Source organism: Scardinius erythrophthalmus (assembly GCF_964197995.2).
Source record: "Scardinius erythrophthalmus genome assembly, chromosome: 3".
In the NCBI taxonomy this organism is placed as follows: Eukaryota; Metazoa; Chordata; class Actinopteri; order Cypriniformes; family Leuciscidae; genus Scardinius; species Scardinius erythrophthalmus.
Window position 1 is genome coordinate 13,795,685 of NC_138223.1, and position 72,089 is coordinate 13,867,773.

Below are 72,089 nucleotides of genomic sequence, written 5' to 3' on the forward strand. Positions count from 1 at the left end.
TCCAGAGCATCAACGGAGTTGTGCAAAACTGTTTGTTCCCTGCATTTCGACGATGATTGTTTTATAAACAAAGCCCAGTTCGACGCCGGATTTGCAGATTGTCTAATACTTAAGGATGGAGCAGTCCCAATGATAAAGGTTCACGGTCGTGCGTTGGAACCGCAGGCGGTGAGTAAAACTGCTTCAAATGTCTGTGTTGTTAGCTATCGGCGCGTAAGCACAGCCCACACGGCACGCCTCCAGCTGCTCGTTTTTTTCCGGAAAGACTCGGAACTGCCTATCTTTCTTTTATAAATATAATAAAACTAAAGACTTTTTGGAGATATGAAGGATGCAGTACTACTCTATAGGTACTCAAGATTAACATGAGATTGACTGAAAATGAGTGTTTCACCCCCCCTTTAACAGGGGAGATTTATTTATTTTCTAAGCTAATTTTTGTTAGTTTCAGTTTAACTTCCATCTTAAGTCTTTGATTTTTATATGGACTTTATTTTGGAAATTATTATCATTACATCTGCCCCTGTGTATAATTTTTGGAAGAAATAAATCTTCTCATCTGTACACTACCTGTCATGCCAGCCCGTTCTCATCCCAAGGCGTCATATACTGACGCTTTTGACATTTCGTCTACATCGAACGCACATGGCACCCTTTAGCGTCAATATGAGACGCAGATAGATATGGGCCAGAAGGCGCCTCCTAGTGGTCTAACCCTAACCCTACCCCAGACCTAAACCTACCCATAACCGAACAAAGCTCTGTGCGTGTCATATTGACGCTAAAGGGTGCCATGTGCGTTCGATGTAGACGAAATGTCAAAAGCGTCAGTATATGACGCCCTAGGATGAGAATGCGTTGGTCATGCCTGTTCTTGGCCACACCACCACATATTAACTCGTTATTTCATCTGACTCCATAAATGAAAAAGGTTTTAATGATATCTGGGAATCATTAAAAGTTAGCGAATGTTTGATTATTCTTTTTATTAACTCTTTAATCCAGTTTTACTCGCTCAAATTAAGAAACTATATTACTTAGAGGTCCTTGCATCTTTCGCAGGTGTCACGACACAATCTCGCCAGTTTTGGTCACCAAACAGAGGTAATTGGCTATAATATATTAGACGGTCGGATTCATCCTTACATGATCAAAGATACTTTAATAGCCCCCATGGAAATTGCATACACTTGAACTTAATTTAATCATTTTACTTAAGTAGAGGTTTTGGCCACTTTTAAAAGATGCAAGTCGACCAACTTTACTTCTCTTATAATAGCTTTGGATGTGGCCAAGCCCGTGATTTCTCACGTACACTTATCTAAAGTAAAATTAAGACAGAGGTAATTAGACACACCCAGATTTAGGTTGATCAAACAGCATTCGCTGCCCAAAACGGAATTAAATAGTCTCTGCAACCCAAGTCCACTTGAATTGATGTCAAATATTAGTCGTCACTAATCTGACGCAAACTTGTGGGAATATACGAATCTGATAATCTACTTGGGAAAACAATCTTAGAGTCAGTCAAAATAAAATCAAATGTTTAAAATTTATTGACCTGGTAATAGAGCAATAATTCGAAATCCAATCCATACAATAAAATCATCGGTCAATCAACTACAATAACAATAATTCGGAAATCGAGGAATTAAATAAACATTTACCTGCCAACGAAAATTACACACAGCGGTCATGTGGGAAGTCAACCTACAGACTCTTCTGCTCATTTTCCTTATAAACCCAGTTAATTAGATTTACCTTGTTTAGAGTGGCGTAATGCCAAATATTTTCCAGCGTATAGAGCGGCGTGACGCCGATTATTTTATTATTTTATAGTGTATAGAGTGGCGTGATGCCAATTATTTTTCAGCATATAGAGCGGCGTGACGCCGATTATTTTATAGTGTATAGAGTGGCGTGATGCCAATTATTTTTCAGCGTATAGAGCGGCGTGACGCCGATTATTTTCCAGTGTATAGTGCGGTGTGATGCCAATTGTCTCCAAGCGTATAGAGGGATTGATTCCAATTACTTTCCAGTGTACTGAGTGGCAGGATGTAAACCACTTTCAGTGTATACAGTAGGTCAATTACTTGGGTGTAAATGTGTACCTCTCTTCTCTATTTATGTATTGTGTATGTTTTATATGTGTGGCGATGCAGTGGTTGTATTTGTGAGCCTAAAACAAATTTCCCATTGGGACAATAAAGTATACCATACCATACCATACCAATTCAATATTCTTACCAATGGTGGTGTCTGTCATTATAATTAGATTTTGGTCCCCTATTGAAGGGTTCACAACTGTAAGATCACAATTTGTACTTGAACGGGTTCTTGTTTTACATACAGGAGGTAGTTTGAATGGAGGATCTGGGGGAAGGAACACATTTAAGGGACACATCACTTTTTCTCATATTTTATAACTTCTTTTAGCTTTTCATTATAGGTGGGAGAATGAGACCAGGCGCACTGCGACACTTTAAATGATACCAAACATGCATATTTACTTTTTGTACATCATTAACATTGCATAGGTTCTCAGTTAATTTTAGGTGAGGAGGAGAAGGTGGGAGAAGGGGGAGATTGTCCAAGTGAGGTGTGAGCTGCATTGTGTGCTGTGTCTCGGATGTTGCTGTTGCTGTTACATTTACAGGAGAGAGTTCAAATGTTAATTCTCAGGAGAGCCTTCTGTTCTCTCGAGGGATAGCCCAGACATTTTGGTACCCGCCTTACAACGTCAATGGATAAAATAGGTGCCTGTACGCTCCTTTGGTACTTGGCCTCTAATTATATTACAAACACGACAAACATAACCATTTAAAAGAAAAAAAAATGTTTTGATATATCTTTTGTAATGGGTGTGTCTATTTAATTTCTGACTGTCATTTTGGCAACATATTGTATATCCAAGTATAACTATGGAAATCTCGAGGCAGTGGGACTTTGTCTAAATGTGTATCGGGAAGTGAAGCAGTACTGTTTCCTGTTTCAGCGGCAGTTGCACTTGTCCTTTGCTTTAACACTGTAAATCTAATTTTTACATCCAGGAGCAATGCAATAGTGTCATCCCTTTTTTCTTCTGATGCCATGTGGCTGTCCAGTGTCCATCTCTCACTGTCTCTGTCTTTATCTTTCACTATCTGTCGTCCACTGTCTTTCTTTACTGTCTATACTGTTGTTGTATCTGTTGAACTCAGGCAAGACAACCAACCCCGTTGTAGTATTGCAAGATGGGGGTGTCCTGCTACAAAACCTTGCTACAATTTATTATATATATATATATATATATATATATATATATATATATATATATATATATATATATATATATATATATATATATATATATATATATATATATATATATATATATATATATATATATATATATACACAGTGAGGAAAATAAGTATTTGAACACCCTGCTATTTTGCAAGTTCTCCCACTTGGAAATCATGGAGGGGTCTGAAATTGTCATCGTAGGTGCATGTCCGCTGTGAGAGACATAATCTAAAAAAAAAAAATCCAAAAAAAATCACAATATATGATTTTTTAACTATTTATTTGTATGATACAGCTGCAAATAAGTATTTGAACACCTGTCTATCAGCTAGAATTCTGACCCTCAAAGACCTGTTAGTCTGCCTTTAAAATGTCCACCTCCACTCCATTTATTATCCTAAATTAGATGCACCTGTTTGAGGTCATTAGCTGCATAAAGACACCTGTCCACCCTATACAATCAGTAAGAATCCAACTACTAACATGGCCAAGACCAAAGAGCTGTCCAAAGACACTAGAGACAAAATTGTACACCTCCACAAGGCTGGAAAGGGCTACAGGGAAATTGCCAAGCAGCTTGGTGAAAAAAGGTCCACTGTTGGAGCAATCATTAGAAAATGGAAGAAGCTAAACATGACTGTCAATCTCCCTCGGACTGGGGCTCCGTGCAAGATCTCACCTCGTGGGGTCTCAATGATCCTAAGAAAGGTGAGAAATCAGCCCAGAACTACATGGGAGGAGCTGGTCAATGACCTGAAAAGAGCTGGGACCACCGTTTCCAAGGTTACTGTTGGTAATACACTAAGACGTCATGGTTTGAAATCATGCATAGCACGGAAGGTTCCCCTGCTCAAACCAGCACATGTCAAGGCCCATCTTAAGTTTGCCAATGACCATTTGGATGATCCAGAGGAGTCATGGGAGAAAGTCATGTGGTCAGATGAGACCAAAATAGAACTTTTTGGTCATAATTCCACTAAACGTGTTTGGAGGAAGGAGAATGATGAGTACCATCCCAAAAACACCATCCCTACTGTGAAGCATGGGGGTGGTAGCATCATGCTTTGGGGGTGTTTTTCTGCACATGGGACAGGGCGACTGCACTGTATTAAGGAGAAGATGACCGGGGCCATGTATTGCGAGATTTTGGGGAACAACCTCCTTCCATCAGTTAGAGCATTGAAGATGGGCTGAGGCTGGGTCTTCCAACATGACAATGACCCGAAGCACACAGCCAGGATAACCAAGGAGTGGCTCTGTAAGAAGCATATCAAGGTTCTGGCGAGGCCTAGCCAGTCTCCAGACCTAAACCCAATAGAGAATCTTTGGAGCGAGCTCAAACTCTGTGTTTCTCAGCGACAGCCCAGAAACCTGGCTGATCTAGAGAAGATCTGTGTGGAGGAGTGGGCCAAAATCCCTCCTGCAGTGTGTGCAAACCTGGTGAAAAACTACAGGAAACGTTTGACCTCTGTAATTGCAAACAAAGGCTACTGTACCAAATATTAACATTGATTTTCTCAGGTGTTCAAATACTTATTTGCAGCTGTATCATACAAATAAATAGTTAAAAAATCATACATTGTGATTTCTGGATTTTTTTTTTTTTTGATTATGTCTCTCACAGTGGACATGCACCTACGATGACAATTTCAGACCCCTCCATGATTTCTAAGTGGGAGAACTTGCAAAATAGCAGGGTGTTCAACTTATTTTCCTCACTGTATACATAAAAAAAATATATATATATATATATATATATATATATATATATATATATATATATATATATATATATATATATATATATATATATATATATATTTTTTTTTTTTTTTTTTTTTTTTTTTTTTTTTTAAGTGGTTACATTGAACATATATATTTTTTATATAATTGTTTCCAGGGCCGTGCACAGACTTTTTGAGGGGCATGTGCTGAAACTAAAAAAAGGGCACCCCCCTCCCATTTTCAATAACACAAAATAATAGTCTCAAAAGCTTTAGATTTATTCACGATTAATAACAATCAAAATAATAATAATATAGATAATATAGATAAACATGGTTTTAAGGGCTTCTTTAAACCTAACAGCAACCTTCTGTGAGCCAGGGATGTTGGTCTCTTGAAGGTCTCTTATTCACTACACTTTCCCTAAAATAAGCCAGCAATGAAATAAATAAATAAATAAATAAATAGTGTGAAAAGTACAGTTGCAGTGAAAAGCATTTCTGAAGGATCACGTAACACTGAAGAGTACTGAACTGGAGTAATGATGCTGAAAGTTATTTTAAATTGTAAAAATATTTCACAATATTACTGTTTTTGCTGTATTTTGGATCAAATAAATGAAGCCTTGGAATGAATTAAATCATGAATTACACTCTGCATGATAAAATATAAAGATTTCAGTCATCTTCTGTAAAAAAAAAAATGCAAGTCACTACTACAATATTACTGTAGTAAAACCATGTGAGGACGAGCGGAGAGTGTAGAATACTATAGATTAAAAAATTAGCTAGATAATACGTGCATATTAACAGCCTTGAATTAGCCATAACATGATTAGTCTAAATGTTAATAAATTAGGTGTATATCAGCAATCATAAATCAAAGAAGAAATGTCTTACTTCTTAAAATATATGTTACCTAGGTGACGAGGATCACTCGTCGCTTTGTGTAAGTTCCAGTACGAAACAGCGCGGGGGCGCACCTGTTATTTTTCCGATGGTAAAAACAAATTATATGTTGTTGTATTACTTATCAGTATCTAGTTTTTGACCAGCGAATGTGTGAAAATTTGCATTTTTTGTCCGTCATTAAAACGGCGCCGGCGGCATCACATTACATTTGCATCAACAGGTTATAACCAACTAGTTTGTTGTACCTATATGGGCGCTCAGTTTTTCCTTCTGTAAAATACATTTGGCCAAAATCGCATTTTATAAAAGATGAAAGGCTACTGTATGCACAGGCTATTAAAGTGTCTATGTATTGGCTATGACTAGATGTCAAATGCTAGCCATACCTCTCAGTCTCAGGCGACGTCCCACATGTCTCAGTGAGTCAGACATCAAATAAATAAAATATTAGCCTTTATAGGCATAGTGTTTAGTAGTAGCCTATTTATTCAAACAACAAGATATTTATTTACCCTTCGCAAAACTTCGTTCAGCTGCGGTCTACTGTGCGGCTGCTTGTGGAACTTCCGTTGATTCAGTGAATATAGAGGGGGCGGAGTTATCAGCTTACTGACAGCTTGAGGATCGAATGCGATTTACACAAGTTCATTTTAAGAACTTTCATTGGCTAAATATTTGTAAAACAGACAGACAGACGTAAATGGTGACCAATAGCATTGATAAAAAAAAATAAATAAAAAAAAACACCACCCAAAAAAGGGCACTTCGGAGTGTAAGGGCAAAAAGGGCATGTGCTCTGCACAGGTTGAGCCCTACCTGTGCACGTGCCTGATTGTTTCTACCATCAGAACAATTGTAAGAACTGGTACTTATATTCCAGGGCAAGCAAGTCATTAGATTTCTCTTAATTATGTTTTGGCCTTGTTTTATCAGGGAAGGAATCAGAAAAGTCAGTTAACTAGAAATATTTGAAGACAAAACATACTTGGAATCTCTTCAGACTGAAGTGGAGATTTACAAGTCAACATAGTAAAAGGTTTATTCTGTGGATGTTGGGCTATGAATGTTTTATTTCCAAATTCCTTGTGAAGAGAAGAGACTCCCTTGCTTAATTACACCTGAATATAAATAATTCTTAGGTAAATGAAAGCGGTATAATAGTTGAAAAGATTTGTGTGTCTAGGGATAGCTAGACTTAATTTAATTTAATCCAAGCCCAGTATCTACCCATTATTCAGAACTGTTTAAAAGGTTTACTGAACAATTTATTAGCTATTATCAGAACCAAATACTTTCTTGAGTTGCCATTACAAGTTTCTTAGATTTGTTATTTAAGCTAAGATCTATATAATATTTTTTTGTTTGTTTGTTTTAATGTTTTTGCAAGAAGTCAAAGCTGAATTTGCATTAGTCATTACTCCAGTCTTCAAAACCATTCTAATATGCTGATTTAGTGCACAAGTAACATTTCTTATTATTATCAAGGTTGAAAAAAGTTATTTTTGTGGAAAATGTGATGCCTTTTTTTCAGGATTCTGTGATGAAAAGAAAGTTAAAATGAACAGCATTTATTTGTATGGCATGAAAATAAGGGTATTCAATTCTTTAAATATATATATATATATATATTACTGACCTCTAATTGTTGAACGGTAGTGTACTGGATGTAAATTAAATAGATAAATAGATAAATTTAATGCATCAAGATGAAAAGATAAAGAAACAATAGAAAAAGCTAATATAATGGTGTTTAAGACAGAAAACGTCATTTTCACAATAAAATACATTACGCATCATGTACATTAATTTATATTATATTAGGGACGTCTCTACAATTATTAACCCAGAAAAACAAACCAAAACTATGCTTGACACACGTGAGTTTTCACAATTCCTAATTACAATAAATAATTTTCAAGTAATAATAATAATAATAATAATAATAATTATTATTATTATTTATTTACAGCACAAAATGTATATGTTAAGCAACCTTTTTTGAAAGCTAATTTTATCTATCTTTTGTGTCTAGGACAGGACATCATAAGACACAATATATACGAAGACAGCATTGTAAATATAAAACAAGTCTGACAACAAACAAAACACACACATATATATATATTTACATAGGTATATAAAATGATTTCCATAATTATGTCAGTAATAATAATATCTGGAAAGATAATACTGACTCTATGACTATCATCATCATCAGCAATAATAATGTCTATATTTATAATATAGAATGTTGAATTAACAACAAGGATATACGTATTCACACACACACACACACACACACACACACACACACACACACACACACACACACACACACACACACACACACACACACACACACACACACACACACACACACACACACACACACACACACACACACACACACACATATATAATATCCATTTACAGATATGTACAAATTGTCAAGTCAAGTCAAGTCAACTTTATTTATATAGCGCTTTTCACAATACAGATTGTATCAAAGCAGCTTCACAGTATTAAATAAAATAGTACATCAGTGTTTGTTTCTAGTGTAAAACATCCATGTTTGATAATGCTGATCAATAGTATTGTTGATTGATTAATTAAATTAAGCATCCCCAACTGAGCAAGCCAAAGGCAACAGTGGCAAGGAACCGAAAAAACTCCATCAGGTGACCTAATGGAGAAAAAAAAACCTTGGGAGAACCCAGGCTCAGTCGGGGGCCAGTTCTCCTCTGGCGTTTATGAAGTAGAGACCGGATTTAACTGTAAGATTAAAAATATTATATAAATGCCTGGCTGAAGAGATGCGTCTTTAATTTAGTTTTAAACTGGGAGAGCGAGTCTGAGCAACGAACAGTATCAGGAAGGCTATTCCAGAGTTTTGGAGCTAAATGTGAAAATGATCTCCCTCCTTTGGTGGATCTGGATATCCTAGGTATGACCAAAAGCCTCGAATTTAGTGATCTTAAAGAGCGTGATGGATTATAGGTCGATAGAAGATCCGTTAAATAAACTGGAGCTAAGCCGTTTAGGGCTTTATAAGTCAGTAGCAATACCTTGTAATTAATACGTGACTTTATAGGTAACCAATGTAGTGATGATAAAATTGGTGTTATATGGTCAAATTTTCTTGATCTAGTAAGAACTCTAGCGGCGGCATTTTGGACTAACTGTAGCTTGTTTATTGAAGATGCAGGACAACCAGCTAATAAAGCATTACAGTAATCTAATCTCGAGGTCATGAACGCATGAACTAACTTTTCTGCATCAGAAACAGACAGCATATTACGTAGCTTAGCAATGTTTCTGAGGTGGAAAAAGGCTGTTTTTGTAACATATGAAATATGATTTTCAAAAGACAGGTTACAATCTAATATAACACCCAGGTCTTTTACTGTAGAGGATGAAGTAACAGGGCATCCTACTATGTTAAAGTTGTATTGTAGGAGGTTTTGTGGGTGTTTTTTTTAACCGATAAGTAGTACCTCTGTCTTGTCTGGATTTAATAAAAGAAAATTGCGCGTCATCCAATCTTTTATATCTTTAACACACTCTGTCAATTTGGATAATTTAGCGTTTTCATCCGGCCGTGATGAAATATATATTTGAGTGTCATCAGCATAACAATGGAAACTAATTCCATGTTTCCTTATAATAATTCCAAGTGGCAGCATATATATTGAGAATAATAGAGGGCCTAACACAGATCCTTGCGGCACTCCATAGTTTACTGGAGTTATGATCGATTTTTCTCCATTTAAATAGACAAAATGATAGCGGTCAGATAGGTATGATCTGAACCAGCTTAATGCTTGTCCTTGAACACCGGTATAATTTTGTAGTCGATCTAAGAGTATTGTATGATCTATAGTATCGAACGCAGCACTAAGATCAAGTAAAACTAATATTGAGATACAGCCTTGGTCAGAAGCTAAAAGTAAATCATTTGTGATTTTAACGAGCGCAGTTTCAGTGCTATGGTGCGGCCTGAACCCAGACTGAAACTTTTCATAGACGTCATTTTCTTGTAAGAAAGAGCCTAGTTGGGCGGACACAACTTTTTCTAGTATTTTGGACATAAAAGGAAGATTTGAAATGGGTCTATAATTTGCTAGGTTATTTGGGTCTAATTGTGGTTTCTTAATGAGTGGTTTTATAACTGCCAGTTTAAATGTTTTTGGAACATGACCTAAAGTTAAAGATGAGTTAATAATATTGAGGAGAGGCTCTTCCACTATAGGTAGCACTTCTTTCAGTAGTTTAGTTGGTATGGGATCTAATAAACATGTTGTTGTTTTAGAGGAAGTGATAAGTTTATTTAACTCTATTTGTTCTATAGTTGTAAAGCACTGTAATTGTTCTTGCGGGGTGATAATTGAGGCTGAATTATAAGGTGCGATTGAGGATTGAACGTTTACAATTGTGGTTCTGATGTTTTCCGTGAAAAATTGCATGAAATCATTACTACTAAACTGTAACGGAATATTTTGTTCAGGTGACGCTTGTTTATTTGTTAGTCTAGCCACGGTGTTAAATAAAAACCTAGGATTGTTTTGGTTATTTTCTATTAGTTTGCGGAGGTGCTCAGCCCTGGCCGCTTTTAGGGCCTTTTTATAACGTGACGTACTGTCTTTCCAAGCGATTCTAAAAACCTCTAAGTTAGTTTGTTTCCATTTACGCTCTAAATTACGTGTTTCTCTCTTTAGAACACGCGTAGTATTGTTGTACCATGGTACTTTAATTTTCTCTCTGACCTTTTTTAGTCTCATAGGTGCAACAATATTCAATTTTCCAGAGAGAATGGTGCTCATAGTGCTGGTTAGTTCCTCTAGTTCATCTGTTTGTTTAGGTTCAGACAGCAGCTGAGACAGATCCGATAAGCAATTTGAAAAATTATCTATGGTGGATGGAAGGATTGTTCTGCCTAATCGATAACGCGGCGCAGCATGATATATTACAGGGGTACGTAATATGCAAGTTACCATGTAATGGTCAGTGACATCATCACTTTGTGGATTGATATCTATATCGGTTGGATTGGTTTCATGTGATATAATTAAATCGAGTGTATGATTAAAACGATGAGTTGGTCCGGTAACGTTTTGCTTAACCCCAAAGGAGTTTAATAAATCTATAAACGCAGCCCCTAACGCATCATTTTGATTATCTACGTGTATGTTAAAATCTCCAACAATTAATGCTTTATCGACATTGACCAATAGGTCTGAGAGAAAATCTGCAAATTCTTTTAGGAAATCAGCGTAAGGCCCTGGCGGTCTATATACGGTAGCCAAGGCTAAAGATAATAGGGATGTTTTTCTAGCGTCTAAGAGCGTAACATTTAGTACAAGTACTTCAAATGAAATAAACTTATAGCCCGTTTTCTGAGTAACACTAAGAAAATCTCTATAGATTGTTGCAACACCGCCGCCACGACCAATCAGACGGGGCTCATGCTTATAGGAGTATCCTGATGGAGTAGACTCATTTAGACCGAAATAATCATTTGGTTTAAGCCAGGTTTCAGTAAGGCAAAGTACATCAAAGCTATTATCTGTGACTATTTCATTTACAATAACTGCCTTAGGTGTGAGTGATCTAATGTTTAGAAGACCTAGCTTTAGAAATTGTTTTTGTTTACTAATAGCAACATTTTCTGTTTTAATAACAATTAGATTTTTCCTAGATCCTGCAGTAGATTTATTATTTGATCTCACTAAACGAGGAATAGACACAATTTCTATGCAATGTTCTACACTAGTATTTATATCAGTTAATTTGGTGCAGCAGAGACTATGATTTGGACTTTTGGTTACTAGTCAAAAGGTATTTAACATTTTGGAGATGTTATCTGACAGAAGATCCGATCCGAATCTGCTTGGGTGTAAGCCATCAGCACGGTAAAGCTTAGGACGCTCCCAAAACAGATTCCAATTATTTACAAAGAGCAATTTCTGCTCATTGCACCATGATATTAACCATTCATTTAGCGCGAATAATCTGCTAAACTTTTCATGACCTAGTCGGTACGTGGGAAGCGGTCCTGACACAATGATCGTTATATCAGGCGATGTGCTGCGTACCGTATCGATCAGATTCCTGAAGTCTTTCTTCAGAACCTCCGTCTGGCGCAGTCTGATGTCTGCCCCTCCCGCGTGCAGGACCACAGTTCCGACGCACTCGTCACCGTTCAGAATCTCGGGAACGCGAGCAGCGATTTCAGAAACACGAGCACCAGGAAAGCAGTGACTGTGCACCTTATTTTTACCTGATGTAGCGTGTACGTGTCGAACGATGGAATCACCGATGATCACAGCATCGCATTTTGTTTCGCGAAGAGGGGAGAAGCGGTTTTGTGTAGATAACTCGAAAACCGGGAGGGTCGGAGAGAGTCTTGGTCTAGACCTGACTCGTGTCTTCCGCTGCGGAAATATCCAGGCTTCGTGGTGGCGTGTTGGAGCCGGAGTGAACGAGACCATGGCTGGTCGCGACCTCGACGCTCGGGACCGATGCTGAGTAACGCGTTACGGGTTAGTAACATTAATCTCTGATTTGTGAGCATCGGCGGCGGCGCGTGATGTTTCAAGAGCTAACCGCCGGTCTATTAGCTCGGCTTGTCTCACTAAAAGGTCGTGGATCTGTTTCTCAACAGCTTCCAGCTCAGACTGCAATGCGTGCAGTTCAAATGTGTCCTCACCTGCACCAAAAGGTAGACTAACATCTGATATATTCGCCATTTTAACAGGTGGACAGTAAGTTAGCAACGACGCTACCAGTGATGCTATCAATATTAATACTAATTTCTGACTAACGTCTTAGATATAATCCGTCTTTTAGCGGTACGGGTGTAGAGTAGACGCACGATAGGCGAAAAACAATTTTTGTAAGTGTGTGTTGAGAAGACGCGTTCAGCCGTGATCCCCGGGAGTAATCTATAAGAGTATCCAGCGTTGGATCACTAACAGGCTTGAGACGCGTCTGCTCAACAGTCCGCGTTGTAACTATGAGGTTTGAGCAGTAGTGCTTCTCGGTGAGGAAAAATAGAAAATGTTTGTTGTAAGTAAGTTTAAAGAGTAAAATCAAGAATTATAAATCAAATCGATGGAGCTCCAAAGACAACAACGCGTTCAGACGCGACGCATGCGCATTCGACAACAGGAAGCTGTCAAAATTATTATCATTGTACTGTAGACATATATATTTTTATTTCCCTCATTCCCCTACATTCTCTTATAAATTTGCAGAAATGTAGTTAGGATAGTGCAGGTTCCAGGTGTCTGATTTATATTAAGATGAATAAGGAAAGGATTTCAGATGCCAGTACAATGTTTTTATATATATACAATTTTTAGATTTTGAATAAAGAATAAATAGAATAGAATAGAATAAGATGAATTAGAATTAGAATAAATGACAAGTTGACCCATCAACAGTCCAAGAGTCATTATTTTTTGTTACTGTGAAGCAATCATGCAAGCACAATGTAAAGGTCAAAAACTACATACTGTAAGAACACTTACATAACTCCAGTAAGCTTTAATCTGATGCTTTTAAATTATTCATCCGAGACAAATCAGAAAGGCATTGAAACTGGTAGTTAAAAACAAATCTATAGAGAGACCATAACCAATCCACCAAGCCAAATGCTTTTGACCATGTCAAGGACCATTAATACATTATAATTTTTGTATAATTTAGACGAACCATAAGAAACATCTATAGATAACGTGAATATCTATCACTCAAATGCGACTCTACAGTCAAATGATTTTGGTACTTCACATCAAACAAAATCTCAGCAGGAAAACAAAATCTATATTATTTGGCTTTTGAATGTCTTTGGTGTGTAGTGTCAACACTTTCATTTCAATTCTATTGTGTGAGCAACAAATGTTATTTTGTCTAAAGAACTGCCATTCATTCCATAAATACCATAAATCCAAAAATACATTTGCATCATAAATTTGTCCATTTCCAATGCTGCTAAATACAGAAGTTACTTTAGCTCTTTGTTAGTTTATCTATTCTGCCTCCTCAATCATGTCTAAATCTAAAACACTGTACTTAGATGTGTCAGTTAACCAAAAACCAGTCAGCATATCTTCTTCAGTAGATGTAATGGTAATTGGAAAAGATCCACACAAGTGCTAATTACCTTATTTTCACTGAAGAAACAAGTGCTGAGTTTTTTAATGTCAGTCTTATTGGAATTATTGGAAATTTCTCGCAGCCTCTGTATCACAGATTGTTTGTGTCATTGATTCTGTCAGTATCTGATGAAAACTGCACATTTCCCAGTTTCCCTTGGTGTGTGTCAATGCTGCAATGCTGTGACAGGTCTGAGTTACTGTATTTCCCTCCCAGTAAGTGCTGCTCTAAACAATAATACACAAGCATACATTTTAAATGTCATCATCATAACCAGAAAGTTCAAAACTGTCACAAATGTTGGAACTGTGGGTAAAAGCTCCAGAAAATACTAATGAAAAGAGTAGGCCTATATCTGTGAGGTCATATTAACTCACTGTAGCCAGCGGCGTCAGGAACTTGAGGGAACTGTATGGAACAATTATATAACATTCGACTACGCCACCCGGTATATACCGGGAACTATCAGCCCCAACTCAGGGAGCGCACAGGTTCGTTACCAAAAGAAATGGGTGAGCAGAGAGACATAGGCCAGGAAATATCAATGATGAGGCAGTTTTATTCAAATACAAAAGTTAAAATCATCAATACATTAACAAGGGCTCAATATTCACATATCAAAAAGAAAAACAAACACTTTACAAAACTTCAAAATAAAGAAATAATAAATACACTAATACAGATACACAAGAAAGCTTAATTAGGAGGGAGATGGCCTGCTGTGACCCTCAATTCACACAACACACTTAATATCCACAGACACCCACTCTGTTGAAGTCAAGTCACTCAAGCACAGCACTCAATGTGAACCCCTTAAACAGCAGCTAAACCCCTCCTCGATACACTTTCTTCGTCAAAAGCCAGCCCCCCCAAAAGAAAAAAAAGAAACCGTCAGTTCACAAACAAAATAAATAAAAATACACACACAAAATATATAAACTAATTAAACTTAAACAAAGAAAAATAAATTACATACAAAATACGCAAAAATGAGCACAAGACAAAAATAAAGAAATCTAAATTAAAATTCGAAGCAAACCAAGCAAATCAAAATGAAACAAACATGCCACGGTCGGCCGCACACACACTCAGAGCAGAACAAGTCAGCGAGGAAACAGCCACGCACTCGCACACTGCGGCGAGCAATCGTCCCGGCTCGCTGTTATGCAAGTTCAAGTTCGCTCCAACGAAAAGACGACAAAACTAAGCCCAGGCAAGACAGCAGTGCGTTACGTCAACAGACGCGCATCTCCTCCCGCAATATAGAGGTGAAACCCTTGCTCTCGTCACTCAAATCGGAAACGTTCTCAGCGCAGCACTATGCGTGTTCGCTGGCCTCAACATACCGCCGGTTGCTCGTCAATGAACTACACAGACTCAAAATAGTAAATACACATTCCATTGATGAAAATCCTCAAAACAGACGTAGGTTACCAACCTCAAAGCCCGGGGCAGACCGTGCACGGCCACACAGAGCCGAAACAGCACTTCAAACTCTCCATTCATAAATGGCGGCCTCCGTAAAGGGGCGGTACGAGTGTCGACGACGCATCCCAAGTGACAGAAAACCTCCCCATTTTATACCATGACACCAGACTGTTGATAGGTTCAATGGTTTCACATGGAACTGGCCAATAATCAACACAGATACACTTCACCCTGCTACATCACCAATGTTTTACTTCTGTTAAAAGCCAAACAGGCTTTGTCTTTTATGCAAGACAAATACTTTATTATCAAAATAATAATACAAAAAACCCATTCTGTATTCTGTAAACAGTTTTAATGTCTAGCTTCATGTGTAACACTTTTTGGATGAAGTTTAAGGAATAAAATGCAAATGGGCAGAAACAGCTTGTTTCTGATACTAGTATGCAACTTTTAGAGGCAGCTAAGGAACAAAGATGTACCTTTGAGAGCACTTCCCCATTAACAAGCTGGAGGTAACATTTTTGCACATTTTTCTGACAGTGTGGCTGCAATCAGTGCAAATATTCTTGCACATTCAGCATTTAACTATGCTACTTGTAACCTAAAGAAATAAAACAACATATACATAAAATAAAGTGTTTACAGTCATCCTGTACAATCATGCTCTTCAAAGTGCAACCACCAAGAGAGGAAAAATTGCGGTCTATTATAACTGAAACCTTTTTCATCACACTCAACAACAACAACAAGTGGCATATTATTATTATAATCTGACTGAACAGCACCTCAAAACTATATTTCCACCTTAACATAGCAACCACAACAGTAACACATCACTGCCTTATCCTTGAAAAAAGATAGTATAAATGTACGCAAACAAACCATGTATAGGTTTAGTTAGTTATTCCCTGCATTTCATACTGTAGATTAAAATCTTAAATAGACTGAGTATTAAAGACTGATTTTACACACATGCTATTCATGAAAAAAAAAGTATTATACAACATTGTCTTTGTAACTAATTTCTGGAATCCTTTACAGAAAGTGCTTGTGTAAAAGTGAGTGTATTTGAGCTGAGTCAGCAGAGAGAGCATTCTCAATTATAATTTTATTTATTTATTTTACTACCATTTAAAGTTTTTTCTTAACTTTGTGACAAATGCTATTAATATTACTATATGAAATCAGGGATTTCTCTGTGGTGTGTGTGCATGATGTGTCTCTCTTGGCTCACTGATTCTTTCAGTCACTAATCCTACTTTCTGATGACTAGATGTCTCTGTGGAATCTGACCTAAATACAATATCTCAATGCAAAAGTTTAGCATTATGCAAATACTATTTGAGAGTAGATTGTATCCACTACTCTCTCTGTGTCTATCTATTTGTCTGTCTGTCTGTCTGTCTGTCTGTCTGTCTGTCTGTCTGTCTGTCTGTCTGTCTGTCTGTGTGTGTGTGTGTGTGTGTGTGTGTGTGTGTGTGTGTGTGTGTGTGTTACATTGTGAAGATTTGTGAGATCCGTTTCAAGTGATCTGATCACAAGTAGGCAGTGTTAAATATACAGTAAAAAGTGTCCAAAACTTTTTTGTGAAACATAGGCTCATTGGAAAAGTGTGCCTCTACCTACATTTTAGATTGATAAAGACTTATTTTCGCACGGTTCCTTGCACAATACTATGTTATGACCTCAAAACATTTATCATAATGAATGATTTGTAAACTAATACATTTTGATATTTGCATCACATAATCATCTTCATTTGTATGGCTTTTCTTACACCGTAAACTTGCTAGGTAGCTCACCTGGTCCAGCATAGCACTTGTGATCCCGTGAAACATTAGTCAAAATAAAAGAGCATGAATGCTTCAGTAAATGCTATTTTATTTCAAGTTTGCTTTTGTTAACACTATCGGTCAAGTTTAGGGTAGGGTTTATGGTAGGTAGTATGTTTTTTTTTGTTTTTTTTTTTCAAAATGTGAGAGTATTAATCTTTTTAGCACCGCTCACCAGACATTTTATTTCCGAAGTTTCGCGATACATACAGCAACCAACATAATTTAACCATGCCAGATTCATGTTCAGTTGTTTCTGATAAAACATAACTTGCTTTTTACTCCTGCCACTGGAACATTTCCAGTGACAGGCGCAATTGTAAAACTATTTTGCAGAAATGTCGCTACAAGCATGTTTATTCAATGATCCTGGGTTGCATTTGGTAAAACCTTTTTTTGTAAAAATAACCAGAGACTGATCTTAATACCAAATGCGAGAAAAAAGATGCATCACAGACAGTTATTTTGCAGTAATTGGGTAGTTACATCACTGTCAGTAAGTGTAATAGGCGAGTTAGTATTGGCATGAAGGCCTTCAAGGTTATAATTACAAGTTAAAGATCCATTTTATAGTGTGACTGCCAAGTGAAACTGCCACCGAGCCAGCACTATTCAATAGTCACAATAGAGTCAAACCTCGGGCCAAGATTCAAGCCATCAATACTGCTGTCCAATATAAACATTCCACTGAAGGGTTAGCCACATTCTTAAAACTCGCAGTTGATGATGTAATTTACATTTTGTCCTATATACTCTTGTAAGCTAGTGAGCTACTTTTGATGATGCAAGCCATTTCAATGGGTGCCTGGAATATGGAATAAGTCTCCGGATTTATGTCACACACACACACACACACACACACACACACACACACACACACACACACACACACACACACACAAACTAAATCTGCTTTCAAATGTGGGAGAGGGGAATTTACTGACACTGTAAACTCTTTTCAGCCCTAATGTTTCTGTTTTCATAGTTGATGAATGACAGACTGATTTTACAAATAGCTTCAGTTTCAGGCTGTGTTAATACTGTTAATCCATCCCAGTGTTTGGAGCGCTGGTGTTGTGCTGGTAATCTATGCTTCATGATAGCCAAATATGGGTTATTACCATTTCAATATGTGTTTGAACTTTTTCTTTTTTGCTCTCTCTCTCTCTTTCTCTCTCTCTCTCTCTCTCTTTGAATTACAGATGAAGATGCGAGGCAAAAATTATAATAGTTGCTACTGTGGATACAGCCACAGCTAAAGGCTATTATTTATCATAAAACCCTTCAGCCATGACCATTTTCACAAAATAATACAACCCTAAGTACGGTTACAACAACAATAATATATATACTGTATATCAAAATATAATCCTTCTGCTAGAGGGTTGAGTCCTTGACATGTAAATAATAATAGACCAGTATACAATTGGTCCTGTGTAGTGATACGTATAGTAGCTACAGTGGATTAAACACGTGTTTCTTATTATGTTGAACATATTGTCAGGCCTTTTGTGCCTATTAAATATTTTGGGTTAATCTGCCAGCTAACTATTCACAGATCTGTAAAACATTGTGCATATAAATCCATTCAGCATATTTTCCCACGAAATCTGCAGTCAATGGAAAAATTAGAGATTCCCTCTGATAAGTTTAACCGAGAAGCAGGAATTTGTAATTCTATTTTATTTTTGTCTATTTTATTATATTTTAAAATGTAATTCCTGTTATGGTAAAGCTGAATTTTCAGCATCATTACTCTAGTCTTCAGTGTCACATGATCTTTCAGAAATCATTCTAATATGTTAATTTGATGCCCAAGAAACATTTATCATTATTATCAATGTTGAAAACAGTTGTGCTGCTTATTACCTAGTTCTGGTGTTACAGGTAGCCTACCGGCTGGCACCATGAAAACAGCTTATATGCTCTTTCTGGAAACAGGAGAAATGAGTGAGACAGGGCAAACTCTGTGTCCGTTTTTTTCTTCTCGCTCAGCAGAAAGAGGAGAGAGGATTTATTAAACGTTCACAATTTAAATCCTCCTCTGTTACAAACACTCAATGTTCTCAATGAAATAAACACAACTTCAAAATAAAATACAACTTGTCTTTTTTTCATCTTTCAGCAAATACTGAGTTATACGTTTTTTGTGATTAAATAAATCAAAATGACAATAACCACTGTTACCCTGTAAGTTGTCTGTTTTCAACTTAAAATAATACATAGCTTATGTTACCACTTACATATAAAACATAGCTTATGTTACCACTTACATATGGTTCCTAAATGTATTTTCCATTTCCAACTAAAATAATTTTTACTCTTCCAAAATGCATGAGCTGACATATTTTTAACTTGTTTTTAACCACTTTTAAAATATATAACATTTGTTTTTAACATTAGCTTTTCACATTTTACACAATATCATACATTTCAAAACTATTAGACTTTACAGAAATGTTCAAGGAGCTAAAAATAAAACTCTGACCGACGTGACTTTGACAGGTGACGTCACCAGGCGCGAAAATGCGCTACTGCTATATGTACATATATGTCCACATATTCATAAAACAGCCTTATTAGCGGACATTAAAACTTTCAGCGACATGTCAACATATTACACTTTAGGTACTTAGTTTAATTTACTATTCCACCAAGCTGGAAACAGGAGAAATAAGTGAGACAGGGCAAACTCTGCGTCCGTTTTTCTTCTCGCTCAGCAGAAAGAGGAAAGCTGCAAAGCGGACCAAACTGACGTAAAGCACAATAAGCGCCACACTGCCCCCTGCTGGCGACCACACAATTACTCCTGACCTCTATTTTAAACATTTTAGTGCAAGGATGGTGGAAACAGGTTCATTCGTTCACGTTCATTCATCTTAACAAGTTAAACTAGCTTCATGTTAGAAATGTTTTTTAAATAGCGTCATGTCAAGCACTCGCGTAGCTACGGGTGGCCCTGGGCCCACCCACCTGTCAGTCAGGCCAATCCAGTCAGTGGCCTCACAAGGTAGCCTTATGGAGGGAATTCTGTTGCGATTATCACAATACTTGACCTATAAAAATAAATCTTAATGTTTCTTTATTCTCGTTTGGTTGTCATGGTGATGACGAAATGCCCGCGTAGCGCATTTCACAGTCAGAATGCAAACAGCCCAACCCCCCTTCACAACGACGAGCACAATAGGGCTTGGGCGTCGTGACGTCATACTTGGCGTGGCGGCCATGTTGATGGCCTCGCGAATGTAAACATACAGCAAGTCAACGGGGAGAAGCAGAGTTGGGAGAAAGAAAAAAGATGTTAAAATCCCGAAAAGGATGTGGAATTTACGGGGATACGTTAAATAGGGAAGCAAGGGACCAGTATGTGGACAAAATCGAAAAAAAAAAGTGTAGTTAGTAGCTGTCAACCCTCCCGTTTTTTCCGGGTTTATCACGTATTTGAGCTCTTTTCCCGCTGTCTTCCCGTTTTAGTATTTACCTATAAAATATCCCGAAAAATTACAATTTCAACATTCATCTTTCTGATGCTATCCCTCTGCAAAACTGCAGCATTAACTATGCGAGTTGTGAAGCTAGGTCTAACGTGACTTTGCTTGCAGATTGGCGTGAAATCGTGCTCTCACAACAACCACGCTGTTATCTAAAAAAAGGCCAATATCACGCTAAGGTTGCCTTCAAGTAAGCAAAACGATGCTTTGAAAACATCTGTTTTTCTGGAAGGGCAAGGGGGTAGCAACAGGACAACAGTACAGAGACTGACAGGTCCGATGGAAGGGCTAACCATTAATGTTATGATAGTAAGTTATTAAAATACGGGATATTTTACAGGAAAATTTGTCCACATAACTTACTGGTCCCTGGTTTCCCTATTTAACGTATCCCCGTAAATTCCACATCCTTTTCGGGATTTTAACATCTTTTTTCTTTCTCCCAACTCTGCTTCTCCCCGTTGACTTGCTGTATGTTTACATTTGCGAGGCCATCAACATGGCCGCCACGCCAAGTATGACGTCACGACGCCCAAGCCCTATTCACAGAGGGACACTGAAGTTTAGCTAAGTAATGAAACAGAGCAACTTACTAAAGTTCGTGTCAAAAAGACCACGGCCGCCGCAGGAGGAAGACAATGCATATGTTCAGGAGCCTCAGCCATCAGTCTCGAGTAGTAAGGAGCTGAGTAGTATCAGAGCAACAATGTTGACACATAGACTTAACTCTTTGTCCCGGTTCTCATTTGAAAGAGAATTGACTGAATCGTTGGACTATAACGAAATCATTGCAGTGGTCAACTCAAAGCCCCGTCATCTCCTGTCATAAGCTAGTCATCAAAAGTAAGCCAATCTACGTTTACTATGTAGTTGCCTAGTCAATGTTGTTTATTTAATGTGGTTTATGTGGCCGCTGAGCCAGACTATGACCGAGCATTGTTTTTACACACTGTCCACTACTGTCCTGCTGATTTGATGATGGTGTTGTTTTGCATCTGTCAGATGCGCGTGTGTGTGTGGCGTGGCCGCGAGCAGTGGAAATGCTGTTCTTATCGTTATGTTCTTAAAGGGTTAGTTCACCCAAAAATGAAAATTCTGTCAGTAATTACTCACCCTCATGTTGTTCCAACCCCGTAAGACTTTCGTTCATCTTCGGAACACAAATTAAGATATTTTTGATGAAATCTGAGAGCTGGATCACTCCTCCTGCAGGCTTATGGACACTATAACTTGCTGGCCCAGAAAATGTATTAAAGACATTGTTAATATAGTCCAAGTGACTCCAGTGGCTCAATCTTAAGTTTATAAAGCGACGAGAATACTTTTTGTGCGCAAAAACAAACAAAAATAACGACTTTATTCCACTTTTCATTTCCTTCTGTCTGGACCTCGAGTTTTTTTTACGTAGTGTAATAGCGTAGCGCGTCTGTGTTTCACGTCACCACGTATCACACATGACCAGAGTCGCCCAATAGTGAGCCTACGTGGTGACGTGCAATCTGGGCTAACAAAACCATTCAGGCTTGGAGACAGCACGCCAAGCACCACCATATGTACACAGAGACATATTGTAAATTAAAGGACAATTGCGGACTGCTAAAATGAGCTGCTTCATCTTGCCTTGGCACTGAAGAGCAACAGATCACCTGCACTCCTCTGACTGCAATCCTATTGGTTGTGCTCCCAAAAGTCAATCTTCATTTGCATAAAGTTGAACAGATCTCAACTTGTCGCTTTGCTGGACAATGGCCAATGGTTGGTCACTGTCACTTGTCACACCGGAAATCGCCAGCTCTCCATTGAAATTAATGGGATAGTGTCGTTTTGTCACTTATATTCATGGTCCCCGCGATCTGAACCTCGGCAAACGTAGGGTCCAAAACTTAAGGTGCAGACTCTCGATTCTGATCCCTAGCAGTGCATGCATACAGCTCCCTCAAGAGCTGACAGCACTCACTCTGCTCTCAAGCTTATATTAACAGGGCAATATCTTCACACACACTTAGACAAGCAACTCCTGAAGACAAAGAGATGATGACGTCTAAGGCCCCGTCCACACTACTGCGTTTTCGTTTAAAAACGGAGACCTTTTGCTACGTTTGCACCTCCCGTCCACACTAAAATGGCAAAAACGGAGACCCAAAACATCAGTCATGGCGTATATCTTTGCTAGCAGCTGTTGTGCAAGTAAATTCTGCATTTTACAAGGCTATAACTGCCTACATGCGCCGGAGGCAAGCTATTATTCGAGCGATCTGTGACAATTCCCGTGTGCAGCGGCGGTATCGACCATATATGGAGCGTCGGTTTTGGGTTAACCCGGGAAGAACCATGGTGGGATAATTTTATCAGTGAAATTGTGTTTACACCGGCACGCGCATGCCCGGTGTTGGTGAATGGTCACGTGCTCCGCGTTTTCAGTCGTTTTAATGTGGACGGAGATCAATTCTAATACTCAGCTAAAATGCTGGTGTGGACGGAGATCGTATTCATTTTAATTCTCCGTTTCTAAATGAAAACGCAGTAGTGTGGACGGGGCCTAAGGCAGGCACCATTTTATACTCTCAGGCACTCCATGTGACATCATAGGGCTGCCCTCTGCCACTCAATGGTTAAGAGACTGGTCACAGTTGGTGATCCCAAAGTGTCAACATATGACACAGCGTTGAGTTCCCTCAAAAGGGAACAAGTTATTACAGTTTAGTCATTTAAATGGTTATATTCACCAACAACATGGAGTAGTAACAATTTTGTTATTTACAAGTTGCAATGAGTGCAATTAAAATTATTGTACAAGTTTTAGCTATTTGAGTGTTTGGTTAATGCATGTTAAGTTTGGTTAATGTATTGATTATTATTTTTTTATTTATTTTCAATGTCGGGTTTCAGCCAAGTGCATCCTGAATTTTTGGTTTCAGGTTTGGCCCAGAAGTTAAAAACAGCATTTATTTGAAATAAAAATATTTTGTAACATTATACACTTTCACATTTTATCATTTTAATGCATCCTTGCTGAAATTTAATAATTATTTTTTTCTTACCCCAAACTTTTGAACTGTGGGGTAAATTCAAATAATTAATAATATTGTATACTATATTATTAATTAATTCTAATAATTCTAAAATTATTTCATTTTCACATCCATGTTCTAAATTAATCCTATAAATCTGATGTTTCTGGGTGCCATGGAGCATTTTGGGGGACCTTAAGGGGTCTTTTAAGCTGATGGGCAGCTCCTCTTTGATCCAGCTGCTCTCTTTCTGATTGGATGGCAGATGGCAGGAGAAGCACTCCCCTCAGGCTTAAGAATACCACTGGAGAAACAAACGGCATAATCCTGTTACACACACAGGGCAAGGGCAGGGGTTACAGATCGGGGCTTGTTCATTTAGCTGATGACGGTTAGCTGATAGGGCTACCAGAAATAAAGCTGTGCAAATGTATGCAAATTCCCTTAGTTCTATTAAATGGACATGCAAAGCTGGGTATAAATGAATACAGACAATCAGATATTGTCTCCTTGTTAATATCAATGCATTTGAAAAACGTCATTAATATTTTAAAAACACACCGAAGAGAAATGTTCGGGATGAACTCGAAATGCCGGATCAGTGCAAAAAAAAAAAAAATTGAAACATTCTTTTGAAGATCAAAAAAAATTTGGGCTCTCAGTAAATGGTAAGACATTGTCTATACAGAGCTAAAAAGCCCCCTCTGTTCATTTTTCATGTTCCTGTCTTTGAAGCATCTCTGAATAGGTGTCATTTGTGTGATCCCACTACTTGAACCAAGAACAAGCCATTGTGAGTCACGCATGAATGCATTAAAACACACACACACACACACACACACACACACACACACACACACACACACACACACACACACACACACACACACACACACACACACAAACACAAACACAAACACACACACACACACACACACACACACACACACACACACACACACACACACACACACACAGTGATGCTCCATCAGAATCTAAGTCCTTCATTCCAGATGTGTGGGCTTCAGTGGCGCCTCTGTTCTCTTACATTCCTACACAGATCGATGGAAAAGTTAAAAATGCTTTTTTTCCCTCGATTTTTTTCTCCTGTCCTCCTCCACAGCACTGAAAGCTTTTTACATGGTCAGCAAAAAAGAACCACCCAAGATTGATGTTGCGTCAGCTTGTTATAGTTGTGTGGTCAATAAGTAGAAAAACAACTCACAATGCAAGATCAGGCATATTTAAAGAATCAAATCTACAAACATATACATATTTGCTCTACTGACCACAGAGGTGGGGTATGATTGATCGACCTGGACCTCTACAAACACTATTGAGCATCTTTAGGTCTTTCAGTTTGATTATGTTTTTACAGATACCAAGACTAAAGGGACACACAAAAAAAACTTGTTTATTTATCACATGCGCCATCCAACAAAGGCAAGCACGACTATTTTGGATCTCGTTCATGTCATCTGTAGGCTACATTTCTTAAGAATGACAGGATTTGGATTTTACCTCTTGGCTACCAGTCTGGATCACTTTAACCACTAGTCACACCACACACTTTTAGGTTTTTCAGTTTGATTAACCAAAGGAAAGGAAACATGTCTTCTACTCCATCACGTAAATAATCATTTGCACTCCAAGGATTCACATTCCCTTTAACCAAGCTTCTCAGTCTATCTCTCTTCAATATGGTCATTATCTGGTCATCATCTGGTCATTTTATCACAATCTGTAAGATTATATTGATTAAGAAACCACCTAACTACTAAACTACTAACAAGCACAACTACCTCCTCTTATAGCACAACTTGCCTTTCATCCTGAGGTTCTAGTGACATTTATATAAGTTTTAATTTTACAAAATGGGAAATGACACCTATTCACAAGTGTTTTTTGTTCATTCATTTCAGATCAAGTGTGCTCTTCACTCACAATTTTGTTTCCTTGGTTACCAAGTATACACTATCTTAACAAAACAGCACCAAAATTATTTCGACATACAAGGAATATTGAAATGGTTTATAATTAAATTTTATTATATTTTTAGATCTAATAGTTATTTACACTCCTGGGCAAAAAATGGCTAAACCTTTTAATTGTCTTAACCACAAATTATTGGTCAGGATATTAGCTAAATTTAAGCAAATGCACTACTTAAAAAGCCATTGCAGTTTTAGAAAAATATCAAAGATAAAAGATTTTGGCAGAATATGGGAAGTTGTGTGTGAAGTGATGAATCTCAATGAAACGTGAGTTGCATGGTAATGCTCCAGAGCGATGTCTTTGAAAATCTGCTGAGAAATATTATACTATCTCTACCACAGTGAAGCATGGAGGAAGAGGTGTCATTGTGGAAGCCTTTTTAGCTGCTGGTATTGGTGAGCTACTTCACTGTGAAAAGTCATTTCATGCTTTGGAGTACAGGAGAATATTGCATAATGGCTTGCTTCCCACAAATGAAAAGTTGTTATCTAAAGAGGAAAGATCAGATTTTATTTTTTTTTTTTTCAACAAGACAATGTTCCTGACCAAATTGCAAAGACAACCAAAAAGTAGCTAGAGAACGTATCGGTTACGTATGTAACGTCTCGGTTATGTATGTAACCCTCGTTCCCTGAAGGAGGGAACAGAGACGTAGTCGACGTGTCGACTGATTGGGATCACGCTTAGGGAGCCTGTCATCTTTAAATAAATGTTCTAGCAAATGTGTTGGTGTCGCCCAGCCCGCAGCTCTAAGATCTGTCAGCGAGGAGCTCTGTGTCAACGCCCAGGAAGGAGCAACACTCTCTCTTTGGAGGGGCTCCCTACCCAGGTGGGCACGGTGCACCTTGGGTAAACACACCAAGATGATGGCAACCACTTTGCAGTGGGCCAACCTCTGCATGGAAACAGCCTTCCCTTCTGCTGGTCTCTGTAACAGACAAGAGCTGGTCCTGAGGCTTTGCATTCTGCCCTGTATAACCGTAAAGCCAGGACTGGGTCTGCCTCCTCCGGGGCACGCTTGCAGGGTCACCACCTGGTCACGTCTTAAGGGAGAGGTAGGAACCTTGGGCACGTATAATTTCAGGCATGATTCATTGACCGAAAATGCGTGCAAGTCCCCTACTTTCTTGATAGAGACAAAGCAAACAGAAGAACTGTTTCTTTAAAAACAGGATTTTTAACTCAGTGCAGTAGCACCAGAGAAAAGTCCCAAGAAGGTATAGAGGGAACGCAAGGCAGATTCAGTCTCCTTGCTCCCCTCAGGAACCTGACGATCAAGCTGTGTTTCCCCACGGATTTGCATCCACTGCATCATGAATGTGCGTTAATATAAAGGCAACATTTTGAGGGTGGAGGGAGACAGCCCTCGCCACGACCCATCTTGCAGGAAACAGAGTGCATCGAGCGATCGAGCACCTTTGGGGGTATTCTTTGTGAGAAGATTACCACTCAATGAACAGGTTCCACTTCAGGGCGAAAGCATGCCTCATCTTTAGAGGGTGCTCTCGCAGAAGTGATGGTGTCTACGACTTGTTTGTGGTAGATCACCTAGAACCTCCGCTTATCGGGACTAGACATGGAGTTTCCAGAGGTCTGGACGCGGGTGCCAACGGTGCCCCGTCCCTGAGATGTCTCAGAGGAATGGGTCAGGAAGGGGCTGTCGAGTGGAGCATAAGTTCGGGGGAACTAGGTCCGGTTGGGCCATTAAGGGGCAACTAGGAAGACCTGCTCCTTCTCCTCCCTGACTTAGCACAGTGCTGTGCAAGAAGGCTCACTGGGGAAACGCATCTTTGCGTAGGCCCCGGTGCCAGCTGTGTGCCAGTGTCTCCGTGCCAAGGGTTTTCCGCTCGATCAGGGAGAACAACAACTGGCAAAGGGACAAATCCGGAGAGGCAACAGATGTAACTGTGCGGTCCCGAATAGGTCCCCAACCAGCTGGACTGCCTGGGGATGGAGTCTCACTCTTCCTGGCCACAGGCTGTTGTGAGGCCTCGTCGGCGGCACGATTGAGCAGGCCTGAAAATAAGTGGAATGAAGCGACCTCAGAAGCTTCTGACTCCAAGGTGGAGGTGGCGGGCGAGCCTCCACATGTGAGGGAAGCGCAGCGCAATGGTCACAGTGTTGTCTGCACAGACCAGTACAGGCTTGCTGAGCAACACGGTCTCACAGCAAGGTGTACTGCCCGCCCAGACCCCCGCTACTGCATGCCCGTTGTACGTGGCCCCTCAGCCAGTGTTGGTGGACACTTGTTCTAGGGGTGGCTGGCCCGGAGAAACAAAAGGTCTGATCACGGGCTGAGGGTTTGGTGGCAGGCCAGGGTGATTGTCACACGGAGCGTGACGCTCTGCCATGGCCACCTCGGGCCTGAAGCGGTCTTCATATGGAGGAAGCCATACTATTTTGGCTGCATCTGTCATATGCCCCAGGAGCCTCTGAAAAGTTTCAGTGGGACCCTTTCTCACTTCTGAACAGCACCAACTGGACACACCCTTCTCTGGAGTCGTGTTGGACCGAATCCATCTCCATACCGGAAAAGAGAACCTCAGCCCATGGATGAGTTTACTCTTTTCCCAGTTGACCTGTTGACCTGAAGAGTGGCTGAGTAGCACTCGAAGGGTAGGACTTGTACTGAACCTTTGACCCCTCGAATGCAAGAACACAGGCATTTTGGCCTGTGCAGAAGGATAGAGATCTGAAGTACGCGTCCTTCAGGTCGAACACTGCAGACCAATCTGGGGACAGAGCATTCGAAAATGCGTTTCTGCGTTCGCAACTTGAGAGATATTCAAGAGATACAGGTCCAAGATTTGTCGTAACCCACCACCTTCCTTGAGTACAATGAAGTACGGGCTATCAAAGCCGGTCTTCATATCGGCTGGAGGGACCGGCTAAATCGCATCTTTTGCCAGTAGGACTGTGATGACCGCGCGCATGTCAAGAGCACATTCGCTCAACATCCAAGAGTAACGAATAGCGCCGAACTTGGGCGGACGCCGGACGAACTGAATTGTATAGCCGAGTCTGTTGGTAAGGAGGAGCCAGCTGGACCAGTTGGGAGCACTTTCTAGGCTTCTACGAACTGGCCCAGGGGGACCAGAGGTACCATGATGTACCCGGGGTGGGAAAGCGAGGTGGAGGGCCCGAAGGCAGCCCGAAGCAGGTGCTGAGTGTGCGGTACGGTTTGACCGGGTCCTCGAACTGCACCCAGCTGCCAGCTGGCGATACAAGTGGGGGTTGAAGGATGCAAGGCTTAACAAGGTTGCACACCGCCAGTCTGGCCCTCTTGGGACCCAGGAACAGAGGAAATTGCATTTTCTTTGAAAATGTGGGTATCGCTGGCTCCACATTTTTGCGAGCCAGTGGTGGAACAGACACACACACAAACAAAGAACTCCACCCAGCCCTCTTCCGGGGGGAGGGAGTGGATCGGTGACCATCTCCAAGAGCTCCTTCCTCCATCCCTGAGTGGCCTGCTCAGGAACGCTTACGCTGACACCTGCCACCTGGCTTGGCAGAGACTGGAGCAGGCTGGGCGCCCTGTCTGCGGCTGGCTCCACGCTGAGGCCTGGGTGGAGGGCGAGGTTGGTTGCATTGGAAGCCATGCCCGTAAGGACGGACGATAACTTACAGGCCTTAGAGGTTACAGGCTACAAGGATCCCCCTTCCATGAGGTAGCGGTCGCCGGACACAGTTGCTTTGCGACAGACCGCTCCACTGGAGGGATAGCCTCGTATCCCTTCACCGCTCCTCCGTCAAGGGTAGTGAGGGGGGAGGAACTACTTAGGAGGTTTCTGGCAGAGAAAGGTGCCGTCGACGACCTAATAAGCTCCTCATGCACTTCAGGGAAGAAAGGTACTGGGGAGTTGGGCTGAGAACCCGAGAAACTAATCATCCAACTGAGACGGTTCAGGACACGGTGGAGGATTCCACACTAGCCCTACGCCTCGGCGGCCCTTTTCAGCATAGCTGCTATCTCTGGATCTGGCTCGGGCAGCGCTGGTCTCCCAGAGGGAGGCAGCGGAACCGAGTTGTCATCTCCAGAGCCCAGCTCACCCTCCGATGCTGTGATAGACATCCTGTCCTCTGGAGGGGCCCCAAACGAAACGGCTGGCCGGTCCACTACAGAGGGACCGGCACGTTCATCGGGGAGCTCCACCAGCTGGGGTGCGAAGGAGGAGTGAGGGACCCACGGGGCTTTTTCGGGCTGGGAACCCCTCACTGTGATCTCAGATCACCCAACTCACGCGGCACTCCAGCCTTCTTCTGGCCCAGAAGAAACATTAGAGCGGGGCATGGGAATGGGAACTCCACCTTCCTGGACGAAGGCGAGTCTTGATCTCAGCACCGCGATGGTCATGTTCCCGCAGTGAGAACATGACTCATCCACAAAAGCTGCTTCAGTGTGCTTTAAGCCCAAACACGTGATACAACTGTCGTGACCGTCAGAGGGGGACAGAGCCCTACCACCGCACCCATAAATGCACGGATGGAATGGCATCTTGAAAAAGACAAAAACTCTATTTAAAATGGAAAGGATACCTTTTATTGCGTGTTGCAGAGCATCTGCTTAGGAAACGGTGTAATGGTGTGGAGGATATTTTCTAGGCACACTTTGGGCCCCTTAGTACAAATTATGCATTGTTTAAACGCCACAGTTTACCTGAGTATTATTGCTGACCACGTTCATATGTTATGAACACAGTGTACCCATCTTCTGATGGTTACTTCCAGCAGAATAACACTATCTCACAAAGCTCAAATAATCTAAAAGTGGTTTCTTGAACATGACGATGAGTTCACTAAACTCAAATGGCCTCCAAAGTCACCAGGGCTGCATTCGAAACCGCATACTCAATGAGTAGGTACTTCATTTCAATAATCACTTACTTAACGAGCACTTAAACTTAAAAGATGTGAGCGACACGTTTAATTCATCTATCTGTAAATATCTTGATATATTGATGAAACTTGCTCATTTTGTGGTATTGTTGAAGAAACAGCTGCCCATTTATTTTGTGAATACATTTAGGGTTGATTTAAGTTGTTATATTATAATCCCTACTAATGTGACCCACAGTTTTATCTTTATAGTGATATAACTTTTATTAAGAAACCCCAAAATCGTCATCTCTTGAATATGTTGTTAGTTTCTTTATTTCATATCCAAAAATTTTCTCCTTTAAGTTTTCCTCTTTTTTATGTTTTATGAAGAACTATTTAAAGATATTTAGCCTTGTCATTGTTCTTTTTTTCTGTGTATAAAATATCATATTATGATGTACACAAACCCATGCTCTTTATGTTTTCTGTTTTTGTCATTATGATTGTTCATTGTTAAAGATACAACTATGGTCTCTTTCCCTGATCTTGTATGTAACTATAAGTTCTGCAATAGAAAATTATATGAGCAACAGGTGCACTAACACCTCATAACATCAGTAACTCGACAGCCCTACCTAGAATGGTTTTCCACAACGTTTGTAATGTCTGCACAAAGGAGACAGGCAGCTGCTCGAAGATCTCACCTTTGGAGAAAACTGTTGATTTTATACTCGAAAAATGTAAGCATCACTCCTTAAAAATGAATATTACCTGAGAATGAATTGCATTGCTAGCCCACCCCAAAACTTAAACAAAATAATAATAATAAATGCTGACAGGCGCTGAACCCCAAATCCTACTGCCATCTCAACACAGCGGTTACCATTCTGCGGCTTTATTCTGATGAATCAGCTGACCACCAGAGGTGAGCCGTGCCTTCGTGCCGGAGGTTGTTGCGCGCTGCGCTGTGCTTCACAATCGGAGGCAATAAGAGCAGGTGGAGTGATGGAGGGTCTCATCCATGGCACCATTTCCAGGATTCAGCTCTGGGCTGCTCGTGCTCACACCAGTCTGCAGACATTTCAGATCCTACAAAAATGAACACACATTATACAAAAGCAGTAATTTTAACAGCACAATGTAATTTGATTTATGTATTAAAAGTAACATAAATGACCTTGCTTTATATTTTAGTAAGATCCACCACAAAAGATCTGCAGCAAATGCACAGAAATCAAGAATCAGAAAGTGTTGTAATATCTCTGTTTGAAATTATTAATTAAAATAAACAACAACTTAATATTTAATAGATTTTGTTATCCATTTCTGTAGTATACTCACTCAAAGCCTTTGATGGCAGCATTCAGCTTCATGAGCCACTCTCCACAGGATAAACACACATCTGTTCATCTGTCCCTGTAACATCCAGACAATATTCACGTTACCTCTGTGATTTGTGCTCAATACTATTTACATGTTGAGGGTGTTGCTGATGTGTTAACTCACTTTTTATCCAACTTAAATGTTCCTCAATTTATCAACAGTACTAAGGGACAAATACAATAGATAACATGTTTAGTTACTTTATAGATTTGTTTATTTACTTTACTTAAAGCACATTTGTCTAATGTAAACAGTGTTGGCAACAGTGAATTATCCAACATAATAGCACACATTCATCACTCAGATGCCTATTTCATGTTGTGATGTGCTCATCTGCAATACTCATAAAATATTTTCCTTTCAGATCTAAATAGACATTTAAAATAAGCGTCTTTAGAGACCTACGTGTGCTTACTGGAGCTCCCCTGTTAGCTATACATAAAACATGTTTTTTACAGCAAAATCACAACTATACTATACTGTCTAACTCCTTTACACCTTCAACAGATAAGTTTAGCCTACTCTACAATAGTTCAGCACATGCAATTTTAACACAAGGAACCGTGTTTACTCAAACACTTGCTGTTTTTAAATCTAGGCTAAAAACTTATTTTTATAGTCTGGCATTTGACACTATTTTGAGAGTTGCTTTTTTTATAGTATCATAATGTTTTCTTCTGTGCTGTTGACTTTGTGTATTGTTATGTGATATGTGTCTACAACACTTTGATAAACACTTGCTGTTTTTAAAAGGTGCTTTATAAATAAACTTTGACTTTAATTAATGGAATGGCCCCACCACCCCTGGGGGATTTTATCAAAAAGAGAAATAGCGAGACTAGTACCAGATCAATTACTCGGGGGGATTGTGAAGTACAATTTAGAAAGTCTACTTTTGCACAAAACGTCCTCTCTATTAAAAGGCTGCACAAATTGGAACAGTATGCCAACGGAAATTAGAGGTAGTCCCACTTTTGTTTCATTTAAGAAACAGCTTAAAAGATGGCTGAATAACAATCAAAAATGTGAACATTAGGTAAGAAGGTAGATTTCGATAGGTAGACAGACAGGTAGATTTATATATTTCTAACAACAGATGGAAATTAGCATTGTGCTAAATCTGGCGTATTTACGTCAACTTCTATTGTACGTTCATTATTATGCACTGTCCCATCCAAATAAATAAACAAAAAACGAATGCTATATGGACCAAAATCTCTGAGGAATGTTTCCAGCACCTTGTTGAATCTATGCCACAAAGAGTTCTGAAGGCAGTTCTGAAGGCAAAAAGGGAACAAACCTGGAGTAATAGCAAGGTATACCAAATAAAATGGCTGGTGAGTGTATACAATATTTTTGCTGCTCTTCTCTTCATCCACTCTCTCATCCATCCAAACAAATTTTAATAGATGACTATATAGAGGTCAGACATGCTCGATTTCTCAAGTAATGCTGATCCTCAGAAAGTATCTTTTCACTTTTAGCGCCCTATTTTAACGATCTGAAACGCAAGTATCAAAAGCGAAACACAAGTAACTTTGTGGGCGGATCTCGCTGTTGCTATTATACCGGCGGGATAAATGACTCTTGTGCCCGACGCAAATCTAAGATGGGTTGGTCTGAAGTAGCTACATTACTCATAGGTGTGGTTTGGGCGTAAAGTGAAATAAACCAATCAGAGCGTCATCTCACATTCCCTTTAAAAGCAGGTGTGCTCGTTTCATGGCGGATTGCTATTATAATGGCGAATTTGCCAGGCGCATGAAGCGGTTCACAGTCGAGGAGGCTGACGTTCTCGTCAGGGCCGTAAAAGACAGAGAAGTGACATTGTATGGGGATGGGAGAAACCCACCCAAATTAGCTTTGGTTAAACAGGCGTATAATAATTTGGGTAAATGTGTAAGCTAGATTTATGCCTATTTTTCACATCTTCATGGACACCACAATGATTTCCCTTGTGTGGTCATATTTTTCCTTGTAATTATGTATGGTTTGCAAAAATTGGAACTGCTGCATCTGTGTACATGAGAGAACCAAAGAGTAGCACGCTACAATATGGCCAAGCATGCGCCCTTTAAATAGCATCTGAATAGCGCGCCACTGACTTTAGACTAGGTTTATCCTGGTCTGTGGTGGAATTGTTTTCTGAAACTGCAAAATAGCACCAGGGAACGTTTGCACCGGAACATGCCTCCTCTTTTCGCTGAAACGCCCCCGGGAGCGCAAATTCATTCCCTAATTTGCCAACGTGCGTCTGTGGAGGGAAAAGTAGGGTGCAAAATAGGAATGATACATGTGTTGGTGTACAAAGTCAATTGCGCTGGGTGCAAGATAGGGCCCTTAAGCAATCACTTGAGCAGGGAATGAACAATTAAACAGTAAGCGCTTCATCTGATCAGTTCTGATGATTATCTTACAAGGATGGAGGATCAGGCTATGTGAGCCCTGCTAAAGGTCAGTAAAAAAGGAAGTATCCACTAAAAGAAGTTTTAAACCATCTCATTAAAGCCTCCTTGTCACTCTTTGATCTGATGTTGGATTAGTTGAAACCACCGGATTAGCCTTTAGGATTAACTCTCGGTTTTTAGGGTTTTTAATTGTACATGATGGTATCAAGCACATTCTGTCGATGCATATTACTGTGCAATATTTCTACATTGCTAATCATATTTGTTTTATTTAAAATTTATGACTATAAAAATGCTGTAATAAGATCAGACCTGACATTGTGCCTTGAAAGTGGGGGAGGATAAATGAAGCGATTTAGTTGCAGATGAGTCTCCCTTGACATATAAAGACATACTTGCAATTAAGATAGTATATTTCCATTTTACTATTTACATACAGCCCTTTCCTAAACCTCAAAACACCAATTCTCAGAAATATCAAAAGAGGCAGATAAATGTACTTCAATAACTTCAGTTAGAATATATATATGTGTGTGTGTGTGTGCGTGCGTGCGTGTGTGTGTGTGTGGAAATTGAGTGACTTTTACACTTTTTAATATCATATTTTGTAATATTTGCCTTGTTTTAATTTTGTTTTGAGACATTGCCTCCCTTACCATATGCACAGCCCTACTATCAATATTCTGTGAGCCTCAATGTGAATTCAGTGTGATATGAAAATATATTTTAATTATTCAAAGACTGGGTCAAGTTGCAAAGTCTTTATGTAGTTAAACACCAATAGAACTGTCTATCCTCACACAGTTCAATAACACTGACAACAAGCAATATCAATCCAGCATGTCAGTAAAGTTTTTTTTTATTTTATTTTATTTATTTTTTTAGCAGTGCTTTTCTCAAAATTGTGCCATAATTCTCATTTATGTAATGAAAATAAGATTGAGCTTATTTTTAAGATAATTTGAGTAACCTATTTATATAAACTGGCTGTAGCATTTACAAAACATTTACATACATTTTTGGAAAAACCCTAAAACCTACAATATCAATATAGACTTGCCAAACATATAAAATCCAAACCTTATATAGAGACAATGCATATTAGGTAACCTTTTCACCTTTTTCCACTACTAAAAAAACATATGCATCTGCGTCTGTATCGAGATCACCAGGGGAAGTAGGTGCTAAAGACAATAAACAGATGGATCAGCCTTCTATCCCAGATCAGCCCTGATTACATCCCAAAGCCTTGCTGTTTGACCCTGACCTGAACAGGCCACCCTGGGTCTCAGCAGGGTTAAGTTGTTCCACTTTGCTGATACGCTTAAAACGATTAAGGATTGAACGTAGGAGAAGAAGGCTAGACCCGAGGAGGCTAGTCAGAAGGAAAGCTGTTGTTTACGACTCTTGATACTGTTGTATGGTGAATAGGTAAGCTGAGAAGTCTGAAATGAATTCTGCTTCATTGGTTTAAGGATGATCTGAAGCTAATCTCAAATAAGGAGGAGCACATAGATTGACTGACTAATTCGCTATTTATTCAGAGAAGCCAAAGGATACGCTATTAGGTTGAGGTATTAAGACTTTTGTTTTACCGAAGACAGTTGTTGGCTTCGTGGACCATAATTTCTGAAAGACTGGCTCCATAGTTTCCTTTTAAAGACAGAAGGAGAAAAAAAAAGAAGAGAGGGAAGGCAAAACATTCTGTTATTTTGCTTTGTCTTTGCTTTGTTTCGGTTTCCTGCCTGTCTGAGTTCTCAGTCTCCTTGTTTGGTCTTACTGTTCAGCTGTTTCTTAATTTGTTCCCTTTGTTTGTTCCTGTATTTCTCCATGTTCTCCTGAGTGTTTGTCATTAAATACACAACCACATACACAACTCAAATACACTCATATCTCTATTTAAGGCTCATTTAAAAACCTACTTTTGCAATCTTGCGCTCATAAATTGGAGAAATTGTAGGTAAATACTTCTATATTCTGTTGTTTTATACAGCAATTAATTTGCTTTTTATCGATTCACTATATTTTATAATTTTAATTTATAGTTTTGTCTCATTTACTATTTAATTAATTGTAATGAAGTTATGATTAGTTGATTGTTGTTTTTATTTTTGTGCTACACCATTTCTATAAAGACTTGTACAAATAAAGTTAATACTAATAATAATGTTTACTTACTTACACTTTTAAACTAATAGTTATAGGCCCAGTTTCACAGACAGGGCTTAGATTAAGCCAGGATTAGGCCTTAGTTTAATTAGGGCTTTTAAGAGGCTTTTATAAATGTGCCTTAGAAAAAACATTACTGGTGTCCATCTTGAAACAAAACAATGGCACTGTCATATTTTAAGATATATCAGTGCACGTTGCCTTTAGTTAATACAGCTCAAACATGCATTTTAGTCTGGGACAAGGTTTAAGCCTTGTCTGTAAAACCGGGGGGTTAGATTTTTGTTTTTATCCATCTAGTTCCAAATAATATAAAAATCAAAACACTAAACAAACAACGTCCATATCTCGGATGTGCCCACAAACTTTTTTTTCTGTATTGACAAATGCATTGACAAATGTCCTTTTTCATTCTGCTTTGAGAGATAATGGTTTAGTTGTTATGATTCATAGGATTCAACTCAATGTGCTTTTGTAAGATATTATCGTCATGACACCAAAGTAGGGTATAATGGCGCTTTTCCACTGCATAGTACGGCACGGTTCGGCTCGGTACGGTTCGACTCGCTTCGCTTTTCCACTGCGTGGTACGACTCGACTCGGTACGGCACGGTTCGGTTCTCTTTAGCTCGGTTGCTTTTCCATTGCAGTTAGTACCGCTTCAAACTGGGTGGGACTGATCGTTATAGTTGCCGCCTCTACTGCCATGACATCATCGTAAACGCGCCACATTTCAAACGCACAACACAGGGGATGGTGCTCTTGATTCTCGGCATGTGGATGTTTTTAAATTAAATTAAACGTTCTTATAATGGTTTACTATATGGAAGGAAAATTCTTAACGTGTAATTAAACGTTGCGTTCATATTCTGGGCTCATCTGATTTTTTTGTACATAGCATGCCTACTTTGTTACGATTTTAGTATCATAATGATTAATAAATGCACGCACAATTATCCGTGAACTTGATTTGAACAAATGCCTTTCAACTTGTGTGTGCAAAATTCAGAATTAAATGAATGTGCAGCAATCTTTACAAATAGAGAGTCTAGGCCTAATGTACTGTTTTAAACTAGCCTACTGCCATTAAAAAAGCGCATTTAGTTAATGTTATGTTATTTTTTTCCATCTGCCTATGTTGATTATGAAAAGTGAACAGCACGAGTAGAGAGACATGGAGCGAGTCGGACATAATTTTGACCACTTCATTAAGTTTTGTTTTGTAGAAAGCCTTTCTTTAAAGTGAATTTCGTTTTGTATAAATTGTATCTTAATTTTTTTTTTTTCATCAAACAACTGATGAAAAAACATCACATCCTCAAATACACAAAGCTTGAAATGTCTTTAAACGAAATAATTCAAAACAAAAAGAAATAGGCTACTCTCTTATAATCCATGTGCATTTCTCTCTATAGGCGCGTTTACTACGAATATGGCGATCGTCAACTTCATCTTTGCCATGCACAGACACTGACAGAAAACACTATTTTATAAATAAAAATCAGTGCACGCGTTTTAATAAAATTAAAACTTTAATTGTGATCATTAAAATAATTGAATATTAAATATTTTGTGGCCAAGTTTTGCTCATTTATTAATATAGGCTATATATAGGCGCAATTGTATTAAACTGAACAAGCGCAACATTCAGCATTCAATCAAATATTCAAAAAGACTTAATAATAATGTTATTTCAACATAATATCTCGTTATTTCGACATAATGTGCGTGCAACAAGCAAGATGTGCATTTGTAAATGCGTGCATTGATTTTTATTTATAAAATAGTGTTTTCTGTCAGTGTCTGGCAAAGATGAAGTTGACGATCGCCATATTCGTAGTAAACGCGCCTATAGAGAGAAATAACATTATTATTAAGTCTTTTTGAATATTTGATTGCTGAATTTAATATACACACACAAGTGTGTGCCCTCAGCACATGCGTTAAAAAGTATCCGGCGCCGCCCCTGACTGCAAGAAACAGTTTGCAAGAAACTTTTTAACTGCAAGAAACTACAGCGTTGGCTGTTGTCTATACTGGCTATTTAAATCTAGCGGGTTTGTCTCGTGCATGGTCTCGTGTCGCAAATACAATGACACTGGTAGTGACGATTCTGTCTGACCAATTAGTGATCTTCAGTGTTTTCACGTCACATTTTAGTATCGGTACGGTACGCTTGGAACCTCAACAGAGGTGGTACCATTTAAAGCGAGCCGAAGCGAGCCATACCGTACCGTACCATGCAGTGGAAATGCGCCATAAGTGAGCCGTACCGAACCGAGCCGTACCGTACCATGCAGTGGAAAAGCGCCAAAGCGTGCCGTACGTACCGAACCGAGCCGTACCGTACCATGCAGTGGAAAAGCGCCATTATAAGATTCCTTTCATTTTCAACACAAAGGACTTGAAGACCTGGGGCCCGTTCTTCGTACGTTGCTTATTACATCCGAGATCAAATGACACATCCAGGATGATATCATCGTGCGAATCATGATATGGCTAACTCGGTTCTTCGAACACACTTTCCGGATATGATTAGTATCGCTGGATTGAGTTATCTGAGATAATTGCGCGTTCATGCGAAGTTTAAAAGGGGATATGTATCGATAGTAGAAACATTGATCAGCAACGCTGCTATTGGCTGTTCAGCGTGGCCAAAGAGCGCGCTCAGTTTTTCTCCTCCGCAGAGCAAGAACTAATAGTCGAAGTTTATTCAGAATTTTAATGTTTAATCAAAATGCCAGGGAACACCTCAAAGTCTGCAAAAGCCAGGAGAGAGGGCTGGCAAAAAGTAGCAGACAATTTAAATCCGTTAGAAGTGGCCATGTTAGATGTTTTTATCACTTATTAGCCTATATTTTTGTATTTTAATAATTGCATTATTACTTTGTGCATTGTAATGTCAGTCACCATGCTAGAACATGGGAACAAATAAAAGTAAAGTACAAAAATATTCTACATAATGGTAATTTTTAGTTAAATTATAGTCTCTTTTATAAAAGGTACTGTTAAATAAATGGTTGTCTGTTTATAAAAGCAACCAAGGAAAAGGCTGAGAAAAAAAGAAAAGAAAAGATCTTAGTAGCCTACACTGTAAAATATTTTCTGCTGCATTAAATTAAGGCCATATAGTCATTTCAACTGTTAAATCTTGAGTAATGATGAATTGCTTTGACTTGTGAAAGTGAAAACTGATAAACTTATGTTAATGTAAAAATATTTTGCCATGAGTTATTGATCACATTTTTCCCGAGTGTAGTTCATTGTAATGACATTGTGTTTTCCTCTTTTGTGCACTTTTACATAATAACACTTGTATCTGTTCCCAAGAAAGTGGTGGCTGAAATATGTGCAGTAAGTGGACATTTTCTAACTTTCCAAAGGAAAGAAAGTATAAGACTTATAATGTCCATTTGTTTCCATTGCACTGGACAGTGAATAAACCCTCTCAGATAACGGTCATATGGAGGAACTAGCCTACCTGCAAGTGCATAAATAACTTTACTTCATTTATACTTGTATGCTTTATGGCTGCAATATAAGTTGCAGGATTCCACATCTACAGAAAGGCCTACAGAAGAGTCTGCACAGACAGAGGAGACATAGGCCTACAGGTGGGCAGTGTATAGCCAACTTTTCCTTTTTATATGTTGCATGAGGCATGTGTCTAATATCTCTTGTTGCAGGCACTTGACCACTGGCTTTTCTTTACAAAGAACAATTGAAATAAAACTCAAGGAGCTAAGCATATTTGTCTTTTATTAAACATTTAATGAAAAGTGGGGTTTTTTTGGCAATGTTGTGTAATATGGCACATGCAGCAATGTCACAGGCCCTGTCAGGTGTGCAACCCTCAGACTTTTCAGACACTGAAATCTTCCCTTTAGTTAGCCAAAGTTCATTTCATTGTGTGCCCTTGTCCTGGCTAGAGCTGCATTGTAACTGGTTTGGGTCAGGGAATGGGGTCATAAAACACCTGTCTGCAGGCAGGAATATGTCATAATCACCTATGAAAAAATGCAGTTCTGTTAGGATCAGCATAAGTGTATGTAATACAGTGAGCTTGATATTTAATTGTGGAACTTTCCTTACCACTTTCAAATAATGTGCATAAATGTGAATCTCTGAAAATGCTTAAGTCATGCACAGATCCTGGCCATTTTGCTTTCACATTTGTGATATGGAAGATTTTAGTCAACTGCCTTTTTTTATTTGATATAATATTACTAATCTGGAATATTAAGAATCACAATAGTGGGCTGCACATTTACATTGTGAGTCCCCTTTCTGTTCACATAATCCCCTTCATTGAGGCCTTGATGGCAGTCTGGTAGCCTATAGGCATGGTCATGATGATCTTCATAATAAATTATGATAGCCTAAAAAAAAAAAAAAAAAAAAAAAAAAACTGCTTTACAACATTGGGTCTTAAAAATGAAAAATTTCACCCAAAAATGAAAATTCTGTCATCATTTACTCTCCCTCAAGTTGTTCCAAACCTGTATGATTTCCTTTCTTCTGCTGAACACAAAAGAAGATATTTTAAAGAAGGTTGTTAATTAAACAGTTGCTGGTCCCCATTGACATCCATAGTATTTTTTTTCCTACTATGGAAGTCAATGGGGTCCATCAGTCGTTTGGTTACCGACTTTCTTCAAAATATCTTCTTTTGTGTTCAGCAGAAGAAAGGAAATCATACAGGTTTGGAACAACTTGAGGGAGAGTAAATGATGACAGAATTTTCATTTTTGGGTGAACTGTCCCTTTAAGTGGCTTGGAAATGCCACAAAAAAAAACTAAAACTGTTTTTTAAACATAAAAGCGACAAAAAACGACAATCTCACGAATCACGAGAAAAAATATATATTTCAGAAAGTGCACTATCGCGCTGCGCTGGACTTCCCGTATCAGCTCCGCTTATGAAGCCGGGATCTAATCCTGTTAACATGAAATAAGCCTGCTCCCGAGCAGGTTTAAGTTTGCGCACATGTTGCTATGACAGCAAGTCCAGGATGAGCGTCGAAGAACCAAACAATCCAAGATCATGCCAAATCGCCAACAATCAAATCCAGCTAACTGAGTTAGCGACGTACGAAGAACGGACCCCTGAAGGGGACATAAGAGGAAATGGCAAAACAGCACAGGTTGAATTGGCCAATCAAATAAATAACTGATCCTAGCGTGAAGCTATATATTGCTAAATGAGACCAATTTGAACTCTCAGAAAAATCCCCAGGAGGGCTATGAGGTCATCTGCAGAGTGATCATAGATATGCAGAGAAATTGAGGGCAAAAGAGACCGTTGATGTAATGATGTTGAATTAAATCAATTCGTTTTGAATAAGCGGAGACATATTGAAATGTCAATGGACACTAGCATGTCTAGCACAAATTTATTCACAAGAAGGAACATTCACACCATGGCCGTAGCCAGCTATGAGGTCACCGAGGTCCGGACCTCGGTCATTTTTTTATATTCAAAAATAAAATTTCAAGCTCTCTGAATGATTAATTAGCCGTTTAAACCGCGTCATGTGTGTTTGCAATTCATGTCGCTGCGAGAAGGTAGAACAGTGAACGGGGCTTGAGAGCGTGTTGTGAGTGAGGGCGCGGGTGCAGCCTCCGTGTTGCCAGATTCACCTATTATACGTATTTTTGGACTCCTTTTTCCCATTTATTGTGACACTTTAGGACATTAATAAAGTGGGAAGTTGAATGTTAGGGCTAGTGATATATTAATTTTCTTTCCAAAACACAAGCTTTGAACTTATTTCGGATTATTATTATTATTTTGTTTTTTTAATGTTTTTCGTGGCATTAATAAAAAAGAAGAAGCTTAGACAAACTGTAATTGCTGACAGGAAGATACCACATTCGGTAAGACAAACGCAATGATCATCGTGATTATCTGTAAGAAATGTACAACACTATAAAAACAATAGCATAATACAGATCTGTATCATTTTTCTAACGTTATTTGTAACTTGTTACGAAATAAAAAGTCTCTCACCTAAAAAAACGTACTTTCCTGTCCTGCCAGTCTCGTTGCGCGTCCTCTTCAATTACACGCGCAAATGCGGCAGAGCGCTTTATGTCACTTTATTATAAATAAAGCGCAAAAGAAACTACAAGCATGATGCAACAACATCGTAGTTGATGTCAATTTGTAAGTCATATATATATATTATAATGCATTATATTTTGCCAACGAACTAAAATCGAAACCGTGATATGGTTTTGTGCTTTATAAAACAGCACAAGACTTTAATTAAGTATCCAATATAGGCATTATGTTTGTGCTGCGTGATTTTGTGCTGCTCATGCGATCAAAGGGTTTATTTCTTGCAAGTGAAGACATTAGGACAAAAGAATTGTAATTTTCCTATAGTGTAATGTAAAATATACTTTTGAAATATTCATTTTCATTTATTAGGCTATATGGATTTTATATAGGAATAATTGTAAAAATCATTATTATATTATTATACTAATTGTTTGGCATACTAAAACACCAGTGATAATGTAGACTGAAATTCTATATCATAACTAAAAAATATGTTTGAGCCCCCTTCAATGTAGTCAATGTTTTTTCTTTGTGCACAGTTCATGGGTTGAAGCCCGTTGAAGCTCTTAATTTTGAGCTCTCAAAGAGCACCAGATTGATGCATTTAACCTTAAAATGTACAAAATTTTCTTGCGGGGGAGCATGCCCCCGAACCCCCCTAGAGGGACAGAGGTCCACTCATCATAGTTTTACAAAATCCTATGGGAAAGAATGATCATTTATGAACTTTACTGTACAACAAAGATCCTTTTAAGTCAGTAAACTAAAACTGTTAATGCAAAATTAAAATGTCCTTGGACAAACTATACATTTGGCCTGCCTAAGGGGGGGCCTACAAGACATTGTGCCCTCTGAATTCTTAATCCGGCCCTGGACCTCACCCCGGACCTCACTAATTTTCAAACCCTGGTTACGGCCTTGATTCACACACCCATTTTGGATCCAAAAAATGGGCCCTGTACCTTGTTATACATTGCTTTTCCCATAACAGTGAAGAAAAATAACTGTTTAAACCCACAAATGTTACAAAACATTTTCTCACCAAACAAATAGGTAGAAAATGGTTATTTTACAGTTTAAAATGTTTCAGTATTTTCTATCAATAAATATTATATAAAAATCGAATTTAAATATATAACAGTTGTAGCATACATTACCAAATCAATGGAATATCAACTCTTACAATACTTAAAATATTTTTATTAATTTTAAATTATAGTAGGCTATATTAAAGGTGTTTGTACCTTTTCATGGAAGGTTCCATACAATATTCTAAAATGCGATATGCATGTGTTTAATAGACTGTCTGACCATGATTGTATTTCCATGACAATCTGTCAGTGGCAGGTTTCTTTTTTTTTTCTTTTTTTTTTTCTCAGCGCAGACTCGCTCATACCATATTGTTACCCTCCACAGGTTTTTTTTTATTTATTTTTTATGATTTATGACAGCAGTTGATTACTGTTTGGACATTATGTTAAATTAAGGCTCCATAAGCTCATAAACAGAATTGATGGATTTTATGTCTCTAGTGCAAACTAAATGACAGATAGAGGAATTAGATTTAAAGTGAAATAGCCTACTACACTGTGTCCACAAGACGAGACGAGACAAGATTCCAGTCAAAGCAATTATTCTGAATCCATCCACGCTGAACGCGAAAGCAACAAAACACAACAACTCACAGTGAATCTGAACTGAACGTGGACAAATCTGCGTGCCCTGTTTGCGTGATCTGTCACAACAGCAATTGCACTATATGCACTATTGAAAAGCATAAAAGTAAGAACACAGCCTACCTTGCATTTTCTTTACTGCAGTAAAGCCTCCACATTTTGTTTTCTCTTCGAACTTTATATTTTTATGTCAGTTCCAATTTCAGCAATCAATCTCTTTTCATCCATGATGGATGTTTAATATTCATGAGGAGCAGTATTTTGTCCGATTTAGTAACCAATAAATAGTAACCAAACCACGGACAAATTGTAGCATTGCTTGTAGCTGATTGGGCCAAAAAAAAAAAAGAAAAGATGTTTACACTGGCAGTGTGATTTGCCTTGACAAAGCCTTTTTCAGTGAGAGTTGTCGATGTTCTTTGTCATTATTAGGTATATGTAAAATATTTTTTTTTTTTACTGATTTACTTGAAGTAAAAAAGAAAATGTTTACTATTAAGCTTCCAATAGACATTACTCACAGCAATGCCATCTTTGACAGGAATGAACGCGAGGCTGTGAGGCATAGACATAGGCCCTGTCCCAAATGGCACACTTTATATGCACTTTCGGTCTTCTGGACTTACAATGGCTGCCGCATACACGTGTCCGTTAAGTCCATGAGACCTTAGGGTGTTCCATTTGTAATTTTAGGTCTCAGAAGGGTGTTCGCGAGCGCCCACTTTGCAGTCGATTTGCACCCTCAATGCACTTTTGCCGAGCCCGCACTGATGCGAGCTCCGCAGCAGACTTCTTCCCGACAGTCAAACAGCGGATTCCATTGAAAACATGGTCTACCCTTACAGTCTCGCTTTCATACTGGCAGAGGTGGAAAGTAACTGATTACAAATACTTTCGTTACAGTACTTGAGTCGATTTTTCAATTTAATCTACTTTCTTGAGTATAATTAAATTGTGGTACTTTTACTTTTACTTGAGTTGAATAAAAATAAAGTATTCAACCTCGCTACATTTATTTTTCACCAAAAGTACAAAGTACTCTGACAAAGGTTCCGAGGGAGCAACAGGGCGAGCTGACATTTTTCAAACTAATGGGTGGAGCCCTGCACTTCAGCCAATAACAGACAGGTCTAAAGCACGATCAGCCAATAACTGACAGGTCTGACTCGGGTTCAAAACCAATGAAAACTTCTAGTTCAGCGGTGGGGGTGGGTAGGGTGTTCAAACCGCGCTTTGACAGTCAATCACTAACGCTCACGTTTTGAATCAGTATTGCTAACGTTTCAATATATTTGTGAATGTAAGTGAGCTATGCTCATATTCGGATTTTAAATTGAAATGAGTCATACCATTGATATTACCAGAGCACTGAGCATTTGAAGTAAATAGAAAACTCGGCTCATTCACGGACGCAGTTGTTATTGCATGGACGGAACAAGAACAATAAGTGTAAAAAATGTATGCACACAGCTGAGCTCAATGCGTTAGCTTTTCCTCTTTAACAAATGTACGAAGCAAACTTTGTACAAAGCTGAAATAACCTCAACATTAGCAACAACAGTGAAATAAGATCGGATGATTTATCTGTCAATCAGATGCACGTAAAAGTTTAGCTTGTTACTATAGCAACAGTGGACTCACTGCACATTTTCGGTAGAACGAAAAGAAGAGCATTTTATTTAACATGTTAACCCGTACTCCACTTTATTGTTTTACTTTTTTATTCATACTATTTTAATCACACATTTCTTTGATCAGACTTCTCACTCACCGCTATTTGCTTTTGCCCTGCTTAAAAAACATTCAAATGATCTTACATGGACTTCCTTTTCAAAATTAGTAATAGAAACAATAGCTCTTTGCAACAGGTATAGCTAGTTTGTTTGCTTAGTGTCAAACATGACAATTTATGACAATATATCATGTTTTGCTCCAAAATCACTATATATACACGTCAGTCATGTTTGAAATAACTTGCTTCTGTGATTCCATGTTGCTTCTTAACACAGAGTGAGACAGAAAATATATAATTTTATAAAAATTCTATACTCTGACGAAGGCTATGTCAATTATCATTGCATTATAGATATACATCATTCTTACTACGAAAATATCTGAGATGGCTTGAAGAACACAGATAAACACAGATCATTGCATTCGTCTTTATTTTTCATTAGTAAAAATGTCTATATCTGCATGTTATTCAGCTGTGGCCATATCAGATGTCCAAATAAGGGATTTCCTATAAGGGCGCCCTCTGGCCTCCAGAATGAATGAAACAGAAATGACATGTTTGCATTGCATTGCTAAACTTTTAAAATATTGCTAACATCTCCTCATTTTGGATAAAAATAGAAAAGTAGCCTACTTTGTAACATACAGTAACTTGAGTAGTTTTTCAGCATAGCCTACTACTTATTTACTCTTGAGTCATATTATTTCGCAGTACTTCTTGTACTTATTATTTCTTAAGAAGCAATACTTTTACTTAAGTAAAAATTTTTAGTACCCTTTCCACCACTGCATACCGGTCATAGCGCTGCTCTGAATAAGGTAAAAAATTCACTCCCTGAAAATATTGATTCTTGGTGTGTGAATATCGATACAAGATTCCCCATGAAAAATATCGCGCTACTAGCTGTATCAATTCCCCCACCCCTAGTTAATGGCAGTATGAGCCTAACCTATCTTGTTCTTTTTATTTTATTAATTCAAGAAGAAAAGCATCGGTTATGCTTATCTTTGCTCGCTTTGAAGGTATCTTGAGTAAAACGGCTATATATTTAACGGAGGACTTACAAAAGACCTAAACCGGAAACGATTCCACTTGTTTCATTGTTGTGCATAACCCCCATAAGAACCCCCCTGCTGACGACCTCCAACAATAAAATTGCTGCCACTGTAATTGTGGAAATTTGAATGAGCATGAAAGAGATATCATTTGTCAGTCATTTTAACAATCAATTATATTAAATACCTAAATAAATACCATTTACATTTACAGATGTTTTATTGACTGACTATTTTTGACAAAGTGCACTGTCTACAGGCACATAATAGTAAACTGTTGATGTTTTGACAGGCCCAGATCAGGAAAGGCCAGCCAGCTATAAAAGGCCCTTTGCCTAATTAGAGCAGGACTGAGTTAATGAGTGTGGGCGAGTCTATCCATGTGCCGCTCAGTCCTCGCTGTAAATAGAGGTATCCCAGAGAGCTGTGAGCTGTGAATACTTGCTTCTGAATGCACTGTCCATTACATCCCATGTGTTTTATGGGCTTCTTATCTAGTCATAGACACAGACTCACATACACAACATATTTTGTTTACAAAAGTCAAAGCAGTTAGATCATTAACATATTGCTCTTTGAACAGTTGCAAAATACAAGACAAGAAGTTAATTTACTTTAATGCAGTGATATTTATAGTTAGATACAGGAATATAAATATGTTTTAAATGACAAAAAAAAAAAAAACATTCTGACGTTAGACGCATTTTATGTCTCCTTTGTAAACAGATTGCCAGGAATGCGCTTATTTTAATTTTGAGTCATGTTCGTGGCAAATATTTGCTCTTGATTTCTAAAATATTTTCATAAATTATGTTAGTATGCAAAAACCATTGTTATAGAAAATACAAGATTGCAGAAATGCCATTCAAATGCATGGCTCGCCCACCATTTTCGATCACATTTCTTGTCATCATACGAAGATAAATGAATAAATTCCTGATTAAAACAGTTGAAGTTGTCTATCTTCTCTTCCATTATGAATTCATGAATATGTTACTGGAGTGATTTGAAATGAGAATGAGGCAGAGAGAGAAAAGTGTGTGTCATTAGACTTAAAAGATAAGATAGCATGCTGACAGGGATTCAGGTTTGCCAATCAGAATGCTGCTTGTGTCGTAGGAGAGTAAATCCCCTCATTTGCCATTATAATAGGTATATTTTTGAAAATGGAGATTGGAAAGCAAAACCACAGAGGCTGTTATCAGACAGGAAGGTGTAGAATTCATAAGCGGAGGGTGTCATTACCATCTGAAGTGCACACTGAAGGCGATCAAAATAACAGTCTAACTAACATAGGAAAACAACTGTCTCTCATTTCAAACTGATGTGTCCAGTAGACATCACGAGGATTGCTTTTGTTTGAAAGAAGCATGCTTTTCAATGCAGTGAGAGAGCTTTTGTAGGACATCAATATGTTTTGATGATTGGAGAACAGTGGAGAACTCTCTCTCTCTCTCTCTCTCTCTCTCTCTCTCTCTCTCTCTCTCTCTCTCTCTCTCTCTCTCTCTCTCTCCTTCATTTTGTCCTCATGCTTCTTAAAATCACAACACACAAATAAATTTGACTAAAATGACTGAGATACGGGTTTGAAGTTACCAGCTACATCACTCTAGGTTGAATGGGTTTCAGATTCCAGCTACCACTATAAAAGGGCTTACACAAGCTATCCACTGAAATTAATTGTGAAAGACTTTGATACACACAATTTTCTTTTATTTTCATTTAAATGTATTTTGAACAAACTGATAATGTAGCTAAGCTGGTAGAGAATATGCTTGCAATGCCATGGTCATGGATTTGATTCCCAGGGAGCACGCATACTGGCAAAATCTATATGTTGGATTCACTGGAAGTTACGTTGAATAAAAGTGTCTGCTAAATGTGTCAATAGCAAATAAGAATACCCATGATAAAGAAAAAAATGAGGCAAGAAATGTAAATGTGCTTAGAAATGTACTCTTTCTACTCAGGTTGGTTTCATTTGCTTTTAAAGAAGAATGTACATTTAATAACTCATAAAATATCATGCTGTAACCATAAAGTAAATAGTAAAGGTATATCTCCCTACCTTCAATATAAGCACACACATCTTCGTTGATATTTTCAAGAAGTATTTTAATATAATTTTCAATGTGGAAAGTATTTCTACAAGTATCTTGAACTATCAATAAGTAACATTTTTGCACACCACATGATAGTTTACCCGAATGCGCCTTTCATAAAAATGTCATATCTGATATTTTGACTTTCTGACCTTGGCACATTGTATGCATAGGTCTTAATGTTTTGTTGTTGTTGTTGTTGTTGTTGTTGTTGTTGTTGTTGTTGTTGTTGTTGTTGTTGTTGTTTTAAAAAATGTGAACAAGTTCTCGCAAATATTGTGAAGCAGTTTTGTTAAATTATTTTATATATTTTCTAAAATAATAATAATAATTCAGTCAAACAATTTTTTTTAAGGATTTCTTTTAAAAAATTGCATTGCACATGACTACCAGCTCATGCCAGCCCAACTACATAAATGTATGCACACACACACACACACACACACACACACACACACACACACACACACACACACACACACACACAGTCAGACATGCACCTTTACACCCAGCCTAGTAATAACTGTCCTACCGAGCTGAAGTCTATGCAACAATCTGCCACATCTGGAGAAAGACAGAAAAGGAAGACTTGAGAAAAGCAGAAGGAATGGCAAACATAACAGCTGAAAAGTACAGCAAAGCACATTTGTGTAGAAGAACAAGACAAAGTTTCACCATCACACCAGTCACACGAAGAGAATGGAGAAAAATAGAATAGTAGCACACATTCAGTCAGTGAGAAAGAGGAGAAGAGGAGAGGAGAGAGAGAGACAGCAAGATGAATAAGCAGAGAGACTCCCAAAGCTTTAAGACACCACAGATAAATCTGCTATAATCTTAACCTCAGGTGTACAGTGAAAGTGAAAGAAAGATGCCATGAGAGCAGGAGGTTTCGGTAAATCCAGCATTACAGTATCTTGCATGAAATAATATATTATTTAGGCCTCTTACAAAAAAGTTGGTACAGTTGTTATCAGACGGCAATACCATGGTACTGAATGATTATTACTATACGCTACCATCACACAGTAGTTGTTTATTGTAGCTCAAATCAGTATTTCATTTCTATTAATTTATTAATTTGTTAAGTTTTCATGTATTAAGCAGGATAATGCAGTCAGACAGTCATTATTGTAAAAAAGTCCAGTAAATACACCCTTTACTCTTTCCCCACCAGCATTTTTTTTTTTAAAGTTTGAGATCTTTTTCATAAAACCTTCATAGCCCCCAGAACATTTTGTAGTATGAATATCTAAACATGAAATATATCAAAAGAAAGAACATAATCCCTGCTTTAAAAAAATAAATAAAAAATTCTAGCTTCATGCATTCTTTTTTATCAACACTTGAATGTGGGTTATTTCAAATAAAAAAGCAACATTTTGAACAAAAAGCTGAGAAAATCCGTTTTTTGTCTAAGACTACATCCGGATCGGATTCAGAACGATGTTCTCAAAGCTTGCACAGTCCTATACCTCTCCCTGGGTTGACAATTCATTATAACGTTAGGCAGTTTTTACTTTACATATGCATAAGCAATGCTTCTATCAGTTGTTTCTGCTTCTTCTTCACCGGTGTATTGATCTGGAGATTGTGTACTATTTCAGAAGAAGAACTATCCCTATATACAACTTATAACAATGAAAACATCTCAGGTTACAACTAACCATGGCTCCCTGAAAAGGGAAACGAGGCACTGCGTCTTGGATCTAATTCCTCAGAATTAGACATTCCACATTAATAATTAAGTTTCTCTTCTTCTTCTTTTTTTTATTAGAAAACAACATGAAAGTATTAGAGCTAGCATGAACCAACCCCAAAGGGAAATGACTTCCCATCAGACTCATACCATGTTCAACCTACAATCCCCGTGATCATTCCCGGCCGCCTTGCTGCTACTGCGGCTGTGGGACCCGAACCGCAGGGGGAAAGCGCTCAACTCTTATTCCTTAAGGGAGAGTCAAGCATAGGTGGAGCTTCTTACCACAACTGCATCACAAAGCGTGCATTCAACTTTCCCAAGAGCCCAAGATTCTTATCACTCCAACGAGAATCAAGTGAGAACAGTCTGTTACTACGAATGCATCGTTATGATGAGTACCCTCAACTCCTTCGTGAGCTGAAAATGCTTGTGCAAAACGCTAATCCCTCGGAGTGAGAATCAAGGAAGAACAAAGCTTCTTATCAGTCTCTTTCAGTCCGTCTGGTAAATGAACCATAATGAGCACATCAGCTTCTTCAAAGAGTTGAACACGCTCCACCAGTAGTGTTTGTCTTACACAAGTGTCTCCTGAAGACAAAAAAAAAAAAAAAAAAAAAAGTTGATGGCATGTACTACAGGAGCCCTCTTTTACTTCCGGGCGCTCACTTATTCGTTCTTCACTGGTCTCCCGTCTCACGGAGGAGCTTCAGAAGGATAAAAGGAGGAGTCACGATAGTGCAAAACAAGAGAGAACCAGGCCTGGATTTTATTTTGTTGTTTTGTTTTAATTTATGCAGCAGTAGTCCATGAGGGACTGTCGCTTTACTTTCGTTTTGTTATTTGTTTATTTTGTGAAACAAGCTTTCATACTTTAGGGTTTTTGAAGAGATGCTTTGAGCTGGTTCTAAATTTTGAATTTTAAGTAGATAAATTAGGATTGCTGCATGAAAACAGCTGGTTGATTAGCAAAAATGTCCAGCTGTGACTCTCAACACATAGCAAACCAGTAGCAGTCTGATGCAATTTCAATTCTTCTTCCTTTGTAAATCCTTTAAAAGGACTGTAGGTTATGATCTCCGTGCATGTGCGTGTGTGTGTGTGTATCTGATTTAGCCCCACAGCCCCTATGAGAGAGTACTGCTGTGTTCTGAACCCTATGAGTTATACCCCATTGTGTCAGTGTGTCACATTTAGCAAGATGGACGACCACAACACCGTATTCATTCCCCCTCTATACATCCATCATCCCTTCTCTCTCTCGAGACTGACAGAAAAAGATATCGTTCTCTGCGCCGGTTTTTGCTCTTTCCTTCAGGAAATCAAAAAGAAAGACCTTTCTCTGATTTTACAACCTCAAGCAAGAGCTGCTCAACAAACTGAACAAGTCAAGACTCGACTCAGCTGGAATCCTTTGAAAGTAAGACTGAGGACTTAGAAATGAGAGACTCACATGAACAATGGGCTGAGAATACAGTGATTCTGACATTTTTGAATATCTGAGTGCATCACTACAGCACAAATTCCATCTGAGCATTTATCTTTTGAGATTTAAGAAGTAAAAGCAGGTGTACCAGAATATCAGAAATATGCTCATCTAAGACTTGTTATTGTTAACTAAAACTATTACAAATATTTTGAAATAAAATACCATATAAATGTAAGATGAAAAATATAACTTAATTTTTTTGTAATGAAAATTAGAATTGTTGCCTTGACAACTGATTGAAATAAAATAAGATAAAACTGAAGTAAAAATAAAGCATAAAAATTAAAGAAAAAAAACTATTTACATGACAAAAGCACAAAAAATTATAAAACTTGAAGGGTTAGTTCACTCAGAAATGAAAATTCTGTCATAATTTTACTCACCCTAATGTCTTTCCAAACCTGTAAGTTAATCTTCGGAACACAAAATGAAGATATTTTTAATGAAATCTGAGATCTTTCTGTCTCTCCATTGACAGTCCACACAACTACCACTTTCAATCAACACATGCGCGCATTTACGAAAGCACCATTACGTATGTGTGTTGTGTTGACACAAGATCAGACGTTGTTGTGTGAACACGTGTTGTAGCTTATTTTTTTTTTGTAAATATGTTAAAAATATTTTGTACATAAATGAAAAATGGTCAATTATGTTTTTTTGTGTAAACAAAGCACTCGGGACACTTCATAAAATTGAGGTAAAACCACTGGAGTCACATGGATTACTTTAATGATGTCTTTACTACCTTTCTGGGCCTTGAAGTAGCTGTCAATTGAGGGACAGAAAGCTCTCAGATTTCATTAAAAAGATATTCATTTGTGTTCCAAAGATGAACGAATGTCTTACGGGTTTGGAACGACTTGAAGCGGGTAATTAATGACAGAACATTCATTTTTGCGTGAACTAACCCTTTAAACTAAAATGAAAATGAAAAATTAGTATATAAATAGTACTCAAATTAAACTGTCCCAGGCAGAGTTATAACTTGATTAACACCGAAAATTGGTAAGCCATTGTTCAGTGAGGGACAGTTTTACATAAGGGTGTCAATCTGACAGCAATTTATATGGATGGGATGTTGTGCAATGATGCATATTAATACTGCAAAACATCACAGCATGCATAAACTCTATTGTTAATACTTACTGATGTTTGTGCTGTTGTTATTGTCATTACAGAAACTGTTTTTTGTTAGTTAAATAGATGCAACTAAAGATTACCGATTGGAGACAATAATTTTAAATAATCGAAATAATTTAATTTAAATAAATAAATAAATAAATACCTGGAATATATTTAAAAAAAATTGCCACATAAAATAAATTGACATGAAATTTAATTGCAACTTTAATATATTATCATAATACATACGAGGACATGAACATGTACTGCATGACTGCATGACAGGAATGACCCAGCTGCATTCAGATTTGGGCTGTGAAGCAGTCATCTGTTTTTAACAGTATTATTTCTAATAAGAGTCACAGGAACAGTTTGAGGCCCATTACAATATCATCCGTTAATTATCACATTCGCAGATGTGACAGAAACATTTGTCAGAAGGAGGTGTCCTTCAGTCTGCTCTGAAGTGAACAGCTGTGTGAATATAAAACCATCTTTGTTGCTTAAGAAGTTCTTTCTTTGTCACTTTCATCTTTTTCCTTTTCCTCTCTGTCACTTTCTCTGAATAAATTATTTCTTGCTCATGTATCTTGTGCATATGGTATCTTTTAAGTTCAGTTTCTGGAGTCTTTACGAATAGTAGTAATGGGAAGATTTTATATATGTGGGCTATTTGTATTTATTAAACAGCTAGAGTATGAGTGATAGTAAATAATTTGGGGGCAATAAATATGCTTTTCTTTTTAATATATGAAGGTCACATTAGTCAGACATTTCATTCCAAAAAAAAAAAAAGTTTACAATGTCAAACACACAACATAACTGAAATGTGTGGGTTAGTAAAATGACAGTATACTACGCATTATATAAGCTGTTAGACATTTTGTTAGAAGACAAATTAAATCAACTAATGTGAAAAGGGTTTTAAGGAAAGTGTTTTATTTTCTATCACTGTAAAAACTAAACTGAACTTTTTTTTAATCAAAGAATCTTGAAAAGAATTGTATCAACGTTTTCACAGAAATATTAAGCAGCACAACTGTTTTCAACATTGACAATACAAAAAATTCTTGAGCATCAAATCAGCATATTAGAATGATTTCTGAGGGACCATGTGACACTGAAGATGGCTGCTGAAAACCCATCACAGACAAAATTTACATTTGAAAATATATTAAAGTCCCCCTGTGGTGAAAATCAAGCTTTTAATGTTGTTTATATGTCTATGTAGTGTTTTTAATATGCTTTAAGACAAACCATGTGCAAATTCATAAAGTCAACACCATTGCTGAGTATTTTCTCTTTAAAACTGCAGTGATCTAAAGACAGTCTAAAAAACGCGGTTTGAAATCGCTGGTGTTTCTGACGTCACAAACTACCTTGTATCCAATCAGGTCAACGTGTGACCGTCAACAAGCGGAGCTGGTGTGAGTGAGTGGAGGCGGGGCTAATTTGCATATTCATTGAACCGCGTATACTAAATAAGGCAAGGGTGTGGAGTTACATTCAAGCTATTCTAAGGCTTGAATAATTGTTTTCAAGGAAAAAACATTTATTTATTTTTATTTTGGTGATCAAAGATGAGTTATGGGATACAATTATTGACTACAGGGGGACTTTAAAATAGAAAACAGTTAGTGTTACAGTTACAACAGTTACAGTTATTATTAGCATCTCTAACCCTTCTTTCAGGACAGACTGCTTGCTGACAGTTTGAGGAAGGTGAGCAGCGAGAAACAGGTTTAATATCTCTTTTAAAAAGTTTTAGCGAAATACTTCTCACCAATTTACAGTTTCAGGAAAGTTTGAATGTGTTTATCGGTCACCCACTCACTTGCGTTCTTTCTCTCTTATTCATATACACCGTAAACTTCACTGCATTAAAATCCTGCATTAAAATCCTGCATCAGAGATTAACAGGCAGCTGGGTGAGAGAGAACACACAAACACACTCCCACTCACATCTCAAACCTGTTCACCGCTCCCACAGCACACCGACTGCTGCGGAACAAATTACCTTGTGTGAGTGTGTTTGTGTGTTGAGTGCTGATGTTGATGTTAGGGTTAGGGCACAAGTAGCTTCTGCTGATCAAAGACATTCAGTGCAATGAAAACAAGATGACCTTTTTTTTCCTCGAAAAAGAAAAACATGACAAAGCAGAAGAAAGAAAGATTAGTGTGCACTCAGACTTATTAATTAATACTTGCCCTTTAGCGCTGTAAAAAGTAGTAAAAAAAAACTTTTTTTTTTCTTTTTTTTTTACTTAACCCATACAAATGTATTTTGTTTTTATAAATGAATGTATTTGGGCTGATTTAGCAATATTAAGTAATATTTTTGACTAATTAATTTAGATGTTATAATTTTCAGGGTCAATTTTTGTTAACACTTTATAAGTATACAGTAATAAAGTACTTACAAATCAGGGTAAACCTTACAGTAGTACTCAACATTGAAGTCAGACTCTCAAAATCCTTCATCACTTGAATTAACTCAGGCCTATATGCTGAAGTCATGACTACTTACCGAACCACGACTCAAATCACAAAACTAAATCAGACCATATCAGGACACTAATGTGGAACTCATGACTTATGGATCTGAGACAAGGTTATGTCTACTGTAGATCTAAGCTATAAGTGTGTCATAGCTTGCTGGACTATGATTAAAACATGCAGCACAAGAGACTGAAAGAGAGACTTCTAATGCAGGAAGTTCCCAGGGAATATCAACAGGAACATCAAATCTGTGTTCTCTCAAAGAGGTTCGTTCTTCAAAGAAAAGAGCAGTTAAAATGCAAGAAGAGGAGGCAATCTTTGTGAAATGGAAGAAAGACGGGGACTCTCCTAATCTGCCCTCTTGCACTCTCTCATAAACCACAGGAAAGTGTGATTCATTCTACTGAATCGCTGCATTCAGATATTTCATGAAACTGCAAAAAAAAAAAAAAAAAAAAAAAAAAAACTCCCACAAGTCCCTGTGTAGCATTCTGTGTCCATTCGCTCTGTCCTTTTGTTGCACAAGCCCATATCAACATCTTTGGCATCACGTGTCCTATTTGCTTTCAAATTCTCTTAAAATGTCTGGTTTTGCTCTGTTGCACTGGGATATGCCTATGCATTCTTAATGCACTTTTGACTTCACAAAGTTAACAAAGGGGTTTTCTCCAAGCATTAGGAATGTTAGGCATTTGAATCTAATTTAAAGTTAGCTAACTGATCAGGGGCTTGGAAAATTAATGTGACAGGTACTTGGCAAAAGTCTACCAAGGCCCTGTACCTAGTCTCAGGAGTTGTCAGAATATGATTTCTTAGACAGTAATTGCCAACTCTTCCACATTTGTTCCAAAAAATGAGAAGTGAGCGTGAGCTATAACCCCTGTTAAAAATTCAGACGATTCGCTTATCCACAGTGCCTGACTGCTCAAATGATAAAACACACATTTAAAGTGATTGGATTCTGATTAAAATGCTTATGAACATTTCATGCAGCATTTAACATGGCCTTAAAAAGAATTTGTGGATGCTTAAAAAAATCTGCATTACGTGAAAGAAAGCAATTCTTCTTCCTCTTATTATTATTTAAAAAAAAAAATGTGTAACCTAATGATTATATTTATATTGTAATTTTGTGCAACCTAATGTAGCCTACTATATACTAAAAAAAAATACTTTTTTAATATTTTAAACATTGCTGAAATTTGAACAATATATCTATTGTTTTATACTTTTATCATCATTCAACAAACGTTTGTGAAATATTTAGTTTTAAAGATTTTTGTTTTAACTGCTTTTGCTAAAACAAATGACACGTTTTGATATTTTGTTATAATTCAATGACATTCACATCGAAGGTGTTCTAAATGTAATCCAGCATTGCAATTCTCTTGTCTTTTTAAAGCTGAAATGAGCATTTATACTTTTTTGCTTTCTTTTTTTATCACTGAGGTTAAAATAAGGGCAAAAGAGATCAAAATATGTAAGGAAAATACAGTTGAAAATGTATTGAAAGAATATGGAAATTAGCAACTGTTTATTTAGCATTGCGATTAGCCGATTATGTAAACACACTCTTTCAAAATTTACGTTTAGAACCCTATTTATAGATTATGTGAAGCAGATCTCTCAGCCTTCCTCTGAGATGCTGAAACCCTGCCGGATTAACGTCTTTTTCAAGCTGAAGCTGACTCATACACTTTAAATTATGAGCGCTACAGAAAGATCTACATACCGAGAGCCGCCTGCAAATCACACTGAGGAGCAGCTGACAAACATAAGCTCCCAGCTTTCCACTTGGAGGGTTCAGCTTTTACTTTTGATAAGTTGGAGTGCATTTGTCCTGAAGAGATCTCTTCCCGTTCACCGATTCCAGAAGATCTGGCACATCTGATGAAAGCAGCATAAATTCAAAAAGCATTTTTTGTTCAAATTAGGTTCTGCAGCGTAAAAATGAAATGGGTTAAATCGATATAAGTTTATTTCCTTCTAACCTGAAACCTGCTGCTACAGTATAAAAGGATTTTAAATGATGTTAAATGGTGGTTTTGAGAAGCGAGCTAAAATGTTCTATAAAAGCTCTTTGATTTGGTTACGCCGCATTGGCTTTTGTGTGAAGTGGAGTGCTTCGTAAGATCACGTGGCGCCGCACAAAAAAAAAACGAAAAATGGGGAATGAAATCAGTCCTCTTCAGAGCTCATCACATTGCTGTGGCCTTGATATCCTCACTCGTCCTGCTTCATCTCTCTCTCGGCCCGCCATATTGTCTCCTTTCTGACCTCAGCAGGAGATGAAAAGGATGATGATGATCATAATGGCATCATTAACGCCTTATGTTCCCTTCAACGACCAATGTTCTGCCCCAAAATATGATAAAAATTCACCCCGCTGAGTGTCAAACACCTTTTGCATGGGTTATTTCACAATGGAACAGGATTACAAAACCATAACCTTTAAGAACCCAACACAGCCTATTTGGATGATAGATCAGAGTTATTATTATTATGGTCTGGAGACTAAAACTAGAAACTAATCCCTGGAGAGGCAATAAACAAACCACGTTGATAGTCATGTCTGATAGCTGCTGTTCTGAACCCAGTTTTGTGGCTTCTTGTGAAATGACAGATGTTATGTCAGGATGGAAGACGCTGGTCCAAGGTCAGGTAAAATGAAAGGGAGACATCAATATTTTCAGATGCAGACTGAGCCAACAAACGACAGCCTCACTTTTTTAAGGAAAGACAACTTTTCTGAACTCATCTTGCCCAATTAAATGTTTTTTTGATTGTAATGTGGAGCAGTGAAATCATAACTGAAGCCTCAGGCACTCATAACATGTGATTTCATTGTACACTTATCAATGCGCACTGGGTGATAATGCTGGTTAGAAAATGTTTAGATCTTGCAGAGAGCAGTAAAGGTCTAAAATAAACAAAACACAGCAGACATGAAGAGAAATACATCATGCAACACATTGTGCATTATTGACAGCTTGGATGTAACAAAACAAAATTAAAGATGCACTCAATACATTTTTTCCCTCACTTAGTTCTTTTGACAAAAGATTAGATGCAAACACCAGTGTGAGGTATTTGGAGTGGGTTGCCCCTCACTTTCAAATCACACGACTTGCTAGCTAGCAGTCATGTCCTATAATTTGTGCAATATGTTCCTGGATCAACATCTTTGTTGATTTTGGAACAACATTCCAAGCAACCAATCAGATTTGAGGGACACGTTTAGGCTTACAACCATAGGGACTTCTACATCTGTGTTATTAACCTATAATTTTCCTTGGATTTTAAGGATAACTTATAAGTAGGATTAGGGGTAGGGACATGGTTAGGACAAAATTTTCGGACAGGAATGTTGTTCCAGATGACAAAGGAACTCGTCTATGTGCATTACTAATACAACTAATATTTTAGTTGCTTTTGAAGTCTTTAAAAAGTATTTGTAATGTTTCAGTTTTATTTAGTAAGTTTTAATTTCAATAACTTCAATAACTCCACCATTTGCAGTGCCAGAAGGGGACATGTTGGAATACTCAAACAATATTTTGAATTATGACTTTCATTTCAGTCTTTTCCTCACACAAAACTTCAGAAGACTTGATATATAATGCATCATTGTTTGGACCACTTTCATGGCACTTCCACTGTGCTTTTGTGTACTTTTTGAAGCTTGAAAGCTCTGGTCTTCATTCACTGTGATTGCATGGAAAAATGTGACCAGTACATTATTCAAAATAAAAATAAATAAACCAAAATACAACACAAAGAAAGTCACAACTTGAGTAAATTATGACAGATTTTTCATATTTAGGTAAACTGTTCCAGTAATACACATGCTTGACTAATGTCTACAGTTCTTCTGAGGAAACAATGATGATTGGAGAGTTTTTTAGGAAATGTCAAGTCAAGTCAAGTCACATTTATTTATATAGCGCTTTTTACAATGCAGATTGTTTCAAAGCAGCTTTACAGTGATAACAGGAAAATAATGCAACAAAGTTTGTTTCTGCTGCAAAACTAATGGTGGAGAAGTTTCTCTAGCTCTGACAATCTATCACGCAAACAGTGAAGTTTAAAAATTCTTCTTCACATCTTCACACATTCAGGTGTGTGGTTGTCTTTTATATAGCCACCCGCAGTGTGAAGTTCTCTAGTACAGGTAATTAACTCTCTGAGGGGGGGAAAAGGTGAAAAGACTACTGGATATGATTCCCTCCAGCTCTGCTGATGTCCTGGAATATAATAACAGCTCAAAGTGAGCGCGATGGCTATGTTCTCTTATCTCCACAGGTATGGTCGTCAAAACAGCACACAGACCGTAATCATTAGCTAAGGGGCTGTCTCCATCATCCTGTGTTGAGTTTCAATGAGAGGCGACACTGCTGGTAATTTATAGTACAGGCCAATGGTGAAAGGTAATGCGAAAGGACAGATAAAATGAGCGAGAAAGGGGGATGGAGCGACGGATAATGGGCTGGCTAGGACAAAAGAGACAAATGGGAATCTGTGAGGCCGGCAATAAATCAACACGCACCTAAATTGCAAATAAATCAGAAAAGTAAAGGCAAAACGGCCCAACGGTTTCGTTCCTATAGCTGGAGTGTGGTCGAATACACAGCAGGGGAAAGATCAGAGAAGATCAGCTCTGCCAGACACTCCCAGGAATCTCATGAATAAACTGGCTGGCTATTAATCCATTTAAATTTGCTGCTTTGCATGCATACATTCTTATAATTACAATGCAAATGAGGCAGATGAGTGCGAACGGCAAATAACATGAATGGCGAAAAGAATCAGGACGGGAAGAGAAATCAAAACACACGAGACGAGAAACTATCTTGTCCGCTTGGTATGGAATGAACATTCCCCTCCGTTTCCAGCTATCTGATCTCCTTATATGCTCAGTCAGGCCTCAAGGAAACTGTGTCATTGTATCAGGAAACTGGATTTAATTTAAACTCCACGGAGGGGGCTGATAAGAACGTGATGTGTCACCGTGTCCACACTTTCCCTTATCTATATTTGCCAACAGACTTATTTAGTGTCTGGAATAAGCGGCACCTCATAGACACCTAATGTCCCAAAGCAGACACGGACACAACTGTATTTTCCTCCGTTTACGGTGGCGAGTGCGGGAGCTGAATTTTAAATGCCATAAGATGGATGTCCTGTTATAGCAGGATTAGACTGCACACTCCTTGTTTTATTGCAGCCTCTTCTTTTTGTAATATCCGTGTAATGGCTTTTTCAAACTGCAGGGCCCCGATTTCAGCCATCACTATTTTCTCATCTCGATTTGGTTCGGCTCCTGCAGCTCAGTTCCTTCTTTCCATTCAATTCCTTCCAATCTCAACGTAATAAAATTCCTGCGTGGTGCCAGTGAGACTTTAGGCACAGACAACGTTGTTTATTGTCTATGCTCGCTTAAGATGTAAAACATTCGAATAGCCTTCTTACAGGATATTAAAGACTTAGAAGATACTCACAAAATTGAATGCAGTTTTTAATGCATGATTTCAGAGCATTACAGGGTCTGTTTTCACACCATTGCACATGGAGAAAGACAATGACATCTACCATGAATGCCTAGTGGGCAATATTTTGTTGCTCAGAGGTTGCTCTTTTATAGCTCAGAAAACGTCTCAGATATGACTCATTTAAAGTGTAACTTCACCTATTTTAAACTCGCTTTGTATAGTTGCAATGTTGGTAGTACATGTAAATGAACAAAACAACTAACATAGGTTTATCACTGAAAATTGTATGGTACTTTGTCTACTCTTTAAACAGCATTATGGTAAAAACGGAACACAATGGCAACAGCTTTCTTACCTGTAGCCTATGAGTTTTGCTTTAAAGGATTGGGCGGAACCGATGGATTTGCAGTTCTTTCAGTTTTTGCCCTCTGTTTGGCCTAAAACACTGTCTTTGTTGTCATCCAGTTTGAAATGACTACAAACAGTGAGTTTTTTCAGATTTTTCATTGCTGTTTTCTCTCCATATTTGCAGTTCTTTGCAGCCTTTAGCCAATGACAACAAAATGCTGGATCCCTCACTGGAAACTGAAAATAACTCTTAAAGCCACTTAAAGCTTTTTTTTCTTTGAATTTTTGCAACCCCGAAACAATACAAGTCAACACCATTATGACTAAAAGTTTGCTAAGTATTTCCTACCAGAGCAAGGTGGTATTTGACACTGATCAAGCGTATCCATGGCAGACTGATGGGAGTGGCCTTGGACGGCAACAAGCCCAGTACATGATGGGTGTTGAAGTTTTCCTACCAATTTGGCGAAAGGGAAGACAAAAGCTTCTGTAGTCAGGTAGCTATGATTTATTTAAATTTGTTCTGCCTTTCTACTATATTGGCAGACACGTTTTATTGAAAGCCCATTTTTCCAGGGTTGAAGAATCTACCCCTTAAAGTATCTACAGTACTTTGCCTCAGGACTACATTATGTTGTATCTTTAGCATGCAAAGACAGTCCTTCGTGACCACATCTGTCAAGCTCCAAAAAGTAGCCCATATAACTTGTGCACTATAATCAATAGCTTTGTACACTGAATATAAATTGGATGTCAATCAAACCTGAAGCAATATGTCTAGCGGCACCTTATCTCATTTTCAGACTGTTCAATCCACAGAAAGCTATTGTATATATTCAGAGGACTCTATATATTTTTTATGAACTATTTATTATGAATTATCCCTTTAATGTAGATAGAATAACCCATATAAATTGGAGTTAGAACAATTGTATAATAACAGTTTGAGCTCATATTAAAATGATTTTTGATTGCAGAGTTTGGTATCTTGCCAAATTTAAGCACAATTTATGAAAGAGTTGAGGTCACAGTGGATACTGTGAAATTACCGGGATACTTTTTCTCAGGTGAAAATCTAAGCCAAAAAAAATTATATTTCAGTTACACTTAGTTACACACACAGTTACACAACATGTACTTACTATAGGGTTAGGGTGAGGGTTTGGTTTAGGGTTAATCACATGTAACTGTGCATAATTTATAGTTATTACTACAGTAACTACATGTAACGTGTAACAATGACACTGTAAAATAAAGTGTTACCAAAAAATCTCCAATGGCCCTCCATTTAATCTCATTTCTCTAGGATCAACAATTGATACCTTCAAGAGACCTAACTTGTGATTGTTATGTGTGTGTGTATAAAGGAGAGTGAATGATGGAGGTGATACGGTATGTTCTGCCACTCTGTGTAAGGAGCTTAAAGCCTTTACCAGCTGAGTTTTTTTTTTTCAATTTCTAGAGCTTACTGACCCAATGAGGTCACAGCGATGACATAACTCGGGTTGTGACACATTAAATGCTGTCTTTCTTACCCAGTGACAAGCTTCAACAAAAAGTCCATTGTAGTTTAAAGGGATAACTCACTTAAAAGTGAAAAATCTAAAAGAATAGAATAGAATTCAAATTGTATCTTCATTTACTTAAACAATATAAAAATCACCTCAAACGCATTTGGACACTTTCTGACACTCAAAAATATCTGAATTGCATTGTGTTATAAAATATTAAAACATCTGCAAACAAATTATGCTGCAATATATACATTTAAACTTAGTGTTTAATTGGTGAACTAAAATTGCTCATGAGTAATGGATTAGGGGTATAATAATTATATAAATCATATGTAAATCATATAAAATAATTATAATAAATAATCATTGTTGAAAGCCAGAACATTTTGTCTTTAAAAACCTTCATGTAGTGACCTTTAATTTGGAGCAAAATAATCTGCAGGAATGACTTTATGGCATCAGTCAGACATGTGTCACTTTTCTCACAACTGATTAAAGATGGAACATTTACTTAACTATCCACCTAAACTGGCTTCATGGTACTCCACTCAATTTCATTGCATGAAAAATAATGCTCAAACATTCTGCTTAACTTCTACTCAATATTGGAAATGGAAAATCATACTGGTTTGGAATAAAATGAGGGTGAGTAAAGTCACATCATCCTAAAAACTACAAGCACTTCTCCACATTCAAATGGTTAAAAACAAACCTCAGTGCTTAAACCAGCATTCACACATACCACAATCTGATCTCTGGTTTCAGATATAATCTGTCCCATCTTCAGTCCCACAACACAGGCTTCAGTTCTTAGAGGCGACACAACGTGAGTCACACAAATCCTGTGTGTACACTCCTTTATAGATTCACACAGCTCTTGTGTACATCAGCCGAGCTTTACTCACACACCTGCAAACATCCCAGAGACGAAAGGAAGGGAGAAAATAAAAAAAGGCCTGACAAAAGAGAGAGAGAAAGGATAAATGAAAGCAGCTACGCTTTTAACCTGTGCAAAGCTACTAAAAAATTATTTGGATGGTAAAAAAAAGCCTGGTTCCCCATGTTAGATAAATACAGCATGTTCCATGGGTGGCCTTCAGATTACTGGAAGTCTTTCATGTATGTTTACAGTAGATATTACAAATTTAACCCTGTCAAACAGACACTACAGCTTTACGAGGAGAGACTCCAGCGCTGAGGTCACTCAGGACATGAAAGCTCAAAAAGACTCATTTATTGCAGTCCCCTGGGGTTTCGAAAAAAGCAACGCAGCGTTGAAGAGTTACTAACTTTGGTGACGCAATGCTGCATAGACTGTTGGGTAGTGCAGTAGTCTGCTGTGGAGCTCACATCAAATCATGGGCCATAAAGGAGGCACCTATCTGAAACCTAAAATGTCAAATGTTGCAATGTCTGATTCATTAGAGTGAATCGTTTCTCGTAAGCATTCCTTTCTCGTAACATAAAAAAGCCTGATTCATTATTTTTACGAGGTGGATAATTCGTACGAATTCATACGACCTCATTCATACTAAGTCGTACGATTTTTGCTAAATCGTACATATTTTACGAGTTGCCCAATTCGTATGAATTTGTACGAATGACCTACACCTAACTTTGGTTCAGACAAATCGTACGAATTCTTACGAATTAGCCATCTCGTAGTCACTCGTACGAATTTGTACGATGCACACACAAACAAAGGTATGCTGCAAGAAGACATGATTCCGCCGCCTGTACCGAACTGCAACGTAGCTCCTATGACAAGAACCAGGTATGCTTGCGCATTCTGTCATAAGTATATAAATACTTATCAAAATTAAGAAAAAGTGAACATAAAAAGAACACATAGAACACCTGAAAAAAAAACTGAATACTGCCCAATATTATATAACTGTTTGCATATTATATAACTGTACAGAACATTATGTTTGCAGTATAAAAAGCAAATACAAGAAATAAAAAAGCTAGTGGATTCATTAACTTTGCAAACTGTAATTTCCAACATATAAAGTATTGTCTGAAAAATCAAGGGAATTATGCAAACAGCAGCAGAAAGAAAAGGCATTACATATGACCAAGACATTTTAATGGGCGTGTGGGCTAAGTAAATTATACAAGTAGATTTCGCACATCATCAGTGTTGAACAAATCTCCAGAATTGAATTTAGTTCATATTCTTACTGAAGCAGATGTTTATTTCATGCCTACTGGCTGTGTTATTTCCTGTGCTGTGATTTGTGTAACTGCTGAAATGTGATCAGAAGACCTCTCGGGAAGCCCTTCATAATAAGAGGCATCCCAGGCTGTTATTCGATACTGTGAAGGATCATCTCCGGCCCTCTTCACACACACACCGTCCCCGGAACATTCCACACTCTTGGGTATTAATCAGCTACTCCACTCCTAGCCACAGAACAATTTCAAATACCCCAGCCATCATAATGAAAAGAAGGGGAAAAAATAGAAAGAAGAAAGAGAGAGAAAGAGGACAGTCAATATTCCACACTCTGTGGGATCTCAGTCGAGATCCAAGGTGGCCTTACAGAATTATACATGAATGAATGAATAATATTACTGAAGATTATAGTTCTATCTTAAAAAAATCTATCTATCTAAAAAAGTATGTATCTGTATGTATCTGTATATATATGTGTGTGTGTGTGTGCGTGCGTGCGTGCGTGCGTGCGTGTGTGTGTGTGTGCGTGCGCGCGTGTGTGCGTGTGTGTAGTAAGTGTTTAATTGTTATTGTTTTTTATTTTAAAATTGTTTATTTTGATTTTAAATGTTAATGATTTAATTACTTTATAGATTTTCATTAAACTCACAAAACTCCCTGCAGTTCCATCACATACTCCAGTCTGGGAAACCCTGATGTAATATAATATTTAATAGCACTTCATGTTGTTGAAAACCAAGAATGGAATGTATTTTCTTTCTCTTCGTATTTTTATGTCAGTATGGTACAAGATTTCCAATTCAAATTAATGTGATAAACAACTTAGGTAAAAAGTAATCTAAAAGTAATAGTCTGATTATATTACCTTAAATGTGTAATGTAATGGATAGCGTTACTAACTACAATGTGTGTAGTTGTAGTTGTAGTTTGGAATCAGTAACTGACTACAATTTGTAAGTAATCTACCAGCACTGTGTCTATTAAAAATATCTACTTTGGTCAAACACTTCAAATAAGCAAGAGTTTGATAACTGATCTCAGTATTAATTTCCCCTATGTTTGAGTAATGGACCATATGACATTTTAATGTTTTAATGAAGTCTTGTACATGAATCACCACCATTACAGGCTGCCCTTCCTTGACTAATATAGGTCACTAATTAAATTGTATCCCTTTAGTTCAGAGCAAATGAAAATGCTCTTTTAATGGAGCCCATTATTTTACTACAAGATATGCTGATATGCATGACCATATTCCATTTTTTTCAATGTGTGTTTCTTTTGAAAAAAGATTCATATGATGATAGGTTTGAGTTAAAGGGTAGCTCTTTAGTAAGCGCATTTCATTGTCTTCCTCTCACAAGTAAAAATCTAGACATGATACTATTCACAAGAGATTTGACAACCATTCGGAACGACATAGTTCCTAATGTTTGATGGCACAGAAATGATATTAAAAATGATGGAGCAACGTGTCTTTCTGCATTTGAATTGAGTCTTCTGACATAGCCTTCTTAGCAAGAAAAAGTAATGTAATTAAAAGACAATGTGCATTTATTACTTTAAATGAGGACAGGAAAGCAAACAAACACAGTCATCCAAAAAACAAAAATCTATTTGGCTTGGCAAAATGGATATTAACTTTGTAAAGTTGCTTGATTAGTCAATATACATTCACAGCAAGATGTGCGATCTCATCAGATAAAACACATAATCATTCCCACAATACCCCAGTTTTCCTCCAGATATTCCATGATAATTAAAGGATGAGAGTCGTCTTCTTTCCTCTATGTTATTCTGAATCTCTCTCTCTCCCCCTCCGGCCTCCAGCATGTGTTGGTGTTTCACACACAAGCGTTTGGCACACTCTCATTTTCTGTCTGTATGTTATCTCTTAATTGCTTTTACTTTCTCACAGTGTGTGTGTGTGTGTGTGTGTGTGTGTGTGTGTGTGTGTGTGTGTGTGTGTGTGTGTGTGTGTGTGTGTGTGTGTGTGTGTGTGTGTGTGTGTGTGTGTGTGTGTGTGTGTGTGTGTGTGTGTGTGTGTGTGTGTGTGTGTCCGCTCTTGGAAACATTTGCTTTCTCCATGTCAGGACGGCTGCTATGCACCTCATGTGTCTCCATCCACCACCCTTTTCTCTGTCTTCTAAATGTATCATCAACTTTAATTATTCTTGCTGATTCTTCTCCCTCAGTATATAATTGACTTATGAAATCCATTACAGGAAAGGACTGTTGCATTTCAAACAGAAAATAGAGCACATAGATGGTTTACAGTTTTTCTGCTAAAACTCTAACCCCCATTCTCTGAACCAAATTCTCAATAGCCTAAACCAATATGTCGAATAAATCACTCTTTCTGTAAAACATTAAACAAGTTCAGGTAGTTAAAACACTGTTTGCAAATCTCATTCACTCTTTTTTTCAAAACTCTAAACACATTTTCACTCATTAAAACACATTTCGCACTGTGATACCCTTAAGTTTCAAAACGCTAAACCAACTACAACACAGTTGTCAATGACTCAAAATTGTTCACACTTATTTTTAAATATGTGGTCAAACCAACTGTACATAATACAAGTCAGTTCAATTGATTCAAAATGTTGCACTGAATGTTGATACCAACAATGGATGGAAACAATATAAGAGTGAGAGGAGGAAGAGTATGTGTATAAGAGGAGGAGGACGACGTGATGTGGACCTCCTCAAGCCGGACTCAAAATGAAGACGTGGTACTGAAGCAGAATCAATCTCTCACTGACCTTGATTCTGCAGTTGCACAACTCTTCTGAGTGATTGTAACATGCTTTTCATTTAGAGTATTTTACTGTAACCTTTTTGGCTTTTGCAATTGGGTCACTGTATTTTCACAGTATGCAAGTGCAAGTATACAGACATTCAATACTATACAATATTCAGTACAATACTATACTTGCAGTGCATACAGCATACAATTTATTCACCTTTCTACTGTAAATTGTACATACTTTTTTACACAATTGCAAATTTTGTTTACTTTGTTACAAAATACTTTTTTTCTGTAACTGCATGCTTTGGGTTCTGTGTTCTCCATTTTTTGATGTAGTGTCTAATGAGTGATCTGTAGTGTCTAAAATATTGACTCGCTGTGTGTATGATCTAAAAGCATTGTTTGATTTTGAACACAGATAAAATGGGTTTGATTTTTATTACATTTATTTTTATTTTAAGTTGATTGAAAAATTTACTTTGTGTGAAAGTTTAAAACTTAAATGCTGGTTCATTCTCAAACAGGTGTGTTAATTTGACATTTCTTACCGTGCACACATCCATGTACTCAGTGACTCAGGGCCACATCTGAAAGAGGGCCTCACCTCATTGTGCTTTATTATACACTGGCCCGCTTTAGAGGACAGAGGAATGTCTGCTGTATGATTATGAATTTGCACATTTAACTAAGTGTTCTCGAGGTCATTCTGCTCTGTTTGATGTGGTTCAGGAACTGATGGAGTTCTTGTATGAGAATCTCTCTGATTATTGTGACACTGCCATTGAGATTTGCGGAAGTTCAAACGTCTGCATGAGAGTTGGAAGGAGGGCAAAAGGAGGGGCAAAAAAAGAGAAGCCCCAAGCTTTGGGCCCTCTATCACACACCAGTCAAATTCTTATCATCCTCGCAGCCTTTGATGTCTCTCTCTATGTGTGTGTGTGCGTGCGTTCAATGCGCGCGTGTGTGTGTGTGTGTGTGTGTGTGTGTGTGTGTGTGTGTGTGTGTGTGTGTGCGTGCGTTCAATGCGCGTGTGTGTGTGTGTGTGTGTGTGTGTGTGTGTGTGTGTGTGCATGCGTGCGTGTGTGTGTGAAGGTCATCTTTGAAAGCTTGCCAGCTGCTTCACAACAGTTTAACCCAAGGTTCACCAGCACGCCAGCTTTCTCTTACCTGAAGCAAAAGCCTGAAAAAAGCCTAAAAGAAAGGAGCAAAAAAATAAGACTTCCGCTGTTCTGATTCATGCTTAAAGTGTCTGACAAATCTGACCCTCAAAGTGTTCCTGCATTGTGCACATTTAAATATAGCCTACAGAAGTATAATGGAATGAAATACAAGAAATTCAATATGACTGTGGCTTTTGTAGCTTTTAATGATATATTGAAATTTTATTACATTTTGAATTATCCATTATTTTTAATGCTTTAAAAAAATCATTGGATAATAATATTTGAAAAGCAACAAAAATATATGCACAAAATGATCTTGGGCCAACTTCAGATCATTTAAAATGTATTTTAAAAATATTTAGTTATTTTAATGCATTTGTTTGAAAGTTGAATTTGTTTGTTTGTTTGAATTTGAAAGTTTGAGGTCAATAAGAGTTTTTTAAAGATGCTTTTATTAGGTAGCACTTTATTTTACGGTCCTGTTCCCCATGTACATACTATGTACTTATTCTAATTATAAATAATAATAATAACTGAGTTATACCTAGGAACTAACCCTGAACCTACCCCTAAACCTAACATTAACCGATGTAGTTATCTTATATTAACCAGTATTTTCTTAGCACACTGCAAGTACACGTAAGTGCAGATCCTGTAAAATAAAGTGCAACCTTTAATTATTATGCAAGAATGCATTAAATTGATCAAAAGTGACAGACTTTTACATTGTTATTAAAAATAGTATTACAAATAAATACTGTTATTTTTATATTTCTATTAATCAAAGAATCCTGAAAAAAAATGTCACAGTTTAAAAATATGAAGCAGCCATTTTGAACTGTGATAATAATAAGAAATGTTTCTTGAGCATCAAACATCAGCATATTAGAACGATTTCTAAAGGATCATGTGACACCGAAGACTGGGAAAATGGCAACTGAAAAAATTCAGCTTTGCCATCACAGGAATATTTTTGCTGTATTTTGCAGCCTTTGTGAGCATTTGAGTTGCAAAAACATAAAAAAAAAACTCTTACAGGCCCCGTTTATAGTTAAATAATTAAAATTTGAATGTAACTAAATTTTAATATTTTTTTTAATATATTGTTTTGCATAAATAGTATTCATTTTGCACAACCCTGTCTTCTTCTATTCTTTTTACCTAGTGTGTGTGTGTGTGTGTGTGTGTGTGTGTGTGTGTGTGTGTGTGTGTGTGTGTGTGTGTGTGTGTGTGTGTGTGTGTGTGTGTGTGTGTGTGTGTGTGTGTGTGTGTGTGTGTCTGTGTGTGTGTGTACCTTTTTGTTTGGGCAAAGGCTACATGTCTTCCCTACAGTGACCACTATGGTCACTTAGAGATGCACTCTTCCTCCCTGTTGGCACCAGACTGCACCACAACTGGATAAATCTGTCTATTTATATGGCGCCACAACTCCTTATCCCAGCTTTGCGGAGCGCCCAAATACAATTAAGTTCTTTCCTATTTGGCAAAACGAATTTTTGCATTTCTGCTACACCAGATTCTGCACTAACTCTAATAGAGTGTGTTTAATGGACCATAGACTTCATTCAATCAGAGTGTACATTGACAGGCCAGAATCCTACAACTGGAGCTGTGATCGATCCATCCATCCATCCATCCATCCATCCATCCATCCATCCATCCATCCATCCATCCATCCATCTATTTATTTCAGCTTATTTTGACCAAGAATGTGTCAAGCAACCAACTACAGTTTGTTTGAAGTAGACAAACTTCTACCTAATCTGCTGCCTGCTTTAGTAATATATTAAGGTTGTGCAGTATTACAACATTAATATCTCTTCTCATTTAAATCTAAATGCATTCAATGTGTTAGACTGCTCACATTTACACATATTCATCAACCAGAAAGAAAAGAAAAACAAGGTCACCTAGGGTAAATCACATACTTTTTTTCAAGGTGACATGACTGAAGACGGCAGTGCCAAAGAAAACTTGAAAAGGAAATCATGTCCCTTTTGTTCTTCCAGAACAAAACTTTCAAGACAAAAGCCATTTAGATGATGCATTACATCTCAACCAAGAGCCGTGATAATGAAAAGGGATAATATTACATCAGACATATCAGACAGTAAATTGGCCCTTTTACATAGAGCACATTGCTCATTAACTCTCTATAGCTCTTCATTTGAAAGCTGATATAGCTCTTTCCATTTATTATTAACTCTTTATCTCATCTGTATCTCATCACATTCACTGCAAACTCAAATATTGCAACTAATATCTGCAATTCAATACTCTTTGTTAATGAAACAGCCAGAAATGATATACTGCAGTACCAAAGCTCCTTATGAAACATATTGCTATGTAATCAATAGCTTAAAGACCTTGCAGTTTCAAAGGTAATACATATTATGCATATTCTCATTGATAAGATAACATTTTGCTTTATGATCTCAGTTGATCCCTTATCAGTTCTCCTCATGGACAACAGAAGCAGCAGTGTATTTACCTGATTTCCCAGGCTGTTGTAAAATGTAACATTGGGTCTCATTCATGAAACATTCGTAAATATACGAGTTAATATGTGAGTGATTTG